The following is a 72,089-nucleotide window of genomic DNA, read 5'->3' as shown; positions in this document are numbered from 1 at the left end:
TAAAACGTGTGGAAATATCCGAAGGTACTTTGTAAAATATTTCTAACCATAACTGTGATAACAAACTGCATCATATCAGAAAACAATTGTATTTGACAGAGACAAGGCAACGTTTTAAGCATTTTAATTATTAAACGGATATGTCAATGACGATTGTTAGACCTAATTAGCTGTAGTTTCTTTAATCATGGGGCTAGAGACATTATTTTTTACCTGTATTCATGAAGTTACATTTTTAGTGTCATACTTACTATTCGGACATTGATTGACATTGATTGATGTAATGTTAGAAAATGGATTTTCTTTTTTTGCGACATTGTGCACAAGTTGTCATTGACTTCAAAGCCTACATTGCCTACTATGAAAGCCTACAGCACTGCAACATCTGTCGACCACAAACTTTTCTGTTGAGTGACATAGTCCTCGTAACACTCCTCCTCTTTGTCAACTAGTTCCTGTTTTCGTCTCTGTCGTAGTAGGTTAAACAGTAAGCTCCAGACAACGACACCTCAGTCTGGCAGTTACTGATCGGGTTTGACACACTTTGATCGGGTTTGGTGACGTGTGGGTTTGTGCTTGCGTGGAAGACTGCTACAACTATACATCTGCCTTCTGCTCTTTCGCCTTCTACCTTTGTCATTTTGCCTTCCAAAAGTTTGAAATTTAGGCAGTGAAAAGTTAAGAAAGTCATCTGCCAGGCTGGGAAGCTATATCTGTTACCTTGTGCTTCTTGCTTGCAGTTGGAATATTGATTTGGAGTTCGCCAGTGCTGTACTGGTACTCAGCTCAGGACTCAAAGAAGCTTGGTTTGTGGGTGCGTGACTGATTTCAAGATGGCCCCTCTAAGATGCACTCAAAAGTGCCTCTGGCTGGTGCCGGCTGTTCTTGTACTGTGCTGGTTTTGGATTCAGGACTGGAGAGTTGACTCGAGTAGGCTCAAGAGTGTTGTGCTCAAGAGTGAAACAGTTCAGCCGCAGTGGAGGAACGCCACAAACAGCGAGGCACTCAGGTAGGATCTAGTCAAGTGTGAACAAGATCATAGTGATGAAGATATGGAGGTGATTATGTAACCCTGCCCAATGCAAATGCAAAATGATGTCATACTGCTGACTTTAAGAAAGTAGATTTTTTAAGAATTACTCTCATTCTGTGGCTGCCAACCTCAGCTTGTTTGAACTTTTACCTCCACTATGTGTGTGTGTGTGTGTGACTCTGTGAGAAAGAGTGAGTGAGAGAGAGAGATTTTGCCAAAATAATACAAATATTCCAGAATTCAGGACTGCCGTAGACTGGCAGCAAGATATGTAGCAGCCAGTCTGTAGCAGTAGCATATGAACCCCCTGTCCCACATGGCTAATATTTAATGTTTACTAATTCATAATTCACTTGTTATATGTTTATATCCTATTATACTTCCCTACCTTCTATAGCCCCTCTTGTTTCGCAGGCCCTTTGTACTGTTACTGCTCATTGTTTGCTGTTATATTGTGGCTCATCAGTGTATATCACGTGTTTGTGTGTTTACTAATGTTTACTGTGCATGTCATTTTGTATATCACGTGTTTGTGTGTGTGTTTTGTCCCTGACAGGAGGAATTTGAAATGCAGCCTCTCTGAGTGGTGCGATGCAGAGACGCTATTTGCAGTGACACAGCACAATGCTCCTCTTGGCTCCGTGCTTCGGTTCGATTGGTACAGGTCCACCTCACACACTGTCAACGCACACAGCTATTCGCTTTTTGTGAAGGTAAACTTGCACGCACTCAACATTATTTCCCTCTTGAAGGATTAGCATCTTTTCAAAATTCCCAAGATTTTGAGGAGTAAGTATTTTTCATGAGTCATTCCACAATTACACTGTACAGATTGCATTCGATTAGATTACAATAACTGCCATTTCTTATGGTCGCTTGAGTTCATTATTACATCATCAAATATGACCAACATTCTAATCCCATATTTGTGATCGTATTCTACAAAGGGTTAAGTTTGAATCTTACTTGTGTTTTGTGAAAGAGTATGAAAGAATATTGTAACAAATCACGGAAACGTGGAATCTTTGTTATGGGAGTCACGTGAGACCGCGGAACGAGATGGACGTGTGAAAAAGCTGCTCTGCACAAACCCCCGAAATTAATCTGAATATATGCGTCAACTGACCCCATAATAGTGTTTAATAGTATTTAATAGATGCGGGAATACTACTACACGTGAATTAAACGTTTAGTAAAAGTTAAAACAAGATAACTATGAGTGTAACTTCGAAACTGAGGGCTGCTAAGCAAGGCGTGAGCCATGCTAACACAGGGAGTGGAGTCAAGGACTCAATTGGGGCTGAGACCGGGCCAAAGGAGTCGAAAACCGTTACTGCCATGACACCGCCTGGGTTTGCTGAATTACAGGCAGCACTTGAGAAAGCGATGGATGAGATGGCCCGGTTCAGTGGCACCTTAACAACCTTGCAAGCTGATGTTACAAATGTCAAGACTACTCAAGGTAAAATGAAAACGGATGTTGTATCTATTTTTCAACGACTGAATGAGGCTGAAGGTCGTGTTTCTGTATTGGAAGACGAAAATGAAGGTCTGAAGCAGCTAGCTCAAACAAGTGCTAAAGAGTGCTCAGAGCTCCGTGGGATGATAACCGACATGGCCAACAGAGAGAGGCGCCACAATGTACGAATCTTTGGACTGAAAGAAAATAAAGAAAGTCCGTCAAAACTTCGTGAGCGTGTGATGTCCTTTTTCTCTGAGGCCTTGGAAGTGGATTTAACAGACTCTGAGCTACAAATGGTACACCGAGCCTCATCCAAAATACCAACTGGAAATATGCCGCCTCGCCCAGTCATTATCCGCTTTCAGAATCTTTTGGAGAAGGAACGTGTTTGGGCAGCAGCGAAGGCAAAGGCTCGGGTAGGTGATGGAATTCATTGGAACGATTCTAACATCTCTGTATTTCCTGACATGACCAAGGAGGTCGCTGATAAAAGAAAGCAGTTTACCGAAGTCATGAAGAAATTGCACGAGCTGAATGTTCGTTTCACATTGGCATTCCCGGCCGTTCTTCGTTTTACGTGGAAGGGAGAAAGGGTGAGCTTTACGGAACCCAGCGGAGCTTTGGAGTTGCTTTGCTAAGCGGGACTGCAGTCAGGGAAGGACGGCTCCGATTAAACCTAAGATGGAGTTGCAGGAGTGAGCGCGTCACTTTTGAATATGTTTCTATGGAGTTGTATCTGCTATGGGATATTGAGCTGAAGACAAAGGACAGAACAGGGATTTATTTTACTTCTGGCATGGACTTGGGTCTTGGATTCTATTTTCTTTTTTGGTCTAAAGGCAGCGCATATGGTGTGCTCAACGGTAGCCTTGGCTACAAAGACCAATGTGAGTATTAGGCTCGGTACATATAGCCCAATTTTGTTTTCATTTAGCTTATTTTCATTTGTTTTTCTGCTCGTGTTCGTATGGTTATAGGCCTAACAGCAGCAGTTTGACATGAGAATGTGATGGCTTGCCAATGATAATGTCTGGGCAAAATTTGAGTTGTATTAAGAGTGGTAGTATTTTGCAAATGTTTACTGCAGGGGTGACATATCAAGATAGGGGGTTGGGCAGAGTCTGGAGGCATCTGGTTGTTGCGCCTTACGGACCATGTGTGGGTGGGGATATTTCTTTGCAAAAGGAAGTTTTGAGGGATTGGGGTGGAGGGTCTTGGGGGTTGTTTTAAGTGTTAAGTGTTTTAAGTTTTGTTTTAAGTGTAGGATTAGGTTTTATGTAGCATGCACAGCACAGAAAGCAGATGGGCATTCTCCTCTTGTATGGTTACACATGCATCTAAATGATGTTAGCATTACCTAATGGCTAAAGTTATAAAGATCATTACATGGAATATCAATGGTTCCCAGAATCCTGTAAAAAGAAAGAAGTGGTTAAGCTATCTGAAAACCCATCAAACAGATATTGCTTTAATTCAGGAGACTCATATGGAGGGTAAAGAAGCAGATAAACTCAAACGAGACTGGGTAGGGCAGGTATTTCATAACTCGTACAGTAGTAAGAAAAATGGAGTGGCAATACTGGTGCACAAGAGGTTAAACTTAGTGATGCTCAATCAGAAAAAAGATGATGAGGGCAGGATGATTTGTATTCACGCTGCCATTGATGGTGTAAAGATTAATATCTGTAATGTTTATGCCCCAAACAGGGATGATAGCAACTTTTTTCACATGGTTAATAAGACCTTGGGAGAACTTGATGATGCTCAGACAGTTATAGGAGGTGACTTTAATCAGGTACAAGATGCTCATCTAGATCGAACAACTTATCATAAAACAGTGCCAAAAGATAGATTGGCTATACAGCTGATTATGAAGGACCATGGTCTGGTAGACATATGGAGGTTGGTCAATCCCAGAGAAAAAGAATACACCTTCTTTTCACATGTGCATAAATCGCACTCAAGGATTGACTATTTTCTAGTTTCAAGAAAATCGACTGAGATGGTAGGTGATTGTAAGATTGGAGCTATAGCTCTGTCTGACCATGCTCCAGTAGAGTTGATTGTAAAGCTGAAGTCAAGTAGGTCTACTGGAAACAGATGGAGACTAAATGCCTCTCTTCTCCAGGACCCCACATTTAAGACGTCTTTGGACATCTACCTTAGGGACTTTTTTTATCTAAATGTGGGGTCAACAAAGAGGATTGCAAGTGTGTGGGAAGCCTCAAAGGCATATATCAGGGGATATCTCATCTCGCAGTCCAGTTATAGGAAGAAAATGGCCAATTTAAAGATTAAAGATCTAGAATCTCAGATTAAGAATAAGGAAACTGAATTGGCACAATGTTATAGTGAACATAGATTTAAAGAAGTCTGTAATTTGAAATATCAGCTTAATGAGATTTTTAATAAGAAAGCAGAGTATGCCCTTTTCAGGTTAAAGACCAACTTTTATGAAAGTGGAGAGAAAGCTGGCAAGCTGTTAGCCACACAATTGAAGCGAAAGGATGCTAGCCTCTTAATTCCAGCCATCAATAATGATAAAGGGGAGGTGTTAACGGACAATGTGGAAATTAATAGGATATTTAAGGATTTCTATGAGAACTTATACAGATCAGAAATGTCTGTAGATCAAGCTAAATATGCAGATTTCTTTTCTAAAATAGATATTCCCGAGGTGTCCCAAACACAAGTAAACATGTTAGATGCACCTGTAGATGAATCTGAGGTTAGAGCAGCTATCTTGACAATGAAATCTCTACTATACTATAAGGTCAACATTGACCTGCTGGCACCTATTCTAACGAAGGTTTACACAGAAGCACTGGAGGTGGGGCTACTGCCCCCTACTTTCAATGATGCAGTAATAACTATATTACTGAAAAAGGAAAAGGACCCATATGAACCAAGTAGCTACAGGCCAATTAGCTTAGAAAACGTGGACTGTAAGATATTGTCTAAGGTGTTAGCAATGAGACTTGAGAAAGTTTTGCCAAAAATCATCAATGAGGACCAGGTTGGTTTCATTAAAGGCAGATCATCTGCTGATAACCTTAGACGCCTATTACATCTTATGTGGATAAATCACAAAAAGGAGGCTCCTATTGCTGCTTTTTCCCTTGACGCCATGAAAGCATTTGATAGGGTAGAGTGGGGGTATTTGATATATACTTTACAGGCCTTTGGCTTTGGGGAAGGATTTATCAAATGGGTAAAGGTTCTGTATTCTGCACCACGGGCAGCTGTTCTCACTAATGGTACCACGTCACCCTTCTTTCATTTAGGACGGGGGACTAGGCAGGGTGACCCTTTATCTCCCCTACTGTTTACCTTGTTTGTAGAACCACTGGCAGTGGCTATAAGAGACGATTTAAATATTAAAGGTGTGATGGCGGGAGGTCAAATGCATAAGATGTTTCTGTATGCAGATGACATATTATTGATATTGTCAGATCCAGCTTCTTCTATTCCAGGTGTTATGGATATTATTGAGAGTTTCTCAAAAATGTCAGGTTACAAAATCAACTGGCAAAAATCAGAAGTAATGCCTGTCTCTGTTGGTTGTTCAATTGCAGATATTGGGGCATTTCCATTTACTTGGATACCATCAGGAATGAAATATCTGGGCATTAGATTAACCACAGACTTCCAGACGCTTGTACAAATTAACATGGATCCAGTCCTTCAAAATATCAAGACCAACTTTGCCAAGTGGAAAATGATAAATTTATCTCTATGGGGCAAAATAAATACAGTTAAAATGATGGTCTCTTCAAAGATTAACTATATATCTATGATGATTCCTTTGACTATTCCTGAATCGTTGATCAAACAATACAATGATATAGTTAGGGATTACCTATGGGATGGGAAGAAGCCCAGGATCAGTTTGAATAAGTTGTTTACTACAAGGGACAGAGGTGGACTGGCTTTGCCAAATATAGAGCTGTATAATATCTCCTTTGAACTGGTCAGATTGTGTGAACACTGGTCGGAGAGGGACTCGACATTGGGGTGGCTGGAAATTGAGAAGTCGCTGACCTTCCCATTTAGTTATATAGATGCTTTGTCTCAAAAACTAGCAAATGCCCACCTAGTTAATCCTATTCTTCAGCATTCAAGGGATGTCTGGAACAAAATCCACAAATTGCTTCGTATGTCTCAATACAAACAGAGTTATTCATCCATTTGGGAAAACCCTGCGGTTAAGATAGGGAAGAAGACAGTCTTCTGGAGAACATGGCATACTAAGGGAATTGCCACCATCAGAGATATATTTGAGGAGGGAATATTGTATTCATTTCAAGGGCTAAAAGAAAAATATAATCTAAATGATAAAGGGGACTTTTGGAAATATCTTCAGTTACGCAGTTGTGTATTATCTACAGGTTGTAATACAGCACAAGTTGAAAGTGTCCTGCAGAATTTCTTGAAGCTTCCCAAGATGGTGCAGTCATCTTCTGTTTTCTATAAAATGGCTGCTAATGCTCTGTATGGTGAAAGTGAAAATCTGAGGATTATATGGCAAAAGGATTTAGGCATTGAAATGGAACAAGAGGTTTGGGAGAATATTGTGCATAACATGGGTTGGCCAGTGAGAGATATAAAGACCAAATTTATACACTATAAAATAATTCATAAATATTACTGGACTCCAGTTAGACTTAAGAGGCTTGGTTTAATTCAAAGTAACGAGTGCTGGAAATGTAAGAGCTCCATGGGTACTTTTCTGCATCTCATGTGGGACTGTCCACTGGTCTCCCCTTTTTGGGCTCGAGTGATTGGGACTATGGAAGAGTGGCTGGAGCAGCCCTTGCCAAGTTCACCTCGTTTATTCCTACTTGGCGATAAAACGGTGCTAACAGCTGGACTTTCAAAGGCACAGTTGGGGCTAGCTCTCGCGGGCTCCCTTAACGCAGCCAAAGTTATTCTAAGGAAATGGAGGATTACAAGTGCGCCATGTTATAAGGACTGGATTGAGCTCATGACGAGTACAGCCTCTTATGAACTAATGCTGGCCAAGGTGGGAGACTCTGTGTCAAAGTTCTCTGCTATGTGGGATAGTTTCCTGACATATATTAAGGATGGGGGATAAGTAGGAATGATGTTAAGATAGACCTAATGTACTGTATATCATGGTATGTGTCATGGGAGGAGGAGGTATTGTGATCTGTATCGCTGTGCTGCTGTGTTGTGTTTGTGTGATTGTCTGTTTTAGTTTTTTTGTGTTTGTTTTTGTTTTGTGTTTGTGCTTTGTAACAATGTCCTTGTGTGATATGGTATTTGGAGAAAACATGGATACTTATGTCATTGTTATGTTGCATTGTGTGTCAAAATAAAATAAAAAAATGTGAATTATAAAAAGAATCTTTGTTATGGCTTATTTATTAAACACTAAACACAACACACTGACAAAATGGCACGGGCTTTATGCCCTGGTGCAAGTAACCACGATCAGACTGTGCTACAGTCACACACCTGCACAACCTCTGTCCCAACACATAACAACAACAGGTACTTAGAACCATAAGGACCATCGTTAGGGAACATGCGCTAGTGCATCACATAGGGTATAACACATACAGTACAACAGTGTGCGCCCGCCGCACGGCATTATGGGGCGACTATGTCGGCACGTTACACAGCCCCCACTAAGACTGGTTGGTGTCCTCATCAACCCAAGTCCTTACAACAAAGTCCTTCAAATGTGCCGGCAATCTGTGCTGTCGAGGTGTGCGCCCTGCGGGCGTGACAGTCGGCACAACAGCCAGCGCAGCCTCCGGAGCTGGCACCAGTGTTGGCGCGGGGCCCACTGTTTCACAGTCTATCTCAGCTCCAGCCGGTGCCAACGACCGGTACGGGGCCAGCCAATCGCGACGGAGGGTCACAACCTTCCGCCGCCCTAACACCCGCACCCGGTACACCACATCAGACAGTCTTTCCAGTACAGTACACGGTGCTACCCACTGATTAGAAAGTTTAGGTGAAATACCTTTTTTTCTTTCAGGGCAGAATACCCACACCTTGTCACCGGCGTGGAACTCTTGCCCACAGCAGCGTGTGTCGTAAGCCCGCTTCTGTCGAACTCCGGCAGCGCACATTGCCCGTCTGGCCATTTCATGCACTTCTCGCATCCTCTCACACAACCGCCTGTAGAATTCCATCCCAGATTTTCCATCAATCTCTGGCTCCGGGGGTGAGCCAAACACTAGGTAAATGGGTGTGCGCAGCTCTCGTCCAAACATTAGGGCTGCGGGGGTGCACTTAGTCGAGTCCTGCACTGCTGTCCGGTATGCCCAGAGGACCATGGGCAGGTGGCAGTCCCAGTCCTGCTGTCGACGACTGGTTAGAATGGCCAGCTGAACGGCGAGTGTCCGGTTGAACCGCTCCACCAGCCCATCACTTTGTGGGTGGAGCGGCGTCGTCCGGGTCTTCTTGATACCCAGCCGTTTGCAGACTTCACTGAATACCTCCGCTTCGAAGTTCCGCCCCTGGTCACTGTGGAGCTCTTCCGGTGCCCCGAAACGGCAGAACATCTCAGTCACTAATTTCCCTGCCGTTGTAGAGGCAGTCTGATCAGGTACCGCGTATGCCTCGGGCCACTTTGTGAAGTAATCCATGGCCACGATCACATAGCGGTTTCCGAGGTCGGTGAGAGGAAATGGACCGAGCACGTCCACTGCTACCCGCTCCATGGGTGCTCCCACTGCATACTGCTGTAGCGGGGCATGGGAACGTTGTGTCGGTCCTTTCTTGGCTGTGCAGGCGTCGCAGCAGTGAACAAAGAGCTGCACATCCCGTCGGCATCCAGGCCAGTAGAAACGGCCTCGTAAGCGGTGAAGTGTTTTTGATATGCCAAAGTGGGCAGCCCCCACTGCACCGTGCACAAGCTCCAACACGCGGGCTCGTAAGCAAACTGGGACCACCAGCTGGAGGACATCATGACGGCTGTCAGGAGCCCGCCAGCGTCGATGCAGCAGCCCGTTGTGTGAGGTAAAGCAAGGCCACTGCGAGTACAAAGCCTTGGTCTCAGGGTCAAGTGCAGAGACGTCAGTCCATGGTGGGCGTTGCCCCGCACTTACCCATGACAACACCCTGGCGAGGACCGGGTCTTTGGCTTGTGCTTCCTGCAGCTCCTCCGCTGCAAACGTGTCCCTCTGGCTGTCCCCCGGTGACGCAGCCTGCGCGGCTGAGCCTTTGGCCGTGACTCTGCAGACCTGCGTAGCGGCATCCACATCCCCTCCGTCGACCCGGCCGGGCTGGGGTGCGCTGATCTCTGCCGCCTCTCCGTCGACCGGGCTGGGCTGAGGTGCGCTGCTGGGCTGATGTGCGCTGCTGGGCTGATGTGTGCTGCTCTCTGCCGCCTCTCCGTCGACCGGGCCGGGCTGAGGTGCGCTGCTGGGCTGATGTGTGCTGCTGGGCTGAGGTGCGCTGCTGGGCTGATGTGTGCTGCTGGGCTGAGGTGTGCTGGTGTCTGCCGCCTCTCCGTCAACCGGGCCGGGCTGGCCCGCGCTGGGCTGGCCCACGCTGCTCGCTGTCGTGTTGCCGTCGGATGGACCAACTTGGAGCCGACAGACCATGTGAGGCTCTGGCATGGCGGCAGCTGGACTCTTTGCCTCGGTGCGCTGACAGTAGCAACACTGCTCCGCTACACAGGGGCGCCTGGACAAGGCGTCTGCGTTGCCAAGCAACTGGCCAGCTCGGTGGCGAATTTCAAAATCATAATCTTGAAGAGTCTCCATCCACCGAGCCAGCTGGCCCTCAGGCTCCTTGAAACTCAGCAGCCAGGTGAGTGAAGCGTGATCTGTTCTGAGTAGGAACCGCTTGCCGTACAGATAAGTACAGAAGTGGCGGATGCCCAGCACCACTGCTAACAGTTCACGTCGGGTGACACAGTAATTTCGCTCTGCCCGACTGAGTGAATGGCTGAAGTATGCTATTACCTGTTCCCCCTGTTCTCCATCCCGCGCCGATCCCAACGTCACTGGCATCCGTATCCAGAACGAACGGTAGCTGGGGGTTGGGAAACGCCAGGACTGGGGCCTCGGACAGTGCTTTCCGAAGTTGGTGGAACGCGTCATTGCAGCTCTGTGTCCACAGAAACGGCTGGCCCTTGTGTGTCAGCTGGTGCATTGGGCTGGCAACCGTAGCGAAATCCTGGATAAACCGTCGATAATAAGATGCCAGACCCAGAAAACTCCTGAGTTCTGCCACATCACGAGGAGCAGGCCAGCTTTTTACCGTGTCCACTTTAGCTGGGTCAGTGGCCACTCCCACTGCCCCCACAACATGGCCCTGAAACCCAGTCTGTCTCCTCAACAGGTTGCATTTCTTTGGGTGCAATTTTAATCCCGCCCCGCGGATAGCATTGAACACCTTCCCCAAACTCTCCACAGCCCCTGAAAAGCTGGTTGCATGACATAAAATGTCGTCCAGATACACTATGCAGCAACTGCGTGGCATGCCCGCCAGAACTCTTTCCATCAAGCGTTCAAAAGTTGCGGGTCCATTACACAGTCCAAATGGTAGCACTTTGAATTGCCACAACCCCTGCCCGATAGTAAATGCAGTCTTTGGTCGGGCTTCAGGGGCTAGTTCTATTTGCCAGTACCCGCTACGTAAATCCAGCGAACTAAACCAGCTGGAGCCAGAGATGCTATCAAGCGCATCATCAATACGGGGAAGGGGGTATGAGTCTTTTCTCGTTACCTGATTGAGGTGCCTGTAGTCCACGCAGAACCGCCATGAAGAGTCTTTTTTTGTGACGAGGACTGCTGGTGCTGCTCACGGGCTGTTGCTGGGTTCAATCACCCCCGCCTCTGCCATTTCCTTGACCTTCTGTTCTGCTACAGCTCTCTTGGCGAACGGCAGTCGGCGGGGACGCAGTCGAATTGGGCGGGCATCTCCGGTGTCGATTTCATGTTGCACCAAACTCGTGCGGGTACAATCTTCATCCCTAGCAGCGAAAATGTCGGCATACCTGTCGAGTAGGTCTCGTACCTGGCTGCACTGACGTTCATCCAGCCCTTCGCAGCTGCGCAAACACATCTCCTGTAGGGCTTGTTTCGTCTCGGCGGAGGGTGGTGTGCCTCGACTCGGTGACGGCTGGCTGTGATGTGGGCTCGAGGTCGGGGGCGCTGGGGGTGTGGTTTGAGTGTCCGGGAGAACACGCTGGACGTGAGGCGATGTTTGTTTCTGTCTTCGTCTTCGACGGCGCCTCCGTGCAGGAGTACTCGCTCTGTGCTCCTGAACTAGAGGCGCGGCTTGTGTTGGCGATGTCGCGAATCCTTGCCGAGTCTGACAAGCATTCCCCGTTGCCTGTAGAGACACAGTGTCCGCTCCCAGGTGAAGCTGTGTCTGGGAAACATCCACCATGGCTCCCCATTTCTCCAGCAAATCCAAACCCAGGATACACTCGTCCTGAATGTTCGCCAACCAGAACTGGTGGTGGGTTGTCACCTGGTTAATCCTCACACGCACCACTTTCCTTCCGTTCAGGTCAGCACGCTCGCCAGTAACGGTGGTGATGCGCAGTTTCGTCGCTTCCCAGCCTGGGGGTCTCGCTGTCAATTTGCCAGGGAGTATGCCAGGTCGCACTAGTGAAATGGTGGAGCCCGTATCGATAAGTGCGCGACACGGAGCTCCATCCAACACACAGTCCACATACAGTCCTCTGGTTTGACCCAGTCGCCCCAGTTGCAGGTGGTCATGAATCAAGGAGGTGGTCGATATTGAAGGTGACATCCCTCCCGCCGTGTCACCCTCCTCTAGTTTAAATGTGCACGGGGCGCCGGAGCCGGGCAGTTCCTGGATACATGTCCAGGTTCTCCACACCTGTAGCAGCCTTCGTTCCTTGTGGCCCTCTTCGGCCCTCGCCAGCTGCGTTGAGGGGGGTTAGCTGATGCTTGTCGTGTCAGCTCCAACTCTTCTTCATCCTCGCTCATCTCCACCTGGCGTATGCGGTGCCTGGTTTCCGTTGCACATAAGATGTGCTCAACCCGCTCTGCCTCATCCAGGGCCGACACCAGCGAACGAGGAGTGCTCAGGCGAATGTGCTCTCTCAATCGCTCCGGCTGGACACCTCGCACAAACGCCTGTAGCGCCAGCTCGTCTTGTTGGCTTTGGTTGAACGTTGGGTAACCTCGCCGTGCATACAGTCGGAGGTCTACCGCAAACGCTCCCAGGCTTTCCACGTCACCTCTGCGCCTGGAGGCGAGTTGATCTCGAGCGCCATCGGTGAACACTCTCCGTCCGTATCTGCGTTGTAGGGCGGCTTCGATGGCGGTCCAACTTGCATGTTCTTCGGGGGGCAGGTCGACCAGTACCTGTAGGGCCTTCCCCTCCAGTGCCAGCGCCACCTTTTCCTCCGCCGACCAGCCGTTCAAGTTTGCCGCCAGCCGCACTTGGACTAGGTATGTCTCTAGTGGGTTCTCGCCATTATAGCGGGGCAGCTTGGTGTTGGTCCGACGGGGTGCCTCTGCTATCGTGGGTCGCTGCTCTGGGTCGGTTGAGAGGGCGGGTCGTAGCGGATGCAGCGGCCAGCTGTACACTCCCGGTTCTCCAGATTGTGGCCCTTCTAGGGGCGGGGGGCGTGGTTCTTCGCCTAGAAAGCGCGGCATGCTTGCTCCGTCCGGTCTCCCAAGCGAGTGGTCCTGAGCGTTAGTTCTCTGGACCAAATCGCCGTTGAAGAGGCGTCTTGGGATGAAGGTCCTCTGAACTTCATCAGGGTGCTTTCCCGTGAATAAAGGGGTAGCCCTAATCCCACTTCTGACACCAATGTAACAAATCACGGAAACGTGGAATCTTTGTTATGGCTTATTTATTAAACACTAAACACAACACACTGACAAAATGGCACGGGCTTTATGCCCTGGTGCAAGTAACCACGATCAGACTGTGCTACAGTCACACACCTGCACAACCTCTGTCCCAACACATAACAACAACAGGTACTTAGAACCATAAGGACCATCGTTAGGGAACATGCGCTAGTGCATCACATAGGGTATAACACATACAGTACAACAGCGTGCGCCCGCCGCACGGCATTATGGGGCGACTATGCCGGCACGTTACAATATTCTTGTTTGCCAACGTCTTCTACAAGAATTGCTGCATATTTTCATGCCTTGAAAACTCGGCAGAGTTCATGCAGACCTTAACTGCTGAGAGGTGGGTAACCCCAAAACTACCGTAGGTAAATGATAGAGAGACTATCGTTTAGAACACTCTTTCTCTCCACGGTTACCACGGCAGTGTCATACCTCAACCGGCCAGGAGATGCCGCCACAACCCACAAGCCCCTGAGATTCGGCCCAGGAAACCCCGGCACATGTCCCAAGCCCTTGTCAAACGGACTGAGAAACCCCATGCCAGGTGATCAGAGGAATCACCTGTTCCTTGTTTCAGGTGGCTGTTTTAAGTCCCTTGTTTCTGAGCTTCGTTGCTCAGTCATGGAATTTCTACCTGAGGAAAGGACTACTCTTTGTGCAAACCAGCTTCTAGTGAGAACTCTCTCCTGTGTTATTCTTGATCCTTGTTCACCTCAGCTAACGGTCTGTTGGACTCTCCTTGTTTTCTGTGTTTTGGATGCTTTGTGGACTCTAAGTTATTTACTGGAAGGACTACTTCATGTTACTGTGTGCTTTTGGATCCTTTGTGTTTTGTGGAATAAAACCCCTCTGTTGAATCCTCCAACCTTGTCTCCTGCAATTGTGCTTATACACCAGCCTAACATGTAGTTGCTGAATGATGCTTCTGGAAAACAGTACAGATCGGCTTAAAAGATAACTGCGATATACCATTGAACTCAACAAAGAGGAAATACTGGTGGTCTGCAAGATGGAGGACTGCCAAAGGCTGCAGAATATGTAGACTGTGCAGAGCCTCCTCAATACAGACATTTCCCCTCATTCAAAGTCCGCCAGTAAAAGGCTCCTTCCGGCATCTGCGAGGAGATGCTCTTGTGAGAGGTTGCTCAGAGTGTTGCGCCATCTGCAGGCTGCAGGGCACAGATGGCTCAAACAATAGGCGCCAGAGTCTTACAAACAAGGAAACTTTCATGCCTCGACCAGCCAGGAGATGCCGCCAGAACCCTCAAGCCCCTGGGATTCGGCCAAGGCCTAGGCAAACCCGGTCAAGCAGGAAAAGGTCCCAAGCCCATGCCAAGCAGCCTGAGAAACCCCATGCCAGGTGATCAGGGGAATCACCTGTGGCCCATTTCGCTTAAGCCCCTTGTAGTAATGCTTCTGTGCTCAGTCATGATTCTACCAGATGGACTGTGACAACTCTGCATCTTTGTTGCCTTGGCTTTGTAAAAAATCATCAACACTTGAGCTGGATGGCAGGAGAACTGATTTGCCACTATCAAAAGGAAAAGGTGTTCTTTGCTTCTCCCTGAACTTGTTTGAAAGTGTACCACCCTTTCCAGATGTTTCTCTTAGTCAATTCTGCAGTCGATTGAAGGAAATGGTTTAAGCCAAAGACAGTAAAATGTAATTGTAGGAGCCATTTGGGGTTCATGTTTTAATCTTGTTGGGACACTAGATGGCGCTCCACCTTAATTCGGTTCACACAATATAGGTGGGAAAGGTCATGCAGGTGTCAGGTGTTGCTTGACAGAGGTAGAGCGCATATAGCTTTTTGACCGCTTCATTTGTACCACCAAAGGTCTGTTATATGTAAATGAGATGCAAGTTTGGATGTATGGACAACTTTATTGATTGGATCTTACTGTGGGAAATAAAATTTCATAACTAAGAACGCAAAGTTGGAACGTCATTTTACATCTAACAAGCGCGTCAATCAAGTGCTCAGTCAGCAATCCTTCTGGGCTTTAAGTGTAGACTTTGCCCATACACAAGTCAAAAAGCTTACTGCTCCAAGTTACCGACACAGTAGATTAGGCTACAGCCGTGTTCGAACCGAGCCAAGAACGTTGCATGCAATCGTAGATTGTATTGAGGAAGGAACATCACGTTTGTCCATCTAGCCAACAATAACACAGGCCGTGGACAGCGCGAGGACGGCGTTCGTATTGGAGTCAACGTTGCTTCCCGTCTCTGCGAATCTAAAGGCTATCATCTACCACCAGCACAGAAATCAACACTTCATTTCAAAGGCCAACTGGAAATTCATCAGACGCATGGCGCCCAACGCGAGGTATGTGTAGCGCTACTAAATGAATGGCCATTCAAGTGTCGTGTACACACTGTGGGGCTAAAAATCCAATGCATTGGTGATTCGTTGCGTTGGTGACAGTCGGGTTGGGGAGGATCACTAAACTGGACGTTACTGTGTTGTGAACTTGTTGCTAACATTCGAACTGAGATCTACGAACTCACGGACAAGCCCACTGGGCCACCAGCTGATTCGAACAATGTTGCAAATGGCGCTGATGCGCAAGGGGACAAAGAAAAACGTGTTGTAACATTAACTGCTAAAGCGTTTGCTGAAAAAGTTGAACGATTGCAAAAGGACAGGAGAGTTAAGCTAAACAAAGCGTGCAGCTTAAAAAGAAAGATGAAATACCTTATACTAAAGGGAAAGAAATCACAGGTCCAGTGTGCTTTTAATGAGCTGCTTAAAGTATGTGATGAAGCAAAGGGTGTTCAAGACTCTGTGATGGGTATGTTACCTGAGATTGAACAAGAGAAACATGATGTGTGGTTCAAAGCCCAAATGTTGAACATAACTGAATATATCACACAGGTGCAATTATGGTTATCAAGTGTTGAACAAAATGTATTTAATGATGATGATGATGGCATCAACCCTGATGACAGTATTTCAAATGTAGGCAGCCAACACTCAAGCAGGAAAAGTACGTGCAGTAGTGGATCAAGCACTACTTCCTCCGCAATAGTTATAATAGAAGCAGACAAGGCAGCACTGCTTGTCCGTATGGCGGCGTTAAAGGAAAAGCATGCTTTGGAGGAGCAAGAACAGCAAATAAGGAGGAAAAAGGAACAACAGGAACTGGAAACCATGCTTGCTGAGTCTGCAGCTAAACTTGCTGTGCTACAGGCCTCTGATAGTTGGTCAAAGGTATCCAATGCAATGAATTCTTACCTGGAAAGAGGAACTAGAAACATGGCACCTGTAAACAGATTAGACCCATTGGCAAAGGAATTCAATCTTATACCCCCAAGCAGACCCCAGCAGACCCAGCAGTTGACGCTGCCCACAGCCATCAACCCATTAACAGCCATAAGGCCGCCTCAGGGAGCAAGCCAACACCCTGCAACTCGACCAAAGGAGTGGACTAATTCTAACAGCCCTCATACACTGGAAAGGGAAACATTGACGTCGACTCTGGAACGTTCCCATCCCAACACTCAACCAACAGATCAAAGTCACTCTGGAGACCTTCTCATAGTAATGCAAAGGCAAAATGAAATAACATCAGCACTCGTCCAACAACAACGCCTATCATCATTGCCGGCAAGAGATATCCCCTTGTTCGATGGAGATCCTCTGCAGTATATTTCCTTCATTAGAGCATTTGAACAAGGAGTGGAGGAGAAGGCCAGCAAGGGTGACTGCCTCTACTACCTTGAACAGTTCACTAGGGGTCAGCCAAGGGAGCTGATCCGTAGCTGTCTTCACATGACACCTGAGTATGGCTATGCTAAAGCAAAGCAGCTGCTGTGTGAACATTTCGGCAGTAAGTACAAGATTGCTGTGGCATATATAGAAAGGGCTTTGTCCTGGCCCATAATAAAGACTGAAGATGTCAGCGCATTGCAGGGTTACTCTCTTTTTCTATGCAGCTGTTGTAACGTGATGGAGGAATTACAGTACATGCAAGAGTTGGATATGCCAATAAATATGAGGGCAATCATGTCTAAACTGCCATTCAAGCTCAGGGAGCGATGGAGAGCCATTGCATTTGACATACTGGAGAAAACCGAACACAGAGCCCTGTTCAAAGACCTGGTGAAATTCCTAGAAAGACATGTCAGAATAATATCAGACCCCCTGTATGGTGACATAAACGACTTAGCAACCTTTAATTAATTCATTCCAGAGGCTAATAGGCAGAAGTCCCATCAAGGGAGTAGGATCAACACAAACAGCTTTGCTACAAACATCGCATCCATGGAATCAATGGAGAACAATGGAGAATGGAGGAGTGCGTCACAAGGACATGACTCTGCAGTGGAGCTAGGTTGTGCGTGTTGCACTCAAGGCCAGTCATTGCAGCAATGCCAACAGTTCAAACAGATGAAGCACAGAGACAAGCTAAGCTTTCTTAAAGAGAAAGAACTCTGCTTTGGCTGCCTATGCGCAGGGCACTGGAGTCGGAACTGTGAGGGGCGGTTGACCTGTAGGACTTGTGGACAAAGGCATCCCACTGTACTTCACATCGACAGGAGAGAGACAGCCAGTGCACCTACAGAACCCGCCAAGGAGTCAGGGGCCCAAGTGATAACTACATCCCAGAAAACTTGTGATCATACAGGGGCCGGAAGGGATCGTTGCCTGCTTCCCATCCTGCCAGTCCAAGTCAAGTCCATTAAGGGGGACCAAGTAATTCAAACGTATGCCTTCCTAGATCCTGGAAGCTCCTCAACATTTTGCTCAGAGCAGCTCATGCGAAGGCTCAACCTTGCTGGAAGACAAACTCGTCTTCTCCTAGAAACCATGGGACTGGAAAGAGTGGTGCCAGCATACTCAGTCTCAGGCTTGGAGGTGTCTGGAATCAATGACAACCTTTTCTATAAACTCCCAGAAACCTTCACACAGAAGAAAATGCTGGTAAATTCAGATAACCTGTTGAAGGAAGGAGATTTGGCAAAATGGCCGTACCTAGCAAAGATTAAAATCCCCAGCATAATGGCTAATGTCGACTTGTTGATTGGAAGCAATGCACCGAAAATGTTGGAGCCCTGGGAGGTTGTCAACAGCAGAGGCGATGGCCCATATGCTATGAAAACAGCCCTAGGCTGGGTTATTAATGGTCCTTTGCATGGAAACAACAGCAGTTCCGGAACAGAGTGTACATCAGCCATGGTTAATAGGATATCCATGTGCAAGGCAGAGGCTATGTTAAAACGACCACCAGTTTGAGGATCCAAATGATTGCTGCTTGAGTCATTGTGTCATCATTTCACCATGCTAATGTTTCGAAGTTGTGGAGTATCTATAGGTGTGATTTCACTCTGCCCACTTTTCTTTATGGCTCCCATTGGTATGTATTTTAATTGTTATGTCTGTCGGCCATCACAATTAGGGCCCGGTGTGTAGGAGCCATTTGGGGTTCATGTTTTAATCTTGTTGGGACACTAGATGGCGCTCCACCTTAATTGGGTTCACACAATATAGGTGGGAAAGGTCATGTTGCTTGACAGAGGGAGAGCGCATATAGATTTTTGACCGCTTCATTTGTACCACCAAAGGTCTGTTATATGTAAATGAGATGCAAGTTTGGATGTATGGACAACTTTATTGATTGGATCTTACTGTGGGAAATAAAGTTTCATAACTAAGAACGCAAAGTTGGAACGTTATTTTACATCTAACAAGCGCGTCAATCAAGTGCTCAGTCAGCAATCCCTCTGGGCTTTAAGTGTAGACTTAGCCCAAACAGTAATGATGCCAGTGAACGTGCTTGTACACATGGCGGCCTCATCAGACACGTTACTGCCATGCATAATCAGTGGTGCTTTTGCCTTTCACTTCAGAAAAAAAGACAGGAACCATTGTTCCACTCATCAGCGTTCCTTTCTCATGTTCTGGCTCCACAATTAGTAATGTCCTCCATCTCAGCTGTCTCCTTGCCCTCTCTCCTCATAGTCTGGTTCACATTTAGAAAGTGTTGTTGTTGCTTCAACATCAAGAGTGTGAATAGATGAATGTCTCTGGAATCAAACAGTGATGATCTTGTTTACCTACAAATGCAACTTTAATTGATGTGTGTGTTGTCAGTTGGACGGAATGTGATTTTGTGTGTGTGTGTGTGTGTGTAGGAGCCTCCCCTGCCACCTCGTCTGAGCTCCTGTGCAGTGGTTGGGAATGGGGGCATCCTGAAGAACAGTGGCTGTGGCCAAGAGATCGATCGAGCCCAGCTTATCATCAGGTACTACAAGCCCACACACACACTCTCTCTCTCTCATGCACACACACACACGTCTTTGGAGGATAATTATCGTGCATCTGGCAACACTGAGAGGGCGGTCGACCAATGACAGTTCTCTCTACTGTCAGAGCTCACGCAAGTAGGTGGAACGTAAGGGAGATACTCTTTCCAAAACTTGTAAGGGCATAAAAACTAGTTTGTGAAGGACCCAGAGAAACACAAATATCCGAAGCGGCAAAATCCCGGACAATTTTGGAATCCCTGCCGGACACATTTTTTAGGTCTCGAAAAGAGGACATGTCCGGGTAAAAGAGGACGTCTGGTCACCCTATGATAGTCTGGACACCCTCTTTGCAACACGAATCGCTAGCCACTCTGATAGTCTGGACAATCTTTTTGCAACATGAATTGCCAGCCAGTCTGAATGCTAGCAACATAAGTACTGCTATAAGTAGGGATGGGTATCGTTTGGGTTTTTTCCGATACCGGTGCTAAACCGATACTTCTAAAACGATACCGGTGCCTAAACGGTGCCTGAACCGATACTTTAAAAAAAAATAGCACAAAACGACGATTGACGACATTAAAGAAAGGCTTTTTTATTGCCAAGGCAAAAAAAAATTCTTCAAATTGAACAATATATTAACTGTTTAAGGTATACTATAAATATAAATAAATACAAAACACTTGGCTTCAAACCTTTTAACTTCAAACTATGAACAATATATTAACTTATAACAACAGTTTACAATATACTTAAATAAATATAAATAAATACAAAACACACACACACACACTACAGCTTCAAACTTCAGTAATTATTTAGCAGAAATATGAGCATATTTGCCTTCGGAGTCAAAAAATATTATTAGTATTTTGTTTGCATTTATTTCATGAAATGTCACCATTTTCTGATTTATTTATACCTATCTTTTCTGTCTTGTTTATACTTAATCTTGTTATTTGAACCCACTGGGTATGTGAATTTGTACTGCCCCTTTAAGAGACTAGGTTTAGTTTTGCTGGCATCTCTGTTTAGTCTTCAGTCTGCGGTTGCTGATCTGCCTTTGACTCTTGCCTTCTCTCCCTCCTTTACACGCAATTGTTTTGTTGCATCTGTTGCACGTTGCGTTGTTTGAATCTTTCTGTGCGAAATACAGCCACACTTTTGACCGTTTACCTTTCTGCATTTTCTCTGTTAAATTGATGGCTAGCTCTGTTTGTGCTTGCTCTGTGAAATGCTGCCTGCTCTTCGCTGTCATAAGACTGTTGCTATGTAATCACCAATGAGCGTGAGCGACACAGGCCAAAGTTTACATTGGGAGATGGGACGGTTTTAAATGTGCCCCACGAAATCAGCCTAGCAACCAAAACAATTATTCATACAGATCGTACTCAGACAGATCTATGCCACTAACGTTACTGCTCGTTAGCTATCGCTAGTTTTTTACTGTTTTGGAACCAGCCTCTGTGTTTCATGTTGCAGCCTGAAATAATTCCTGTTTATAAGAAAACATTTTACGTAAGTTTTGTTCATTTAGCTGCATGATTTGTTGCTTTATTTTTTTATAATCGGCTCAGGCACCAAAAGGAAGCACCGAAATTTGCGTTGCATTTCGGTCCGGGTAGGTACTGATTGTATTGGAACCGGTGCCATATTGGAACTGGTTCTCGGTACCCAACCCTAGCTATAAGTAGTAATAGCAACACTAGCAAACATCGAAGAATTGAAGCCAGAGCAAGGAGAATGTGTACATTTATTCATCAAGGCCAAACACATTCTTTCCTTACTGCCAACGGGGTTTGGGAAAAGGCTTAAAAAAACTTGCACCGTTAGTGGCGAAGTAGGAAGTAAAGCAATCTCATAGTGGTCATTGCCGATTGGTGAAAGTCTGGTCCAATGGTTTCAAAATTAACCTGAATACGTCTATTAAGATGCAACAAATGGAGAAAAATCACCTATGGAGCGTGGCCAGACCCTATCAATCCCCTATGGAGCGTGGCCAGACCCTATCTATTCACAAAGACCAGGCTTGTGAGAAGGTGAAATTCCCTCCCCTTCTCACTGTGACTCATAAGGAGTTTGGCCCTGGTGTGGGGTGGACTCCCCCACCACAATGGTTCGGTCCGGGCTCCCCCACCTTAGTGGCTGGACCCGGGAGACCAAATGGGTTCAATTGAACCCAGCTGGCTACCCTATTTAACGGGCGCCTCATGTTCATGAGGAGAGACTTTCTTGAGATGGCCATGGGAGAACTTTAGAGGCAGGCATGAGAGGCTGTAAGAATCTGAAAACACTTACCTGCTGTGAGGCTAAGTGTAATGGTATCTAGCTGTGTGGATACTAACCTGTGCATTGTGAATATGTTCCTAGTGAACCTGTGTATTGAATATGTTCCTTGTGAACTAGATTAGTGAACTTGTGAACCTGTGCTCTGTGAATATGTTCCTTGTGAACTTGAGATTAGTGAACTTGTGAACCTGTGCTCTGTGAATATGTTCCTAGTGAACTTGTAATTAGTGAATCAGTGAAGAATGAATCTGTGCCTCAAGAATATGCCTAGTTCTCCCTAGTGTCTGTAGCACTTTGATTACGGCCGGTCTTTGTGTTTTTGATTATATGTTTGTTTATTGTGTATATACAAGTTTTCGGGGTGGATACAAAATAATCCCCCATGTAAGTAAATAAATAAGAATATATTTTTATATGAAAGCCACCATTTCCTGCAACCTTCTTCCCAACTACACATCCCAGTCCAGTCGCCACCTCCCAAAACAACGTGGGGTGACAGCCCGGCCCCTCACAAGGCTACACAACCCAATGCCTGTTCTTTCCCCCGTGTGTTTATGTGCGTGTGTGCATGTGTGTCTGTTTATGTGCATGTGTTTGTGGATAGGTGCAATCTTCCTCCCTTGACTACAGATTCTGGCAAAAGGACACACATTGTGACAGTGAACCCAAGCATCTTAGACAAAAGGTAGACCGACTTACACTCACTCACACACACACACACTCTCTCTCTTTATTGCACACTATAAACAAGAGTGCACTGGCACACTACATATTAATATGATTTTTTTTGTCAGTACTTAAATGTGAACTCCCTGGCCATTCGACACCTTCAAGCAGCACTCTGACATACATGTATATATACAAACACACATTATGCACACTAACTTCATCCGTGTGTGTTTGTTTGTTTGAGGTTTAAGGATCGGAAGGGTGCCAAGCTATTGGAGAGCTTGAGTGTGTATAACAGAAGCTTCATCTACATGCCGGCCTTCTCTTCAAGAACCGGTATGAAGCCATCCTTTTGGGCTGCTCAAACAGTTGCTGATGCTTCATCCAATCAGACAGTCCTGTTCGCCCACCCGGAGTTCCTGCGGCGTGTCAGTGCCTTCTGGGCGGCCCGGGGTGTCCGTGCTGGGCGTCTCTCCAGCGGCCTCTTCATGCTGACACTCGCCCTCTCCCTCTGCGACCAGGTGTACGTCTACGGCTTCTGGCCCTTTCCACGCGGACCAGACAACAAGACAGTCTCTCATCATTACTATGACAACATACTTCCCAACCGTATGCACGCGATGCCGCAGGAGTTTAAGCTGTTGACGCAGCTGCGCGACAGTGGAGTCATACGACTGCAGCTGGGAAACTGTGTAGGCGTTGAACATGAACCGGGGCATTGATTACTACTGCAACAGTCACAGTAATGATGCGATCGTCTCATTCTTAGTTCTTACACTTGCAGCAAAATTATGCAGGTTTTTACCGTTTCTTGTTTTAGTAGTAGCTTGTATACTGATGTCCTGATGGCACATGGTCATGTGAAAGAGAGATAAACCATTTAGTTGCATTTTGCGTCATGCTGAGCTTTGCATTTTCTTGCGGAAATGCACCTCTAGTTATCATTATCAATTGGTCATTAAGCTAGCTAACGTAAACCGTTCTTGACACCCGTTTGATCTTACGTGCAAAATCTAATCTGCCAGGCTATTCGCTAACTTACCATAATAATTTATAGGCTGGCTATCAACCTGGTAGCGACTTGTAATTTACCCAACTTGTAGCCTAGTAAGCTTACCATAATGTATGTAGGCTTTAACTTGTCTTGAAATTTATATCTATCAAAATAGCTGTAAGTTACTTGCTGCATGGTTGCTGACATACCACTGAGGGCAGTGTGGTGGAAAATATGTGAATGAACTCAATAATCTGTGTGTAGACTATTAACAATCAGTATAATAACCAAACCTTCCCTTCCTTGGAGGGCCCGCTTTCCTTCTCATGGTAACAAAGGAAAGGGCCCCACACTGGTATTGCTCAGACACCTGGGGTCAGGAAGCAAACTGAGGCCCCATGCACATGAAGTCTAGTTTGCCTGAACCTGGATTCATTTTTCACACATCCACTTTTCAAATCGCGTGCACATGAACCCAGCGAATCCGATTGAATCCGCTGTAGTACATCCCCCACGCCTGTTGGTGGCGCTTTAACGGTGCTACAGACAACTGAAGAAAACGGAGAAGAAGACAGGAGCATGCTAATAAAGTGACATATGACTAGTCGAGCTCCAACTAGCAACGTTTAGCCTAGACACATAGCCTACATTTAATCTGCACAGTAACACATTATGGTGGTTTATAAAATCAGTGGTCAGAGCAGATTGTAGGTTAAGCGAAAATAATTATATTTGTTATTGATAATAAAGAGTTTAGAACAGTGCAACAAAGCAATGTGCAACATGACATGTCTGAGTTGTTTAAATGCCTGTGCTTTATGGAGATGCTGAGCTTGAGCACGAGAGACCCCAATGCAAGTGGTGTAGATGTTCCCTGGTTTACTCTTTATTTGCTTCCAATGTCATGGTTTTATTACTAACAACAAATGTAGGCTATTGTTGAGGGCTTTGTCCTTCACATACTGTACCTCTGAAGTAATGTTAACGCTAGCTAGTAGCTATCGTTGTCTGACAGGACTAAAGCTAACATAACATTCATCTTTATTACAGACCGTTTTGAAACTTCCGTCTATAATACAAATCTTTTCACGTCAGATTTGCTCATATAGGCTATTGCTGACACTTTTAAAACTCGGTTTTGTAAAATTGTCTGATGCAAATAGATTAAACAGTGATGGCTTTAGATAGATAGATAGATAGATAGATAAACTTGTATTAATCCCGTCAGGGGAATTCACGTGTAATAGCAACAAGGTAATGGGAAGATTATTATTTATTTTTTTTAAGCTGCTACGACAGTCTGCCTCACTCGCTGCGCCATGGCAAACCATTCAGTTATTAAATAATGCCGGTGGTGTCCGTTGTTCTGGCTGGTCTCAAAATGTACGTCCAACTGGTTAAGTAAGACCACGAAAAACTATCCACATGTAGGTAGAGCAGCACACTATCCCAATACAAACAACTAAGCACAGTAGAAAAGTGTAAGTCACGAAAAGGAGCCACGTCATACATTTAGTCTATGGTGTTGCTGTTATGAAGTGAAGCAGTGGGGTTAATAAGGGTTCAGCCTGAGGTTGCATGCAATCACGTGATGCGATCACGTGGGGCAATCCGATTAGGTTTGCGGATGGCGTGCATACGAACACCAACCCGCGATCAGATTTCGAGTTTACTCACTTTGGACCCCCGTAGGCCTGAGTATGACTCACGTGCTTTGTTACTGCACTTTACCTGAATAAAGACAGATTGCTGCATCAACATCCTGACAAACATCCTTTTTCTTACAAAGATAATATTGTCACTGTGACGAGCATTGGGAGTGCCACCTAGTCTATCCCAGCCCCGGACACAGACGCCCTAAGATTCACTTAGACCGGGAGTACTCAATAGGTGGACTCCGGACCCAGACACAATCAAATTAGGACCGAAGCCAAAATCAACATTCTCATTTAATCATGATCCAAGCAAGTTTTTCATTGGTGCGTGATTTGGCTCAATATGTTTTTGTCCTACTCGATGTGGTTTCTATTTTCCGTGTCCAGTCCAAAGGTCCAATCAGGAGTAATAACAACATCACTATGACAACTCATTCACTCAATGTTGGCCGCGAGCTCTGTGGGTCACGCAGGTTGTGTGTGTCATTGGCAATAACGCGGGCAGATCGATTTGTGAATGGTATATGTTTCTCAGCAAACGGAAATCATGGCGTGCTCTAAACTTGACAAAAAGTGAAAAGTTGATTCTGAAAATCGCGAATTTAAGACAGAGAGGACTAACAAGTATGCATTTGTGCTGCCTGTGGGGAGCACAAAACCGATGTGTTTAATCTGCAGCGAGACGGTTGACCTTGTCAAAAGTAGTAAGGTGAAACGTCACTATGAAACAAAGCATGCACACTTCGAACAAAATTACCCCCAGAACTCTGAGGTAAGGGCCAGAAAAATCAGGAACACACCTGTTCCCAATCACCTGCTGCAGAGACAGAGATTGAGAAAAGCAGGGAGAGAGAACAGGCATGCCAATAGCACAGGGCGTGGCCTAGACCAGCCAGGGTTGTAGCATCCCCCCCCCCCCATAAGACAGAAGCACACCTAAGTGGGATTCTGTACCATCCAAACACATTTACCTGGACCGTCCCAACTAACAAGCAGTCCTACAGCCATACAACACTCATACTGGGGTCATAATGTAAAAATACCCCATCCTCTCCTCACGCTCACCAGTCACTAAACCTACTGCCCCCCAGCAATTCCGGGCCTTTGAAAAGTAATCTAAGAGGGACAGGGGAAGAGAGAGGAGAGAAATGAGTGAAGCCAGCAAGCAACAACCACCACACCTGGGGCGCGGGACAACGCAACGCATTAGTCCATGTAAAATGGACATTTCCCTTCAAGAAATTTGTGAGGGGTGAGACCACTGTTGAACAGTTTAGCCAGGCCGTTCTCAAGTAAATACTGGACATCGCCCTCCAGAATGTTCTGTTTTACCTCTGGTGCACGGTAGAACCGCTGCCTAATGGGAGCAGCCTCCCCGGCGTCTATTTCATGCTCAATCACGCTAGTGCATGTCGGTATAATGGAAAATAAAAACGAAGAAGACAAAATCAGTGATTTGAAATCACCTCCCTGTTCAGCAGGCATATAAACCCAACAGGCCATCAAGATTAAACATCTTGACATCTTTTTCTCGCCTGGCAACCCCCCCAACCCCTCATACTCTTTTTGGGCCTGAATGAAATCAAATGATGAAGGCAGGTTAGGTAGCTGTGGAATTTCACATTTAAGTAAGATATTTAGTTTGAACCAAAAACTGATTTTACGCGACTCTTTGCCTGAGTCACCGCACAAGCAGTGAAAACATCAGGGCCCTATTCGTAGTAGATCGTTAAGCGAGTTGCCGAGCTAATTTTCAGGCTAAGATAATAAACGCCCCTATTTTTGGTTCGTGGACGCAACTTTCGATAAATCACCATAGCAACATATCAATTAGCTTTAACCTTCTCCAGCGCAGGCTAATTTAAGTGAAGCTGGATAAGCTTGCCACACCCCCGGAAAAAAGAGAGATCCCATTGACCAAGGAGCGATATTAGATTGTTAGATTAGTGTAGGGAGATAGTTCTTTGCGATCGCCAAAATCCATTATTCCATCATGATGAGTTCTTGTATGAGCGTTATCGATTCAGCCGACAAGGAATAGTTAATTTACAAGACCTTCTCGAGTCATTCATTGCAAACACCACAGTCGAACATTGACTGTCTTGCGCTTTTTTGCAAGTGGTACATTTTTGTAGTGTCTGCGATGCGGAGAACAAAACACTCATAATTATATGACAGTGTTATTAGTACACCATAGCATATCATTATTGTAGAAGATGATTAAGGTGGACTCATAATAAGAATAGAGAGATACACACAATTTATTTTCACTGCTTCAATTTATTGCATTTGTTATTAAAACATTTACATTGTCATTTAACAGACGCTTTTATTCAAAGCGACTTACAAGGAAATGTAAAACTACACCGAGGTAGGAGGTGAGGCGAATCAAACTAGCAACCTTGCAGTTACTAACCGACAGCGCTACCCACTGTACCAGATCACACTTGCTGTCACTTTTTCATACATAGATATCACCGCATAGACAGCCTCATACACCGCTTCTTGTCTTGCTCTCACAGCGGTGGCGGTTTTGGATTTTACCATGATTATGGTCTCGTATTCTTCATAAGCGTCCATGATCATCTCCTGCTCGCCAGCGGAGAAAAAAAGAGGCACTTTCTTTGAGTTTAGAAGCCATTTTACCGTCAGATGATCATGGTTTATGTGATCTGCCTTTTGAAGTAGGACGTGCACGCGCAATTGCCTTGATAAGTTTAGCCTTGTTGAAATTAACCACATGATTTGGATGCGGACCAGCCTTTGACGAGCCGATATATCCTGTCCTCAATGAGCTCACTAATGTTAATGGGCTAATAGGACAATTGATTAACTTAGCTTCAGCCCTTACACCGAACGGGACCCAGGGCACTATGTGACACACTCATCTTGTTTATTAGCCTCCATTGGCTCAGTTGACACTACTGGTGGTGCTGCCCCGCCTGGCCTGGCCTGGGTCCCCAGCCAAAATGTTACCCAAAATCACGTGCATTCCTGGCACAGGCAACGGCGGGCGAACCCCGACAATCACCTCACCCTGCACAAGATGGTTCCATGGCAATGTTCCGAAAGCCCATTATTCCGACAGCCCGCTGTTCCGAAATTGTTAGCACAGCAACGTGAACCACTATAGCCCATATGCACATCCGAATTAATTAATCACACAATCATAAACATATAAATGCATTTATTTCACAAGCATGAAATTTAATTCAGAATATTATTATACACACATGGCATTTGCAACGCGATGATAAAAAAAAACTTTTATGATAGCCAACGCATGCATGCTTTGTCAGTGCTTGACAAGATCTGCGTAATGTCCTGCGACAATCTGCCGGTGATTTCCTTCGCACAAGTGGTACCCCATATTCAAAACCAGAGTAGGCTAAGTTAACCAATATTGCCTTGGAAAAGTTATATGCGTGATAGCCCGGTGAGCGTCTCTGCTCCGCTGCACAAACTAAATGCTATGTGTGTTTTGTGCCACTTAAATTATTTCTAAATGGCAGGGGGACTATTTTTCGGAATATTGACATTTCTGAATATCGGGCTTTCGGAACACTGGGCCGTCCCCCACAAGATCAGAACTCGCATTCCCCCATGCCCCGATTAAGAACACATTCTCCCATACTAGATTGAACAGAAAGCGGTAAAACGTATTCAGCTACAAACGTCTCTGTAGCACTGGTGTTGTGCAAAATTTAAACAGGCTTTTTATCAGCGCTACCCACACACGAAATAAAGCCATCAGTAATGAATGGGGGATATCCCTACCCGACATGCCCATCAGTGGACTAAGACCCCATTCACACGGTTGTGTCCGAATGCGTTGATCCGTTAAGGGCGACGTATTCCCCATTCACTTTGGATTTAGAGGATAGGAGCTTACAACTATTATAGAAATTTCTACTAATTTTGGTTTCACTCCATCCTTTAACCCCTGCTTTTTTTCAGATTTATTTATGGACTTTTTTAGCCTTTATTTGGATAGGACAGTGAAGTATATTGGACAGGAAATGAGGCGGAGTGAAGAGGTGGGGAGAGGATCGGGAAACGACAGCAGGCCGGAATCGAACCTGTGTCCCCGCGGGCATTGTAGCCCGTAAATGGTGGGCTTATTGGCTTGATCTTTGGGCAATGTTTCGTTAAAGTCGCAATGTTCAATACACGCAATTGATCTTTTGTTGACCCATCCAAATGAATCTCCGTTGGAGATGCGAACAATTCTGCCATCGACTCTATTGTATCAATTTTCCTGCCAAATAGACGCACTAATCAATCAGGCCCAACTTAGTTTTCCAAAATGCCTTAACAGCAATCGGACTTTACACAATGGCCAAGACGCGACAGTGCACAACCAGCAATCAAGCACAGGTGCAGAACCACCCAATCACAAAACACAAAGACTAGAGCTTCCCTGCAGCTATCTCAAAACAGATTCCTACCTATTTCCACTTCTAGTCTTCAGTGTGTCCTCATACAATTTGGTTGCTAAGCAACCCCAGCACGTCCGACACACCCAAGGAAAACAACAAACTAAAACAAGAAAGGCAAAAAAACAAACAGCGGTAAGCGCTCTTCACCTGCGCAGGGGTTCACGTTTTGCTCGGTAGGTACTAACCTACCATCCCCCACCCAGTTACCAACTGCACCTGTACCCAATCTTTCTCCAGTATGCACACAGCGCGTCTTTCCTCAAGCCAAAAGCTGCAGTCCCTCTCAAATGGCTCTCCTCCACGGCAAACCAACGAAGCAAACAAAATTTCCACCCAATGAACTCAATCGACTTCCCAACAAAAGGGCTACTCAAAGAAATCTTAATCAAACCAAATACCAATATTACTTTTCCAATTAAACAATTCCCCAATTTTCAATTACTTTTGCTGCACCGGCAGTTTACCCCCGTCAGCACCAAAGGCCAATATTACGATCAACCAAATTCAATAACAGCTTTACAACCACAATTCTTTACCAATGAGTGGTTCCGGAATTGAGTGAGTCCCCATATGTTACATGCACGGCTCAATGCATGAACATGAAGGGGAGGCCACGCAGATTTAATAATAATAAAAGTAGATTTATTAAATGATAAAGATTATTTTAAAGAATGCAAAAGTGTGGTGCAATTCAGTATTATGAAGAGTAACCAAAAATGTCATGCAAAGTCAGTGTAGGGGTATAACAAAACAAACGACAACGGAGATCCAAAATCCAAACGACAACGAAGAACCAAAATTCAAACGACAACAGAGAACCTAAAAGTAGTGATGGGTGTGTGTTTATACACACATGCACCCGTATACAAAGATTGTGATATTTTTTTTTTTTACAAATAAAGATTCATTATTTTTTGTATATTGTGTTATTAGGGAGAGAGTGCTTGGGGAAAGGATGTGCTTGTACTTGGGGATTCGGATGTGCTGGAAAAATATGGCACAAGTTGGGTGTGCTTGTGTAACCAGTTATGTTGGATAGGGAACAGTCAAAGATTTTGATTTAAAAACATAATTTTTTCTACACTTTTTGGACTGAGCCTGTTTCGTTTTTTGCTGACAACTTCTCCACATTTAGAAAACACTCGTTCGGAAGGAACTGATGAGGCCGGCGTACATACAAATTGTTGCGCCAGTATAAAAAGATGAGGGTACACATTTTTATGATTCCTCCAGTACACCAGTGGCTCCTCTGATCTTTCCAATGGTGGATCGTTCATGTACCGCTGAACCTCCACTGTAGCATCCACTGTGGCATTTCTGGCCATCCTTGCTTCAGAAGCATCTCTGTCGAGGGTTTCCCAAAGGTTAATATCTGAAAAACAAACATGACAGTAATCAGTACTAGAAGGTTTTATTTTCTGTATGCCTTTTTACTTTTCACAACATTACCTGTAGTTGATGGGATTTCAAAATTTGCTAGAGCTGGTTGAGATGATGAGGAGGTGGAGGGTTCTTCCTCATGATTGACAGGTGGTGTGATAAATAATTGTGAACACTGACAAGTGAGTCGTTTTATTGATGCTTGTGCATTTGACTGATTGCAAAAACCTATGGCTTTGAATCTCGGATCTAGCAGAGTGAGTGGAATGGGTCAGTGCGGTTTGATTCTTTTCTATGCTGTCAAATTTGTTTTGCATCATGATGATCATATTCTCCCCCAGTTGTTTGGCTATGGTGTGACCTGTTTTTCCCATGGAATCAAACAGGTAGAGCTTGAGCATTTTGATCATTGGGATGATCTTTGATCCCGAGACTCTTTTCTCCTCTGATAGTTCCACCGTTACCTGGTAGAAGGGAGCAAGCAATTTGAGGCATGCCGTGATGGTGTCATAATCCTCAGAAGACAGAGGTCTCACATCGGTTCTGAGGGTTGCAAGAGCTGCCCCCACTGCCAGTCTCTCTTCAAAAAGGCGCTGAAGCATATGGTATGTGCTGTTCCAGCGGGTGTCCACTTCCTGAATCAGCTTATGTACAGGACGCTGCATCTGCTCCTGCACTTCTCTTAGCTTCTCCTTAGCTGTGGTGCTGGTCTTAAAATATGTGACCACCTTCCTTGACCTGGATCTAATGTCTGCAAGGACAGGAGTTGCATCAAGGCTCCTTTTCACCACTAAGTTCAGAGCATCAGCAAAGCAGATGACATGGCGAAGATTTTAATTTCGCATAGAGGCCAACTCATTGGCTCCAGCATCTGTAACTATGGAAGTGACTTTGCCTTCTATTCCCCATTCCTCCATGAGCGACCTCTTCGTAGCTGAGATGTTATCTGCAGTATGAGACTTCGGGAAAGGCAGAACTCCCAAAAGAACTGTGGCCAGCTTTGCAGAGTCATCCACATAATGGCAGGTGACTGCGAGTAGATATGCTTCCATATTAATGGAGGTCCACATATCAGAGGTCAGGCTAACAGCTTCCACACGCGGCATGACAGAATGTCTTCTCCTCTTCATATTTTTGGACCAGCAAAGCCACAAAGTTCTTAAAGCAGCTGATGTCCACAATGGAAAAAGGCTTTCACCACCATATTTACAAAATAAAGATTTATGTACAATAGCTTAACAGGACACATGATATGTCCAATAACAAAGAAGGGGGCAACATATAAGTCAAAACCAACTATATTTATTGACTGATCTTGAAAGTAGTGGCTTACAAAAGTTAAATAATCATATCGAAAATAACTCAGTGCAAGAAGCGAACATTCACACTGTAAAACCTATGACAAGTGACAGTGGTATATAGGACTACAGACCGCGTTAGCCACTTCACAGCCTGCTAGCCACGATTTTCTTACGTTCCAATTCTTGGATGTAGGACCCCCCCCCCCCCTTGTAGAAACCTGTTGAATGGATACATTTGGTCTAGGAAGTCCTAAATGTTTTGTTGTCAATTTATCTTCATTAGTACGCCGACTTTCAAAGAAGGAATGGAGTTGTTGCACTGAATGTTAAAAATGGATTTAACAAGAGAGTCAATGAGAGAGATCTGGGGCGAGGCGGGGTCATTTCAAGCGCCACGTTTGCCTGACTGTTGCCTGAGTGACTGTTGGCTGATTCGACAATGACATGCAGAGGCAGATCAGACGGTCTAGTGGTAGAATCCGACAGAAAAAAAATACTCCTTTTCCCGTAGGCAGTGCGTCGCCCCAATCGCCCGTATGGACAAGCCGCCCACTATATTGTAGAAATGAACAGTACAGAACATATGATGGGGTGTAAACATCAGTGGTATCAGTAGTGTTGCATGCTGTGTGTGTGTGTGTGTGTGTGTGTGTGTGTAGGGGTGTCTGAGAGCGAGTGATGCAAGTGTTGAGTAGGCTAGAGTGATTGACATTTAAGAACACCTAAAACAAAGTTAGACTTACGGAAGACATTAGATGAGTAAAGAAGACACTTCAGAACATTTTCGAAAAATAAGCACCATAAGTGTGAATACAGATCGCAAGGAGTAGTATAAAACTCAGCCAGTGATAATTACAAGATATTGGAATTAGAGTCAATAATATGTGTTCTGTGTAGCATACAATGACGTAAGTGCCGGCGATGTCAAAGGGATGGGCCGTTAGGTGAGCGGAGTGGGCCGGTATTTTGGACCATCCCAACCCTGTCGGCCCACCGGGGATTCCCCCGGTATCATGTATATATGTCTATGTCCCCGATGGCCAGTCCGCCCCTGCCTGCAAATAATGTTTTTTTTTGTCTTCTGTTCTGTTAATGGCTGGCAAACAACAATCTTAGAAGACACCTATTATTCACTCATTTTAAGCCATCAATCTACCTCAGGGTGAACATAATTAGCCGAAACTGAATAAAACGGAATTCACCAAAATGTGAAACGGAAAATTATTTTTTTTGGAATCTAAATTATTCATGTTTCGACTGAATGGCAATAACAAGGAACGCCAACGTCACTGGCTAGCTAGCGTTAGCTAACTAGCAAGATTACATACAATCCATTCGCTAAAGTTGACAATACAACACCAGTACCAGTCACCAGTATTCCTCACTTGTTGACAAGTTGCCGTGTTTGTCTGCCTTAACCCTTGTATGGTATTCGGGTCTGTGGGACCCGTTTTCATTTTTTATCCTAACAAAAATATTATTTTTTCAAACTCAGACTCATTGGCTTTGGCTCATTTTCTGCGAAGAACATATATCAGACCAAATTTTCATTGACCGCACACCGTAACCCCCCCCCCCCCCCTACACATTTATATTACATACAGGGCCCGGGCAAATAAAAGTGTGGAAATTGTAGGTCCTGTGTACCTAAAGTCTGTTCTCCTCCAGTGTTAATTTTGGCAGCTATTTTAGATTTAGTCTTAGTCTTTAGACGAAAATGCATATTAGTTTTAGTCACTTTTAGTCATTTTTATCCTCCTTAGTTTTAGTCTAGTTTTCGTCGACGAAAACTCAGAACATTTTAGTCTAGTTTTAGTCGACGACGTCTCATTACATTTTAGTCTAGTTTTAGTCACATTTAAAAGTCCATCTTATAGCCACATTAAACTCCTTTACTTCCCTTCTCAGGCCCGGGGACCCCTTTGTGTTGTGTCTACAACTGCATAATAGTCAAGCTTGCAGTACTTAAACTGTGGATGCAATTAGTCTCTCAAATACAGATCTCCTAGTATATGCCTACAGCTGAATTCCAATGAATTCAACGTAAATAATAATTTTAAGGCAATACTTAATTAACAGTATTATCATTAAAATATAAGAGAATATCAAGTCTAGATTTTGAAGATTCAAATGATGTGATAACACAATACAACTACTATGCCTACCTGGCCTTAGTTAAATCAACCACATATCCTCCATATGAATTGCTGTGCAATCTGATAACCAACATATTTAGCTAGACAGATAGTTTGAGAGTTGAAAGTAATGCCAATGATCATAACAATTGCATAAATAGACAAGGATATGTAAACCAATCACGTATTCATTTATTTTTTATTGATTAATGTCATGCGTGGCCTGTCCTATAGTCCATTCTGCAATGCGTTTACTAGCTAGTTATCGATAGCTAGTTTAACTTAGCTAGCAATCGATAGCTAGTATAACTTAGCTATGCTACCTCATAGTTCGCTAACGTTAGCTAGCTAAACGTTTTGGAACTCATTTGCCAAGCCAAACGGGAGGTTTCAATCGAAAATGACTAGCTAGTTGTACAAGCTGACACAACATATACACTCGACTGCCCTTTTGAAGTTAACTTAACGTTGGCTAATATATTCTAATAACTAGTTAACATTAGCTAATTATCATTGACAGTTACTAGCTCATTTACCTTGGCATAAATGGCAGGGTTGTCTTGTGCGCTTTCAGGTGCCTCTTGTTGTGTTCTTCCCACCTATTTTGAAGCCACAAGGTTTCTCTCCGGTTATTGCGGTGCATTGTGTTTTATTTTCTGTCAAGTTATAATTAAAGACTGTCCTGATATCTATTCTTATTTTTCTTCCAGTACCGAGTGCCTGAACTTCAGCCATCATAACGTCTGTTATAGGGCGTCACTTGCATGTCGGGGCATCTCAGGGAGTGGAGGAGGGATAGATACAGGACCGGGCAACATTCAACCAATGATGTGCATACAAGTTTAGAAAAAAAAAAAATTGTGACTTAGTCAACCACCAACATTTTCGTCTCGTCAACGAAAGTTAAAATAGATTTAGTCATAGTTTTTATTTATAAAGATCCGTTTTCGTCACGTCTTAGTCTCGTCTTAGTCCCGGAAAAAGGTCGTTAACGAATATTTTTCGTCATCGAAATTAACACTGTTCTCCTCCTGTCTGGGTCTGCTGTAAGTGTGTGTGTGTGTGTTTGCGCGCACGTGTATGTGAGTGGGCCTGCTGTAAGTGTGTGTGTGTTTGTGTGTGTGCGCGCACGCTTATGTGTGTTTGTGTGTATGTGGGCCTTGTGTGTATGTAGGCTAAGTATGTGTGTGTGTTTGAGTGAGTGTGTGAGTAAGAGTTTTGTTTTTCTGCCCCTGCCGCTGATGCCATTTAGGGGCCGCTGCCCCTTTAGACATTATATACCATCTAAACTTGCAAAATATGGTATAAAGATCTGGGCTGCCTGTAATGCGACTTCCTCATATGCTTGGAACTTACAAGGCTACATAGGGTAACCTGATGAGGACGCCCTGAGAAAAATCAAGGGATGAGAGTTGTCCTGGACATGGCTCAGGGACTCAGTGGACACAACATCACATGCTACAATTTATTTTACATCGTACAGGCTGGGACAGGAGCTGACCATGGTGGGAAAGATAAGAAAAAACAGGTCTGAGCTCCCACCCCAACTGCTGCCTACAAAGAAAAGGCATGTCAACTCTTCCAAGTTTGTGTACACGGCTGACACGTCCCTGGTATTCTATGTGCCAAAGAAACGCAAGAATGTGATACTCATGAGTACACTGCACTGGGATAGGAGAATCTCTGGCCTGGAGCATCAAAAACCAGAGATCATCATGGATTATAATGCCACAAAAGGAGGGGTGGACAACATAGACAAGCTGGTGTCTGCCATCAGCTGTAAAAGGAGGACCCTACGCTGGCCACTGGCGATTTTATTTACCATATTGGACATCATGGCATACAACGCCTTTGTCACCTGGTTGGCACTGAACCCGGAGTGGAAGAGAGGGAAGCTCCAGAGCATAAGCCTTTTTCTCAAGGAACTGGGAAAGACACTGGTGAAACCTTAAATCCTGAGAAGACAACATGTTCCAAGAACCTCAGCCTCTGCAGCTACTATTAGGAGGATTCAGGAGGACAGTGCTGGTGCCCCATCCACCCATGTTGTGCTATGTAAACTGACCTGATTTCAAATGAAATTCACAAAAATCAAATAGTTATGGAAAACCTTGCTTCATTTGTAAATGTGTTGAATTTTTGTCCACTGATATCTTGATTATAATTGATTTTCTTGATTTTGTAAAAAAAAAAAAAAACACGGGTAGCACTTAAATTCTTAAATGTGATATAACAAAGTTAAAGGGCAAATATTAACCATATTTGCTGTTCATATTGCTTCTAATTAGAATGAAGTAAATATCTGTTGAGTATTTTACAATAAAATTGTTTGATTGTGTTGAATTAAACACCCACAAATCGAGCGGGTCCACCAGACCCACAACACCTTCTAAGTAACAAAAAAATGAATACCATACAAGGGTTAATATAGAGATATCACCGTTATTCATTCATAATTCTGTTAATGGCTAACATTAGCACCTGTAATCTGTTGTTGCTCTGATTCTTGATGTAACGAATATAATAGTAACTTGCTGTGTTTAGTATACCTTCTAAGTATTTTCTGTATTACAGTTTCACTCATAAATTTCACCTGACAATAAAGGAGCAAGGCGCTAGCTACCTGGCTTGTGTAATCGAGTTTGGCTGTCTGTTTACCTACGTTAACGCACTGGTGGTGCAAAACACGTAGCGGGAACAGTAAATAGGCTTTACTTATCCACAACAAAGTGCACCTGTTGGTATTACAAAAGGACCACCAGTAAAACTGAATAAAATGTTATGAATGTCTCAGCCTCCACATATAACGAGAGAAAAAAACAGCCTGTGTCACTGATCTGTCTCGTCGTCTGACGTCCTGCCTGCATTTCTGCCGTTCTCATTCTATGCTTATCAATCTGTTTAGCTATATTATGTTAATTTATTTTATCCGTATAGGTGTTCAATTTCATATATTAATTCTAAAGTCGTCCAATTTCAAGTTATCCATTCTTCAACACTAGCTGCTACCTTATCTTTAAACAGAAAGTAAATGGTAAATCTCCATGGCAACAGCCCTCAAGGGTTTGGGAAATAATCGGATTTATTGCTTCCTTCATTATTCATAGCAAAATATATAATTTTCATTACATTTTATAGATTTATTACCAGACTCGAATTATACAAATTGAAGCCAGGTCTATTTCTGAATTATCAGCGGACATGGGCTGCGTTCTGTTTCCACGTCTGGTGTAGCCATTCTCATTGTTTACAACGGATTAGAACTCTGCTAGTGTCTGCACCGTTTCCGCAGGGCATAATTTTCGCCCTTGGTGTAGCCACGGAAGGGAGGGAGTTGTGGGAGACGACGTTGATTTGTCAAATTTGTGGGAAAGTTGCGGTGATGTGTTAAAATTGCAACGTTGCGCTGAATTCGTGGGGAATCGTTGAATTTGCGTTTATAGTTGCGATCGCAACATCACGAAATCCTGGAGGGTCTGACTGTGACTGCACCCTCTAGTGGTCATGGTAACGCATAGTTTAGACACAGCTTGTGAATCTAATAAATCTGGCATAGAGAGCTTTCAGTGTTATGATGTAGGCCTATAGTAAAGAATCTCAATCCATGTAAGATGTAACTGAAACTGGGGGGGGCGAGTCATTCATGTAGAATGCTGATACTTTCCCAACTGCATTAGTAATTGAGCACAAATGCTGAAAGATTAGTGAGTTGTGAATCAGAATCATTATTTGCATGTATCTTATATCTGTATGTGTTTCATTATTAGAATTAGAGTCTAATTCTAATATGAATTAGTCTAGCGTATCCTCCAAGATGAATGCTCTCTCGTGTACACTATTTTAAGTAGTTGGGAGAAGGAATCCAACGCCATGATAGTCTGGCCATGTTTAAATATCAATACAGGTATTGGACAGGTATCCAATCTTTCTGCTACAGCGAGAGGGAGAATGACGTGTGATGTCTGCCAACCTTCACACCTCAGTTTGCTTCCTGTGCCCAGGTGTCTGAGCAATACCAGTGTGGGGTCCTTTACTTTGTTACCATGATAAGGAAAGCGGGCCCTCCAAGGAAGGGAAGGTTTTCGTAGCCTTCAGTCGGCATGCCTGTGGATAGTTATCTCGGTCACCCCTAAGGCTCCCCACACATAACTATGCCCAGACTTCATACATATTTAAATATAGAGTGCACATAATGTAATTCATATCAATAGTGTAAATCATTTTGTAGTAGTATATTAGTCTTAGTAGCTTGTTATCATGAATATTCTAGTGTTTATACTGATTGTTAATATTCTACTAATATTCTACCCACACTGGTTATTATACTAATTGTCTACAGACACAGATTATTGAGTTCATTCACATATTTTCCACCACACTGCCCTCAGTGGTGTGTCAGCAACCATGCAGCAAGTAACCTCTATTGTGATAGATATAAATTGCAAGACAAGTTATAGCCTACATCAGTGGTTCCCAAACTTTTTACAGTCCCGTACCCCTTCAGACATTCAATCTCCAGCTACGTACCCCCCCAGTTTTCCTTTTCACCTTTTAGGTGAATTCCGTTTTATTCCGTTTAGGCTCATTTTGTTCACCCTAAGGTAGATTGATTGCTTAAAATTAGTGAATAATATGTGCCACAAGTGACCCAAACCTTCTAAGGTTGTTGTTTGCCAGCCATCAACAGAACAGAAGACTTAAAAAACATTATTTGTAGGCGATTGGGAAGATGAGTGAATTCATTTTACAGGCTGTAGCGGAGGTGTGTGTGTCAACCGTTGAACAGGGGGGCGTGGCCGGAGCGGAGTTCAGCACAGACGTGACATTTTCTCAGTGGTTTTGTTTTTTAATGAATGCTTGTTCATCGTTGCGATCGTTTTTGTGTTTATTAGAAATAAATACAGCCTTGCAGGGCAAAATACATGGGAATTTGGGCGATTTTGATGCACAAAATGATGTTTCCGTCTGAAAGTTGCAATTCTGTTTCAAAGGGTACATTCCGCGAATTCTGTCCATTTTCCGTTATCGCGGAAATGCTCTCCCCGCGTACTCCCTCAACCACTTTGCGTACCCCAGGGCCTACATACATTATGGTAGGCTTACTAAGCCTAGTTGGGTAAATTATGGTCGCTACCAGGTGGATAGCCAGCCTATAAATTATTATGGTAAGATAGCTAATAGCCTGGCAGATTAGATAACCATTTTGCGCGTACTATCAAATGGGTGTCATGACCAAATGATAACTAGAGGAAAATGCAAAGTGTGATTGCTCAGTGTATGTGAAATTGGTACCAGCCTCACATGGGAGTACCAGACTATGTAGGTACCTTACCCTGTGAGCAGGCGCCGGGTGAATGTGGGTGCAATTGTGTGTAAATTGTAATCCTTGCAACAGCAACAATATGTTAATAGTCTCACCCGATTGGACCGGAATCAACCATTCAACACAAAGGCAGATTGTTCACAGAGTAGACGCAACGACGTGACTGACTTCAAACACACAGCAACAGCTGCGCTCACTCAATGAGATGTATTCATTAACACACCAATCACATTACAGGTACACACCCACATTAACAATCACAGGTGTCTGTATTCAATCAATAAACAAAACAAGACAGAAACATAATACAAGTTGAGAGCACACTTGTTAACACCCCCACTTGCTCTCACATTAATATATACAACATCATCTTCCAAAAAATAAATGCAGCAAACTTAATCAACTTATTCTTGGTTGCAGGCTTTGTCAATATATCTGCTACCATCTCATTAGTTGGACAATACTCTAACATAACTGTGCCATTATTTACAGTAGACCTAATAAAATGATACTTGATTTTTGCATCTTTGCCTGCTTACGGGATTTTTTGCTAAGGCTATTGTACCTTGGTTATCTTCATATACCCTAGGTGGTGAGTACTGACACTTATCAAGATTCTCCAACAGCTGTTTAAGATAGAGACACTCTTGTATGGTAGTGGCTAGGGCTATATACTCTGCCTCACAAGTAGACAGTGGGCTGTTTCTTGGTCTTCCATGAAATTAAAGCACCACATTTGGTTAGACTTACACAATAGCCTGTTGTACTACGTCTGTCATTACTAGCCGCCCAATCTGCATCACTGTATGCATTTATTCCCAGTGTCTCATTACATTTTCTGTAATACAGCTCTGTCAATTGTACCTCTAAGATACCTCAGTACATGTTTAACTGTAGCCCATTGCTCAACAGTTGGCTCTGTGAAATACTGTGCCAGTTTGCTTACCACAAAACTTATATCAGGCCTAGTACAGATGTTCAGATAGATGAGGCTTCCCACTGCCTCTCTATATTTTCTCACATCAGTCATCTTTTCGGCACCATCAGTATAGTCTAATTTTTGTTCACAGGGTGTCGATCTAGGTTTGCAATCCTGCATGTTAAACCTGTCCAAAATGTTTACCACATATTTTGTTTGTGACTCACACAGTGGTCACCCTGGTTAAAATCAATACCTAAGAAATGCCTTAGTTTGCCCAAGTCCTTCATTTTGAATCTGTCTGTATGTTTGACTCTGATGTGTCCTTCACATCTCTGAGAACATTTGAACATCACTTGCAGCAATCAACAAATCATCAACCCATATTACAATTATCACTTTTGCATTTTCTGTTTCCCATGTGTAAACACAGTTGTCTGCTTGATTCTGCTCAAAATGTTTTTTGGTTAGGTACTCATGTAGCACCTTGTTCCAGTTTCGGCCCGATTGTTTTAGCCCATACAATGATCTCTCCAATTTACAGACCAATTTTTCACTTGTGCCAGATTCCACCTCATAGCCCTCTGGCTGTTCCATGTAAATTTCATGATCTATTGGTGCGTTCAGGTAGGCAGTTTTAACATCCATTTGGTGCAGAATCAGGTTTTCTTGCGCTGCTTTTTGTATGACCACTCGGATACTCGTCAAGTTAGCTGTAGGGGAAAATGTCTCCTCATAATCTACACCTCTCATCTGACTGTATCCTTTTGCCACATAACGTGCTTTGCACTTTTCAGATCCATCCATGTTATTCTTGATTGCATAAACCCATCTACCCCCCACTGCTTTCTTACCCTCAGGCAAGCTACTTAGGGTAAATGTGTTATTTTCTCTAAGTGACTGCATCTCCTCATCCATTGCAGCAACCCATTCTTTTGATTTGTGTGAGGTTACAGCTCCTGTGAAAGTTACAGGTATGTTACATGTCACTCTATAACAGTAATCTATGTTCATCTGTGCCTGATCAGTTTCCTCATCAGATGCCTGTTGAGAAACATAGTCATGGAAATAGGCTGGCCTCCTCCTCACTCTAGAAGGGTACCTTGTAGGCTCAGGCATAGCTTCAACTGTTTGGGTCTGAGGACTGCTACTCAGTTCCTCCTCTTTGACTGGAACCTGGTCACTTACTGGACTTGCATTCCCATTCTGCCTAGTCCCATTGGCCCTCTGCTCCAGCTCATCATCATCATCGCCCACAATGCTGGTCTGAGTCTGTTGCTCAACACAGATCTTAGAAACAAACTTGACTAACCTGTGCTTTTGCACTTTCCTGCTCTCAGGGAAATAGATAATGTATGCTGGACTGCTTTTGTCATAACCAATAAAAACACCCTTTTCACATCTTGGATCCAGCTTTCTTTTATCTTGTCTATAAGCAAAACACTCTGAACCAAACTTTTGCATCCTGGATAGATTGGGCCGTCTCCCTGTTAACATCTGAACTGGTGTCTGTTTGGTGCGATTGTTAAAACACCTGTTCCTGGTTATGGCTGCTGTCTGCACTGCGTAAGGCCACAAACCTTTAGGTAACCCACTCTCTATCAGCATGCACCGTGCCATGTCAAAAAGTGTACGCCAATTTCGATCCGCTGTACCATTTTGATGGGGAGAATATGGTGCAGAAGTCTCGTGCCTAATACCATTTTTAACCAACAGAGTTTTGTAATGCTTTCCTGTAAACTCAGTGCCATTATCAGATCTAATACGTTGAATTTTACCATATGGGGCCGTATCTGCAAGAAACCTCTCTGTTGCTTGCAATGTGTCACTTTTACTCTTAAGGGCATATACAAACACTGCACTGGAAAAATCATCAGTAAATGACACAACATATTTGTACCCCTCTGGACTCTGTGTGAATTGGACCTACCAAATCTGTGTGCACTAGCTCTAGAGGTCTTTTAGCCCTTGCATCAGGCTTTCTGTTTCTGGTCTGCGTAAACTTGCCTTGGGTGCACACTTCACAAGATGGAGATTTGTTTCTTGGACCTTCAATTTTCATGCCATCAACAACACCTTCCAACCTCTGCACATCGTCAAAATTACAGTGACCCAGTATCTCATGCCATGTCTTTAAATCATAACATCCCTTAACTCGGTCATTACATCCATCAGGTATTGTATGCAAGTAATATAGTCTATCATGTACATGAATGGGAAATTGTGTACCGTCTTTGTGCACCAGAATGTCCTTGCCTCTTGAAAGTCACAGTCGCCCCGCTGTCAGCTGCTGCTTGCACCGAGAATATGTCCTGCGGGTAAGAGGGAATGTACAGCGCCTGTCTCAGCACTGTTTTGAGGTGGTGTCCTCGGCTGTCCATCAAGAAGACCTCTGCATCACCTCGGCGCTCTGCCACTCCCTTGCACCTTGTGCCGTCAGCCAGCTCTATGCAATGTGTCCCGGCCTGGAACTCGTCATCAAACCTCCTGAACTTAGCGATGTCTGTGACGATATGCGAGGTTGCCCCGCAGTCGACCATCAGGCCTCTCATGCAGACACCCTGGCTGCTTGGCTGGAATCCTGCCGCCCCATCGGTCACCAGGAATACGTACTCGTCTGTCACTTCCTCGGGGGCCCTCCATGTTGCGTCCTGGAGCCGTCTCCTTTTGCAGGTCATGTCTCAGTGCGTGTTGCTTTTGCAGTGGCTGCACCACAGTTTGCACTGGCAAGCGCGGGCAATGTGTCCCTTCAGGCCGCACCTATAGCACACCACGTCCGCTGCAGCCCGTTCAGCTGTCATCGTAACTTCTAAGCTTTGTTTTGAATTCGGCAAACCTCATTGTCTCATCCGATTGCGTTACATGGATGGAAAAAGGTTTAAAAGTCTCAGGAAGCCCCTTCAGAACCATAGCTACCAGCAGCCCGTCACTCAAAGTCTCTCCAGCATTTCGTAATGCCGTGATAGCGGTTTCCGCACGAATAACATATTCCGTCACACTCTCGCTGCTTGATTTTTGAAGCGAGGTCAGCTCAGTATACAGGCTTATTACTCGAGGCGTTCCTTTACCTGCATAATAGTCTCTCAAAATCTTTAGCTCTGCGCGCCCATCATCGGCTGCCTCTCGCATTACTAGCGATAAACTTTTGTCATCCAAGAATTTAATCAGTTCAGCATATGCCTCAGCATTTGAGGCCGCTTCCTCCTCTGTCTCCACACCCTCGGGCTCCGTAGTAATAATCCCTTTCAGCCGGAGGTGGCCCAAAAACGTAGTTTCCCAGAGTTCGAAATTCTTTTCATCCCCGTCAAACACAAGCCGCGACCAGCGACCGCTATATTCTCCTGGTCTTCTAGTGTTACTCATGGTGCTATACTTCAGCACGCTAACGCGGTGTATCTCGACTTACTCTGGGCCCATAACCTGTTCACAGAGTAGACGCAACGACGTGACTGACTTTAAACACACAGCAACAGCTGCGCTCACTCAATGAGATTTATTCATTAACACACCAACCACATTACAGGTACACACCCACATTAACAATCACAGGTGTCTGTATTCAATCAATAAACAAAACAGAAACATAATACAAGTTGAGAGCACACTTGTTAACACAGATCAATTAAGTTGAACACCTAGGGGGCGCCACACAAAGTGTAGTGTGACTCCACGGTGGTCAAAGTAAAGATAATCCACAAATCAGTCTCATTAAATATATTATACTATCAATTTGGAACTCTGATTAATAATTAAATGAATAACTACAACCAAAGTTACCCTATTAATAGTATGGTTGTAATCCACTTAAATGTAACTAGCTAATGAATTGAAGGAGTTTGGGGATGTGTAAGAGAGAGGGAGTGTGTGTGTGCGAGCTTGTGGGCTCGGGGTTGCGCTGTTAGGAGCGCGCCAGAAAGAATGTGTGTGTGTTCCTTTGTTTAAATCACCGCAGTTCCGCGTGCATGTGTGTGCACGTACGCGAACATACATGTGATGTGGGAAAAGGACGAGCCTATGTGCAGCGCGAAGTTAGAGTATTCTCTTTGCGTGTGTGGCTATGTGAAGGCCAGGGGCGGAGCAAGGGTTGTGTCTCAGGGGGGGGCGGAAACTGATTGGGGGCCCCCCTGTTATTAATATTTTGCAGTGCAATAAAATATAACAATAAAAAGTAACCAATGGCAACCTCTATTGTGAACAGCACATATTATATAATACATGTATTCAGTCATCATAGCCCCTAATGTGCGAACAAAATGTAGGCCTAGGCCAGTAGCCTCACATTCAGCATTCATTAGAATCTCTCACACACAGTAGGCCTACACAAATCCATGCATAAAATGGGTTTAATCAAAGAGGATTAAATGACTTGTCTCTTACAGTGACAACGTTTAATAAACAAACATAGCCCTATATAACTATTCTTTCAGCAACAATTTGGGCGAGCTACACGCGAACCAAGCCCCCCATGAAAAAAATAAAAAAAACGAGTGCGCAACACACACGCGTGACACGCACTGCAGTAGGCCACCTACAGGCATGCTACGATTGAACTAAAATTCCATTAGACTATAATAATTTTCTTTTCCGAACTGACAAGTATTGGGATATTCAAAACCAGCAAACTTATAGCCAACACACAGGTCAAAACACATACACATTATTAAACTTTAGTTTTTACAAAGGCATAATATATACAGACATGAAACATAGGGCACAACAAATGCCCTTGCCTATTTAAATCATCATCTGTCTGTTCTTATCTTTAGCAAATCTGGCGATTACTTTGTTAATGTCAATCTCGACGTCCCTCTGGATGCACAGCAGCGCTAAGTTGCACAGCCGCTCCTCTCCCATGCTTGATTGCAAGAAACTCTTTCAATTTCAGACGGCTGAAAGGCCTCTCTTCCTTAGCACTGCTTATCGGAATTGTCAAGTAAATGCGATAAAGAATGGCAAGGTTGGGGAAAGTACGGCCCATGTTGTTTTCAATGAGAAATGCTAGGATGCTGTGTTTAGTTCATGTTTTTCCATGCTCAGCTCACGGTACATAGTACGAAATGTAACAAATTCATCAACCACATCATCGGTCTTAGACAGATCCTCCGAATAGAACTCCGCAAGTGCTCTAACTTTCCGAGCTTCCTCCTCTGCTGCTCTTCTAACTTTTCTCTTCGTTTGCATGCACCAGATCCGCTTCATATTTAATATTATTGTCGTTTAACATGGGCTACGGGAGCGGCGCTAACCGTTACTGTAAATCACGTTAGTTTACTCAAAGTCTGTCTACTGTACGTCTACTGTATGCCTATGTCTACTACGTCTCTACGTCATGTAAACAAATTGAAAATGTATATATATTTAGTACAATTGTCTACCATAGATAAAGAGAAATTATGAAAAAAATAAAAAAAAGTCATAGATCGCGGGGCCCCCTCCGGGCCGGGGTTTTCGGCGCCCCCGCCCCCCCTCCGCTACTGGTGAAGGCCAATGTATATGTAATCGTGCGCGATTAAGATGCCATGTTAGAAGAGGGAAATGGTTAGTGATGCATGCAAGACCCGATGTGTCTGAGAAGCAATCCTAACGATAACCCTTATGGTGTGGCAAAGCCAACTACCAACTAACAATGAAAACATATAAACAGTTACGTTCAGTAAACAAAACAGGTGAAACACATGAACAATGGCATGTAAACAGTCTTATGCTTAGCCAGGTTGTGAATAGCTAGGATAGCTAAATGCCCAGTTAATGTCAGAGTTTACCAGTCCTTTGGGAAAAGGCGTGCGGATCCGACGTAGATGAGGCAAAGAGATGATGCTGTCGTAGATGGATGAAGAGGTCCGTAGATGAAGAAAGTTGTCCTTGCTGTGACGTCTTTGTTTCACTCCAGTTTAGGTCGGAGGATTTGATCACTCGGAATGTTGCAGTTTCGCGATTCTATTGCTGTTCCCTTTGCAATTTAGCTAGCAGGTCTAATGTTAGCTGCTTTCGCTAAACTTACTTCGTCTCACTTAGCAGTTCGTTGACAGAGATCTTAGGCGTGTGTCGGCCGTAAGAAGTGAGAGTGTTCTCTTTGTTGCGAGAGAACAAAGAGAGAAGGCCTTCACCGGTTGACGTGGTAGGAGAGGCGGTGTGCAGGCGATGCCTGAGGTGAGGAGAGGTCAAAAAGTTGCTCCTCGGTCGATGCCGGGAGGGAGAGAGAGAGATGTGAGGTGTATGCCAGGCGGATGCCGGCCGAGAGAGAGAGAACATTTGGGAAGACGTTCCTTTTGTTCAAGCTCCAGTGGGCGTGGTTAAAATTGCATCAGGTTTCACTTTTATGATAGGTAAAGTTTTACGTAGGTTCCGGGTGAAACCATACGCAAGTTATTGATTAAAGTCAAACACAATGGACGAATTCCAGGTGTACCTACATCAGCATGACGCTAAATGCAACGAAACGGTTTATCTCTCCTTCACATGACCATGTGCCATCAGGACAAGGGATGAGAATTGATAAGATTTTAACGATTCCGATTCCATTCCGATTCCTGCTTATCGATTAGATTCCTTATCGATACTTTTAGGGCAAGGAAAAAAACAAACGTTCAAATGGGTTTATTGACATTCATTTTCTTTTATATAATATTCTCTGAATAGATGATGCACAACATATACAGTACGTATGTATACATTTACATGTTTTAAATAACCAAAAACAAACCTAACCCATAGCCTAGGGATCCTTTTCCTTGATGGGGTGCCGCCAGGGGGTACCAACAAAGAAAACAATTATTTGTTTTGACCATAATTCCAACCATAAGTAACAGAATATATGACGGATTTGGTAATGGATTTCATACAATTTTTGTAATAAAACATCTGAACTCAAAAATCTAATCAGATGGGGGAGCCTGGAAAAGAATCTTATCAAATAGGGATCCCTCCCTGGTCTAATTTGTGGCAGTTTAGGGGTCCTTGATATACAAGAATTTGAGAACCGCTGTGCTAAATAATATTTGAACATGCCAATTACAGCGCTGTTTAAAAAAAAAAAAAAGCGTATTCACCTTGGACTAAAAATAAAACTGACATAATCAAATAATGAAAGCTGGTTTACACAATGAAACAAATGGCACTAACACAATAGTTTATCTTTGATATTAACAGATGAAGCGCTAACGTGAGCCGCGCTGCTGTTGCTTGGTTGAGATTCATTAACGTTATCGTCACTCTGTAGCTCTTAAAAACGCGGCATTCCTGCAAAGTTATTGCATGCTGTATGGAAAAATGTTTCTGCATAATAGTATTCCACCCCTTTGACAAAATAGGCGTTTTGAAAGCATTGCAAGTGGCCCTGTGGTCATCTTTTCGCGTGAAATATAACCACACGCCTCTGCCAAGACGCCATGTTGGCTGCAGTCTAAACAAAACAAAGCTGAATGCGCGTGAAGTCATCGTGCATGTGCAAACGGCTCTGACACCGATAGCGGAATCGTAAAGGACTAACGATGGCTAACGATTCAAAGGAATCAGTCCACTGGGAACCGGTTCTTGATTCCCTTCCCTAATCAGGACATCAGTATACAAGCTACTACTAAAACAAGAAACAGTAAAATCCTGCATTATTTTGCTGCAAGTGTACGAACTAAGAATGAGACGAACGCATCATTGCTGTGACTGCTGCAGTAGTAATCAATGCCTCGGTTCATGTTCAGCACCTACACAGTTTCCCAGCTGCAGTCGTATGACTCCACTGTCGCGCAGCTGCGTCAACAGCTTAAACTCCTGCGTCATCGTGTGGTAGCTGTTGGGAGGTACGTTGTCATAGTAATGCTGAGAGAGTGTCTTGTTGTCTGGTCCGTGTGGAAAGGGCCAGAAGCCGTAGACGTCCACCTGGTCGCAGAGGGAGAGGGCGAGTGTCAGCATGAAGAGGCCGCTGGAGAGACGCCCAACACGGACTCCCCGGGCCGCCCAGAAGGCACTGACACGCCGCAGGAACTCCGGGTGGGCGAACAGGACTGTCTGATTGGCTGAAGCATCAGCAACTGTTTGAGCAGCCCAAAAGGATGGCTTTATGCCGGTTCTTGAAGAGAAGGCCGGCATGTAGATGAAGCTTCTGTTATACACACTCAAGCTCTCCAATAGCTTGGCACCCTTCCGATCCTTAAACCTCAAACAAACAAACACACACGGATGAAGTTAGTGTGTGCATAATGTGTGTTTGTATATACAGAGTGTTGCTTAAAGGTGTTGAATGGGCAGGGAGCACGTTCACATTGAAGTACTGATGAAACAAATCATGTTAATATGTAGTGTGCCAGTGCACTCTTGTTTATGCTGTGCAATAGAGAGAAAGAGAGCGTGAGTGTGTGTGTGTGTGTGTGTGTGTGTGTGAGTGCAAGTCTGTCTACCTTTTTTCTATGATGCTTGGGTTCACTATCACAATGTGTGTCCTTTTGCCAGAATCTGTAGTCAAGGGAGGAAGATTGCACCTATCCACAAACACATAGACACACACACACATGCACATAAACACACAGGGGAAAGAACAGGCATTGGGTGTGTAGCCTGGTCTTTGTGAATAGATAGGGTCTGGCCACGCTCCATAGGGGATTGATAGGGTCTGGCCACGCTCCATAGGGGATTGATAGGGTCTGGCCACGCTCCATAGGGGATTGATAGGGTCTGGCCACGCACCATAGGGGATTGATAGGGTCTGGCCACGCTCCATAGGGGATTGATAGGGTCTGGCCACGCTCCATAGGGGATTGTCTCCATTTGTTGCATCTTAATAGACGTAGACTTCAGGTTAATTTTGAAACCATTGGACCAGACTTTCACCAATCGGCAATGACCACTATGAGATTACTATACTTCCTACTTCGCCTCTAACGGTGCAAGTTTTTTAAGCCTTTTCCCAAACCCTGTTGGCAGTAAGGAAAGAATGTGTTTGGCCTTGATGAATAAATGTACACATTCTCCTTGCTCTAGCTTCAATTAATCGATGTTTGCTAGTGTTGCAACTACTACTTATAGCAGTACTTATACTGCTAGCAGTCAGACTAGCTGGCAATTCATGTTGCAAAGAGGGTGTCCAGACTATCAGAGTGGTTAGCGATCCATGTTGCAAAGAGGGTGTCCAGACTATAATCTCAGCAAAAACTGAACTGAGAGCAATAGGCAGGCAGAGTCCTGCACTGGTCTCTAACCTGCACCCTCAGACACCGGAGATGGCAGTGCTAACAATTACACCTAATCCCCTTTGGTTTGTTATGTGTCGCTAGCAAGGTGTCGGGGAAGGTTCTCACTGCAGAGTTCTGTATCCGCTAGCCGCTAATTGACAGAGATACATCTCACTTGTTCTTAGCATGTTTTAACATTTTAGTCTAGCCCTACACAATCCCAGCAGCATTTGGAATTTGCATCTAATTCCATTTATGTCCCAAGCAGCACTTTTCAAACCAAACTGCTTGCCCATGATAGCAAGGCTCCCCTATATTTAGGCTATATATACTGTATATATACACACACACAATCTATCATGTTTGGTCATTCAGACCTCTCTGGTGGTGGAGTTGGTGTGTGTGTGTGTGTGTGCACGAGAGAGAGAGTGTGTGTGTGGGCTTGTAGTACCTGATGATGAGCTGGGCTTGGTCGATCTCTTGGCCACAGCCACTGTTCTTCAGGATGCCCCCATTCCCAACCACTGCACAGGAGCTCAGATGAGGTGGCACGGGAGGCTCCTACACACACACACACACACACACAAAATCACATTCCGTCCAACTGACAACACACACATCAATTAAAGTTGCATTTGTAGGTAAACAAGATCATAACTGTTTGATTCCAGAGACATTCATCTATTCACACTCTTGATGTTGAAGCAACAACAACACTTTCTAAATGTGAACCAGACTATGAAGAGAGGCAAGGAGACAGCTGAGATGGAGGACATTACTAATGGTGGAGCCAGAACATGAGAGAGGAACGCTGATGAGTGGAACAATGGTTCCTGTCTTTTTTCTGAAGTGAAAGGCAGAAGCACCACTGATTATGCAAGGCAGTAACGTGTCTGATGAGGCCGCCATGTGTACAAGCACGTTCACTGGCATCATTACATTTTACTGTCTTTGGCTTAAACCATTTCCTTCAAGCGACTGGAGAATTGACTAAGAGAAACATCTGGAAAGGGTGGTACACTGTTCAGGGAGAAGCAAAGAACACCTTTTCCTTTTGTTAGGGGCAAATCAGTTCTCCTGCCATCCAGCTCAAGTGTTGATAAAGTTTCAACAGAGGAATTTATTTTTACAAAACACAGGGACCCAGCGACACAGGGATCCAGCGGCACAAGGTAAACACAAAGCTTGTCTTCGGGTAAGTAACTCAGGACCGTATCTTCAGGTAAGTAACTCAAAAGTCCATAAACATCCAAAAAACACGAAACAAAGGAGAGACCATACAGACCATGTGCGACAGTAAATAAAGGTAGATTTCCACAGAAGCAAGTTCTCAACAAGAGCAGGGTGGCATAGAGGCAAGGCAACAAAGACGCAGAGTCACAGTCCATCGGGTAGAATAATGACTGAGCACAGAAGCATTGAAACAAGGGGCTTAAGATGGCCACACGAAATGGGCAACAGGTGATTCCCCTGATCACCTGGCATGGGGTTTCTTCAGTCTGCTTGGCATGGGCTTGGGACATGTGCCGTTTCCTGCTTTACTGGGTTTGCCAGGGCCGAATCCCAGGGGCTTGAGGGTTCTGGCGGCATCTCCTGGCTGGTTGAGGCATGACAGTTTCCTTGTTTGTAAGACTCTGTCGCCTCTTGTCTGAGCCATCTGTGCCCTGCAGCCTGCAGATGGCGCAATACTCTGAGCAACCTCTCACAAGAGCATCTCCTCGCAGATGCCAGAAGGAGCCTTTTACTGGCGGACTTTGAATGAGGGGAAATGTCTGTATTGAGGAGGCTCTGCACAGTATACATATTCTGCAGCCTTTGGCAGTCCTCTATCTTGCAGACCACCAGTATTTCCTCTTTGTTGAGTTCAATGGTATGTCGCAGTTATCTTTTAAGCAGATCTGTACTGTTTCCCAGAAGCATCATTCAGCAACTACCATGGTAACCGTGGAGAGAAAGAGTGTTCTAAGCGATAGTCTCTCTATCATTTACCTACGGTAGTTTCGGGGTAACACCCCTCGGCAGTTAAGCTCTGCATGAACTCTGCAGAGTTTTCAAGGCATGAAAATATGCAACAATTCTTGTAGAAGACGTTGACAAACAAGAATATTCTTTCATACCCTTTCCAAAACACAAGTAAGTTTCGAACTTAACCCTTTGTAGAATACAATCACAAATATGTGATTAGAATGTTGGTCATATTTGATGATGTAATAATGAACTCAAGAGACCAGAATAAATGGCAGTTATTGTAATCCAATCTAATGTAATCTGTACAGTGTAATTGTGGAACGACTCATGAAAAATACTCACTCCTCAAAATCTTGGGAATTTTGAAAAGATGCTAATCCTTCAAGAGGGAAATAATGGAGAGTGGGGGCAAGTTTACCTTCACAAACAGCGAAAAGCTGTGTGCGTCGACAGTGTGTGAGGTGGACCTGTCCAAATCGAACCGAAGCACGGAGCCAAGAGGAGCATTGTGCTGTGTCACTGCAAACAGCGTCTCTGCATCACACCACTCAGAGAGTCTGCATTTCAAATTCCTCCTGTCAGGGACAAAACACACACACAAACACGTGATATACAAAATGACATGCACAGTAAACATTAGTTAACACACTAACGTGATATACACTGATGAGCCACAATATAACAGCAAACAATGAGCAGTAACAGTACAAAGGGCCTGCGAAACAAGAGGGGCTATAGAAGGTAGGGAAGTATAATAGGATATAAACATATAACAAGTTATTTATTAATTAGTAAACATTAAATATTAGCCATGTGGGACAGGGGGTTCACAGAACTGTGGAGCTCATGGCAGGCTGCTACATATCTTGCTGCCAGTCTGCGGCAGTCCTCCCTCTCCCCTAGTAGAGCCGGGAGTCTCTTCAGATCACTTAGAGGAGTGAACTCTTGACTTATTTGTATTATTTTGGCAGAATATTTGTCTCTCTCTCTCTCACTCACTCTTTCTCACACACACACACAGTGCAGGTAGAAGTTCAACAAAGCTGAGGTTGGCAGCCACAGAATGAGCGGATTGTAATTCGTAAAAAATCTACTTTCTTAAAGTATGGCATAATTTTGCATTGGGCAGGGTTACATAATCACCTCCATATCTTCATCACTATGATCTTGTTCACACTGGTGACTAGATCCTACCTGAGTGCCTCGCTGTTCGTGGCGTTCCTCCACTGCGGCTGAACTGTTTCACTCTTGAGCCTACTCGAGTCAACTCTCCAGTCCTGAATCCAAAACCAGCACAGTACAAGAACAGCCGGCACCAGCCAGAGGCACTTTTGAGTGCATCTTAGAGGGGCCATCTTGAAATCAGTCACGCACCCACAAACCAAGCTTCTTTGAGTCCTGAGCTGGGTACCAGTACAGCACTGGCGAACTCCAAATCAATATTCCAACTGCAAGCAAAAAGCACAAGGTAACAGATATAGCTTCCAAGCATGGCAGATGACTTTCTATTCTTAACTTTTCACTGCCTAAATTTCAAACTTTTGGAACTCAAAATGACAAAGGTAGAAGGCAAAAGAGCAGAAGGCGGATGGATAGTTGTAGCAGACTTCCACGCAAGCACACACCCACACGTCACCAAAGCTGATCAAAGTGTGATTATCAGAGGTGTCGCTGTAACAGAGACGAAAACAGGAACTAGTTGTCAAAGGGGGACTGCCAATGGAAACTAGCCTTTTGGCTATAATTGGGTGCATTTACATTTTAATGTTCATGAATGTACACTGTCCCTCTTGATCAAATAAACAAATTGATTGATTGATTGAAAGAGGAGGAGTGTTACGAGGACTATGAATTGACCTATGAAAGTGTCACTCAACAGAAAAGTTTGTGGTTGACAGATGTTGCAGTAGGCTTTCATAGTAGCCATTGTAGGCTTTGAAGTCAATGACAACATGCATCACAATGTAGCAAAAAAAAAAATCTATTTTCTAACCTTACATCAATCTCGATGTCGATATAGTAAGTATGACACTAAAAATGTAACTTCATGAATACAGGCAAAAAGAGGACTAATGAATGAAAATAAATGATGTCTCTAGTCCCATGATTAAAGAAACTACAGCTAATTAGGTCTAACAATCGTCATTGACAGATCCGTTTGATAATGGATGAATGGGAACAGGTGCGACCCATTTTGGGTGCCAAAAATCCTCGTTTCTTAATATTTCCAACTGAAATATTTCAGAACATTATATTCTGCTTTTTCTGACTGACTTTCTCTTACTTAGACCCCGTTTACACGGTGGGAAAACGCATATATTTTAATGCAGTTTGGCCTTTCATTTACACGAAAACGGAGGTTTTATCACGGAAAACGATCATTTCTAAAAACTCCGGCCAAAGTGGAGATTTCTGAAAACTAAAATGCATCACGTCATGTGAGCGTCCTATGTGTACAGTTAGTTTGCTTACTGATCATGAATGCCGTTAAGGTAGTGCTCATGTACTGTATACGTTAATGCAAATGCGTTTGGCCTGTATGTATTGGTGGGAAAACTTCGAGAAAAAAAGTCGTCCTCCCGGAGGAATGGCATGAGAACTTCCGAATGTCGCGCTCATCACTACTGTCTTTTTCGGAATACTGCATCCCTCAATAGAAGGTCAGACTACTGTCATGCGGTCACTGGTCAGTGTAGTTAAAAAAGTTGCCCTCACCCTATACTATTTATCTGATGAGGGTAGACTATGTAAAACGGCAATTGCATTCGGTCTGCCTAGATCGGCCGTTTCAATAATAATCAGCTCTGGGCCGTATTTATGTGGGTTCATGTAAACAGAAACTTTTTTGAAAACGATCTTGTGTGTACGACGTTATTTTTTAAAACGGAGGGGCAGAAATAATCGTTTCTGTAAATACCCGGCTATGTGTAAATGTGGTCTTAATTAGAGAGTATATAAATCTGTAAAAAGATGTGAAATGCTACTCACTGATACTTTGACGTAGCGAGGACATGTATTAATCAGATACAATGTACGCTGGAAAAGCCTTGGTGTGATGTTCACCACACATGTTGTTAATGGTAAGCAGCTTCTAATAACTTTATTTAATGAAAAACACATTATTTTCTTCCTTATTGACCCATCTCATCTGTCTAAAACTAACGAGCTAACTAAGATAACGCATATTTCACCAACAAATTACTTCCGGGAAGCGGTTTGTAGATTCTTCCACCCATCGTTGACCGACAGAGAGCATTCACACGACGTCAACAAACAGGTTTTGACAGTTAGTAATCATGCTAGTAAGCTAGCTAGCCAGATTGGTAAACATAACGTTAGTTGCACAAAACTGAACTGAGAAGTATCGTCATAAAAACATCAACTTCGCTAAATGGTACGACCTAAATAAACAGTGAAGGGGCTTATGTAGCATGTACATCTTTCTTTACCTTTCACCACAAACGTTGCCATGTAAAGTGACATCAAACCTCTCAAAAATCATGAACGCACCATAAGTATTGATCAAATCTTGTTAGCGTGCGAAAACATGACAGCCAGAACCCCGCACCTTAAAACACTGCCTCGCCTCTGTCGAATACAATTGTTTACTGATATCTCATAGAGTTTGTTATCACAGTTATGGTTACAAATATTTTACAAAGTTTTTAGACTAATCACCCAGCTACCAATACAGCCCAACACATAGCTCCTCAAAAAGCATACAGTGAGAAAAATATGAACAATTACAGCAACACATGCTCCCAATCTGGCCGAAGTGAGTTCACCACTCAGACTCCTGTTAAGACAAGAAACAGAGTTCAAATGGGACACAGCACACGAGAGAGCATTTCAGCAGATGAAATAGGCTATCACAGCTGGATAGGCCAGTGCTAGCCTATCTCGATTCCTGAAAAGGAAGTGGCGCTCCAGGTTGACATGTCGAAAAAAGGCTTGGGCGCAACTATCATGCAAGAAGGCAGACCAGTTGCATACACATCCAAGCTGCTTAACAGCACGGAGCAGAACTACGCTAAAATAGAAAAGGAGCTATATGCAGTCCTATACGGGTGTAAGAGATTCGGGTGTATGTTAGTTTTAATTGATTATTCAAGTCATTTGTTTCTATAAATGTGTTCACATGGGTAAAAAATGCAAGGGGACATTGTTGTGCTCTCCACGCATGAACAAAAAAAAAACCTTCTAGCCCACACCGTGTTAAACTGTCACCACGACATAGTATTGTACGGTTATGTGCCTTTTTACATATATGTTGACATTTTTCGTTGAAGGGAGATGTAATGTTTAGCACTGCCATTAGCCAGGCAGCAGATTGTTCCATGCACGGCATGAGGAATAAAAAAAGCACTCAATAGAACTCCCAGACACTGCGTATACCAAGTGGTAATTTATAGACAAGAGCAAGTCAGAACATGATCTAAATATCACAATATGCTACCTCATATTCAAGAGTTTATGCCGTAAATAGAATATGGAAACGACATGAGTTGCTTCCTAACTACTTCATAAAAAATAGACCAATAATTCGGAAAAATCAAATCAAACAAATGTGGAAATGTTCTGAATATTGATGTATATATAAACGCGCTCAGTGTTCACCTATGCTTAATATTTAAATGTATAAATATATATATACTGTATATACTGGTGTAAATAAACTCAAACCTGAGTGTGGATTATCCTTTCCTGTGCGAGTCTTTCCGAGAACAGGGTGTTCCAAATTGTGAGATCTTATTTAATATAATGGCATGGCACACGAGGAGTTAGATTAATGATTAATGAATGAACAGTTTATTGATATGAAAATATCTTTACAGGGTCAACCTTTGCACTGTTGTTGTAGCGAAACAATCTCTTCTAAGCTTAGAGTTGATACTTCAATGAGAGTCAGACGACCGAATGCGATGAACTGAAGTTTATTCAATCGTACAGACTGTCATCCAATTGGAGTGGTGGTCCATGGAGCATCTCTGTCAAAAATCAGTGCACTAACTTCTTATACGACATTTTCCGTCACTATGCTTTTCCAATCAAAAACTAAAAACATATAAAAGTTGAGCCAATCAGAATATTCTGCTCAAACCTAAACATTTATCCAAGTTTAACCAATCAGAATGCTCTTCTCATTAATTGCCGAAGCACCTTTCAAAATAATGACGACTTATGATGAGCAGATGTGCCCTTATTGATGTTTTCAACACTCCCGGTTATGTGTCAAATCTCTTTTTACAATTTTTTTAGGAACTTCTGCCTGCCCTTGACTAATTCAGCATTCCCTATGCATAAACCCTCTAATTCATATTTGGCTATCCCTGAAAGCCTGAATCTGTGAAAACTGCACTGTCATTGTTTTAGAAAACAGGCATCTCTGTTTGACTTGACATTCATCTCTGCACGTAGGCCTCTCTGCCTGACCTTACATGACACTTGTTTTTGCAAAACTGCTCCATGTTCACCACACCACTGTATTACAACCATGGTATTTTTCTACACTGTATAGATACACCTGGAATTCGTCCATTGTGTTTGACTTTAATCAGTAACTCTCTGGTCATCACATTTTGTCTGTGAAACTGCAAAGTAATTTAATATACGTAAGTCATATGATGTTATCTGCAATAGTATAAGTACAAAACAAAATATATTGGTCAAAATAATTACTTTCTTATCTCAAAATCTCTCACTGTCACAGTGATACTGTATCTCTCTAAAAATCTGCATTAAATATACCTGCATTGTACTTTTTTAACTTGTGTTCGCATTTTTGCTCCCATGAAGATAGCCATCCGAATACATGCAGTGCATCGTGGCTGCACCATCTAGTGGTCAACCATGGTAACGCATAGTTTAGACAGCTTGTGAATCTAGTAAATCTGGCATGGAGAGCTTTCAGGGTTATGATGTAGGCCTATAGTAAAGAACCTCAATCCATGTAAGATGTAACTGAAATATTCTTTCCAAGAGTCTCAAAGGTTGTATGACTATTTACAGACAGAGTAAATACTAGAGTTTCAGGATGGGAAATTATTTCACAAATTACATCACCGAGAGATTGCCTCCGATGTTTCATGATGGTGAATCCACGTTCTCTTATTGATGGGCTTAACACATGTGCCAATCAAACGTATCGTGTATTTAATTTAGACACGACTGACCGACAGCTGCAGACCGACTGCTGCAGAAATGTCTAACGCTACACAACCTTCACACCCAGTGGCGTAACGTAGTAACGACGGGCCCAGGTGCAAGATATTATGACGGGTCAAAAGATTACCAGGACTACAAAAATGTAGCAAAATAGGCTTTACTTATCCACAACGAGGTGCACCACGGACGTGCGGTCAGGGGAGGCAGAGCCTCACCTGTCATCATGAAAAGTAAAAAAAAAGGAAAATAATACAAAAGAAAATAAATATTAATATTTCTCTACTGATCTGTGCTATAAATGTAATTTGTGCATGATTCCAATCATTTTGAGAATTTGTATAATCAAAATCATTGCATTTGCGCATGTCCTGGTCAAACAGACAGGAGACAGCGAGTAGTGATGTGTCGTTCGTGAACGATTCGTTCATTTTGAACGAATCCTTACAAGGACTCGAGAGTAACGAGTCCTCTCAAAAAAAGATTCGTTCATTTTCTCGTGGCCACGCATCGGGACTTGCATAGGCTCAGCCAAGGAAACAGAAATGATTCGTTGAATGCAGGTCACGTGGGAAATGATCCAAAGATCCGTATCCGAAGACCGAGTCGGAAAATGAACGAATCATTTCTGTTTCCTCTAGCTACCAGTACTGAGCCTATGCAGGTCACGTGAAAAATGATCCAAAGATCCGTATCCGGCAGATGAACGAAACATTGATCCGAAGACTCGGTTGGCAGAAGAACGAAACATTGACCCGAAGATCTGTATCCGGCAGATGAACGAACCGTTCACCTCCCGATCGTTCATTGACCCGAAGACACGGTCGGGAGGTGAACAACTCGTTCATCTGCCGGATCGTTCATTGACTCGAAGACACAGTCGGGAGGTGAACGACTCGTTCATCTGCCGGATACAGATCAGATCTCGTTCATCGTTCATTTTCCACGTGACCTGCATAGGTTCAGCACTGGTAGCTAGAGAAAACAGAAATTATTTGTTCATTTTGACTGGGTCTTAGGATAATTTTTCACGTGACCTGCATAGGCTCAGAAGAGGAAACAGAAAGGATTTGTTTACCTCGTTCACTTTCGCGTGGCTAGGTTTAGTAAGACGTGAATGATATCCCTTCACAAGTAATAATTACAGGTTTCGTTATTTTAACTTTTTTGTACTTTACTTAGGGTTCAGCGTAATAGTTTGCCGTGATAATTGAATGCTGGTGTGATAATAAATGACCACTTCAAATCATCCAGACTGTCATGATACAATATTTTAATGCAGGAATTTCTCTTACCACCCCCCACCCCCCCCCCGAAATGAACGAATGACTCGAAAAAAGATTCGTTCATTTTACTGAACGAGATTCAAAGAACCGAGTCGGTAAAATGATCCGAACTTCCCATCACTAACAGCGAGACGGTGAGGCAGCGACGAGCTGTGCCTCATCTCAGATTGCGCAGTCCCTACCCAAACTGGGTTGAGCGCATGCGTAGAACGTATTTAGTCTTGCTGATCTGACATAAAACCACAGTGAAAAAACACAGAGGGGAGGCAAACAGTACCTCTGCCTCAATGAAGCCCACCGGTCGGGTTTATGCTTGTTCTGCCTTTGCTCTTCTTCTACACTTTTATTTGACCTTGACCGCGAAAATGGAAGATTCTTTAGCTAAGCTAAAACATTTCTCAAAACTGGACTTTCAATCAAAACGTGAAGTGATCAATATTGGGAGACCAATACCAAGCCTTCACATATAACGGAAAAAAACTGTGATACGTCTCGTCGTCTGACTGCGTTTCTGCCGTTCTTATTCTATGCTTATCAATCTGTTTTGCTATCCTTGTTGATTTATTTTATCTGTATAGGTGTTTATGTTGTTCAATTTCATATATAAATTTAAAGTTGTCCAATTTCAAGTAATCCATTCTTTAACACTAGCTGCTACCTTATCTTCAAACAGAAAGTAACATTAAATTTCCATGGCAACAGCTCTCGAGGGTTTGGGAAATAATCGGATTTATTGCTTCCTTCATGATTCACAGCAAAACATATAATTTTTTTTATTACATTTCATAGATTTATTACCAGAGTATATGTAAAAAGGGCCACGCACACCTCACAGAAAATAATACAAATTTAAGCCAGATCTATTTCAGAAACATTCCGTTTCCACGTCTGGTGTAGCCATTCTCACTGTTTACAACGGATTAGAACTCTGCTAGTGTCTGCTAGCAGAATTTCCGCCCTTGGTGTAGCCGCGGAAGGGAGTTGTGGGAGACGACATTGACTTGTCAAATTTGCGGGAAAGTTGCAGTGATGTGGTAAAATTGCAAGGGAATGGTTGAATTTGCGTTAATAGTTGCTATCGCAACATTGCGAAATCCTGGAGTGTCTGGTTAGGCCTGCAACCAAGAATATGGATTTGTTTTACATTGGAATAAATGGGGAAACACTTTGCTACATTTTGTTCCCTTCCCGAAAGGGTTATCTAATGCTAGGAATAGCCTCCCTAGCACCCTGCCAGGCTATTTGCTAGATTAACATAATAATTTGCTATCCACCTAGTAACGACCACTATTTACCCAATTTGTAGTTTAGTAATCCTGCCCTACCATAATGTATGTAGGCTATAACTTGTCTTGAAATATATATCTATCACAATAGCCGTAGGTTACCTGTTGCATGGTTGATAAACACAAAAATACCAAAGGACAATAAGAACTTATTCATTTCATTGAATCGTTTTTTGATAGTTTCTATAGTGTTTGTAGGATAAGCATATGATTTTGTTATAAATTGCTACTATTTTCCCCCCAAAATAATAAAAACCATGACGGATATAAGTTTGCCTTTTCAAGAGGGTATATAGCATTAGACACTGCCAGCAGTGTAATAATAGCTCGTCTTTGAACCCAAGCATATCTGAGAGGCGAAAATTTTACACAGTACTGGGGGGGGCCCGTCGAGAGACGTATGTATATCTTTGGGCCCGGCTACGGGCCCTGACACCCCACGGGCCCAGGTGCTGCTGCACCTCCTATAGTTACGCCCCTGTTCACACCTCAGTTTGCTTCCTGAGCCCAGGTGTCTGAGCAATACCAGTGTGGGGTCCTTTCCTTTGTTACCATGATAAGGAAAGCAGGCCCTCCAAGGAAGGGAAGGTTTTCGCAGCCTTCAGTCGGCATGCCTGTGGATAGTTATCTCGGTCACCCCTGCCCACACATCACTATGCCCAGACTTGATACATATTTAAATATAGAGTGCACATAATGTAATTCATATCAATAGTGTAAATCATTTTGTAGTAGTATATTAGTCTTAGTAACTTGTTATCATGAATATTCTAGTGTTTATACTGATTGTTAATATTCTACTAATATTCTACCCACACTGGTTATTATACTGATTGTTAATAGTCTACAGACACAGATTGTTGAGTTCATTCACATATTTTCCACCACACTGCCCCTGTTTCCTTCTTTCATCCCTCTCACTGAGAGTGAGGTCTCCAAAATTCTAACAGGTAGCCATCCTACTACATGCCCGCTGGACCCCATCCCATCCAACATCCTTGAAGCCATATCGCCTGCCGTCTTACCGGCAATCCAGTGTTAATTTCGTTGACGAAAACTATGACGAAAAATATTCGTTAACGACCTTTTTTCCGTGACTAAGACGTGACGAAAACGGATCTTTATAAATAAAAACTATGACTAAATCTATTTTAACTTTCGTTGACGAGACGAGACGAAAATGTTGGTGGTGACTAAATCACAATTGTTTTTTTTGTCTAAACTTGTATGCGCATCATTGGTTGAATGTTGCCCGGTCCTGTATCTATCCCTCCTCCACTCCCTGAGATGGCCAGACATGCAAGTGACGCCCTATGGCTGAACGTTATGATGGCTGAAGTTCAAGCACTCGGTACTGGAAGACAAATAGGAATAGATATCTGGACAGTCTTTAATTATAACTTGACAGAAAATAAAACACAATGCACCGCAATAACCGGAGAGAAACCTTGTGGCTTCAAAATAGGTGGGAAGAACACAACAAGAGGCACCTGAAAGCGCACAAGACAACCCTGCCATTTATGCCAAGGTAAATTAGCTAGTAACTGTCAATGATAATTAGCTAATGTTAACTAGTTATTCGAATATATTAGCCAACGTTAAGTTAACTTCAAAGGGGCAGTCGAGTGTATAGGTTGTGTCAGCTTGGATAACTAGCTAGTCATTTTCGATTGAAACCTCCCGTTTGGCTTGGCAAATGAGTTCCAAAACTTTTAGCTAGCTAACGTTGGCTAACTATGAGGTAGCATAGCTAAGTTATACTAGCTATCGATAACTAGCTAGTAAACACATTGCAGAGTGGACTATAGGACAGGCCACGCATGACATTAATCAAGAAAAAATAAATGAATATGTGATTGGTTTACATATCCTTGTCTATTTATGCAATTGTTATTAGCACTACTTTCAACTCTCAAACTATCCGTCTAGCTAAATACTGTATGTTGGTTATCAGATTGCACAGCAATTCATATGGAGGATATGTGGTTGATTTAACTAAGGTCAGGTAGGCATAGTAGTTGTATTGTGTTATCAGATCATTTGAATCTTCAAAATCTAGACTTGATATTCTCTTATATTTTAATGATAATACTGTTAATTAAGTATTGCCTTAAAATTATTATTTACATTGAATTCATTGGAATTCAGCTGTAGGCATAGGAGATCTGTATCTTAGAGACTAATTGCATCCACAGTTTAAGTACTGCAAGCTTGACTATTATGCAGTTGTAGACACAACACAAGGGGTCCCCGGGCCTGAGAAGGGATGGAAAGGAGTTTAATGTGACTATAAGATGGACTTAATTTTTAGTTTAATGTGACTAAAACTAGACTAAAATGTAATGAGACTTCGTCGACTAAAACTAGACTAAAATGTTCTGAGTTCGACGAAAACTAGACTAAAACTAAGCAGGATAAAAATGACTAAAAGTGACTAAAACTAATATGCATTTTCGTCTAAAGACTAAGACTAAATCTAAAATAGCTGCCAAAATTAACACTGCGGCAATCACACAGGTGATTAATGCTTAATTTAATTCTGGAACATTTCCTTCTCTATTCAAAGTGGCTCAGGTAACACCGCTGCTCAAGAAGCCGTCTCTCGATCCCACTCAGGTGGAAAACTATCGGCCGGTCTCACTTCACGCTCCTATCGAAAACTATAGAGAGGGCAGCTTCCAAACAGGTCACAGAGTTCTTGATCCAAAACAGTCTGGATTCAAAAGCAGTCACTCCACCGAAACACCCGTGTCTGTGACAGAAGCCTTAAAAACAGCTAGAGCAGCAGCTCAATCCTCGGCTCTCGTCCTGCTTGACTTATCAGCTGCGTTTGATACAGTCAACCACCGCATCCTTCTGTCCATACTGTCAAGTATGGGCATTTCTGGCAAGGCACACTCCTGGTTTGAATCGTACCTCACTGTGTGCTCGTTCAACGTGTCATGGCAAGGTCAGCTGTCTGTACCTCACGGCCTCACCACAGGGGTGCCCCAAGGCTTGGTGATAGGACCACTTCTCTTTGCCATTAACACCACCTCGTTGGGCCCTATCATCCGCTCGCATGGTTTTTCCTATCACTGTTATGCCGATGATACTCAACTGTTTCTCTTTCCCCCCTGAGGACACCAATGTCTCGGCGCGGAAATCGGACTGTCCCGCTGATATATCCACATGGATGAAAAATCACCACCTTCAGCTGAACCTGGCCAAAACGGAACTGATGGTCTTTCCAGCCAAACAGGTCATCCACCACAACATCAATATCAATATTGACTCCTTATCGCTTGTTCCTTCCAAAACAGCAAGAAACCTCTGGGTCATTATTGATGACTTTCACTGACCACATCGCCTCTGTCTCCAGGTCGTGGCGCTTTGCGCTATTCAACATCCGTAAAATCAGGCCGTACCTAACCCATTGTGCCAACCAGCTGCTGGTGCAAACCTTGGTGAGTTGCCGCCTTGACTACTGCAACGCCCTCCGAACGGGCTTGCTGGCTTGCGTGGTGAAACCACTACAGATGATCCAGAACGCGGCAGCGCGTCTGGTGTTCAACCAACCAAAGAGGGCACACGTCACACCGCTACTCACTGAGCTCCACTGGCTGCCTGTAGCTGCTCGCATTAAGTTCAAGTCACTTATGCTTGCCTACAGAGTGATTGCTGGTTCTGCTCCCACCTACCTAAATGCTCTTGTAAGGGTAAATGTTACACCCAGGATGCTGCGCTCGTCTAGTGAGCGTTGTTTGGCACTGCCGTCTGTGCAAGTACGGCAATCCAGACTATTCTCATTTGCAGTTCCACGTTGATGGAACGAACTGCCTAGTACTACCAGAGCAGGGGCGTCCCTCTCTACCTTTAAGAAGCTTTTGAAGACCCAACTCTTCAGAGAGCACCTCCCTTCCTAACTGGCACTTCGACTAGTGCTTAACTTGCACTTACAGCAGTTACATTCCTGCACTTCTTTTTCTTTTCTATTTTGTTTTTCTATTTCTTATGTAAAGTAGTATTTATTGTTACACTAGGTCTCTATTGCGCGTAGATTGACTGTTCTCTCCCTTGTACGTCGCTTTGGACAAAAGCGTCTGCTAAATGTAATGTAAATGTAAATGTATTGTGATAGATGTAAATTTCAAGACAACTTATAGCCTGCATACAATTAGGGATGGGTATCGTTTGGGTTTTTTCCAATACCGGTGCTAAACCGATACTTTTAAAACGATACTTGTGCCTAAACGGTAGGGATGGGTATCGTTTGGTTTTTATCCGATACCGGTACATAACCGATACTTTTAAAACGATACCGGTGCCTAAACGGTGCCGGAACCGATACTTTTATAAAAAATTAAAATAAAAAAAATAAAAATGACGATTGACGACATTTAAGAAAGGCTTTTTTTATTGCCAAATATATGAACTGTTTAAAGTAGATTATATATATAAATTAGAGCTGTGAAAAATAACGCGTTAACGCGTTATGATTAAATTACAGGATTAATTAGTTAATTTTTTTAACGCATGCGCAAAATGAGCTTCCAATATACCCACAATTCCGCCCAATCTGCATTAGTCGCCGCTGTAATGGGAAGTTCGTGTTTAAAAAAAAACAAGGATGGAACATTCAATAAAACCAAAGTGATATACACACTCTGCGGGAAGACGTTATCGTTTCACCGTAGCAATACCAGCCTTAAGTACCACCTCAACGCGATGCATGCGTTGGTCGGCGAGGGGAGTTAAAGTGGAATGCGCTAAACCACCCTCACTGAACAACGTAGGCCCCTCATTAAGTGTGCCTGTGACAAGTTGACTAGCACAGTTGCCAAATGGATTGCTAAAAGCTGTAGACCGATTAATATTGTTGAGGACAAGGGGTTCACCGAAGTTGTGCGAGTGGCAACGAGGGATTCGAGTATCAAAGCACCGCAAAGTCGCACAATAATGACACAAATCCACGAGCTGTATGAAGCTGAAAAGAAAAAAAAGGAAAATGACTTGGCTGCTACGAAACATCAGGCGCTGACAGGGGATCACTGGACTTCTGTGAGTAATGATAACTACCTGGGTGTAACTGCACATCTAATCACCGACGAATGGAAGTTAAAGTCGTTTACACTAACGTGCATGAAAACAGAAGAGCTCCACTTTGCAGAGGCATGTGCACAACAGTTCCAAACTGTTGCAAGCAACTGGGCAATTGAAGACAAACCGACCACTATAAGGATAGACAGTGCACGTAATATGATAGCCGCGGCTAGACTACTGTAAAAGGGCATTTAGAGGCATTAGATTGTGTCATGGTGTGGTTAATGGTTGTGTGACAAAAAAGAGAAAAATGTTCAAACATCCTATAAAAACAATGGCTAAGAAGCCCAAATCATTTCTGTTTGATTTAAAAAGAAAAGAAAAATGTTTTATTCAACCATACAATGGCTAAGAAGCCCAAATTCTGTTTAGGATGAAGATATTAATGTTCCATATGGAATAGCAAAGATAACTGCTAAAGAACTGCTCAGTTGCAGCACCATTGTTTTTTTTTATGAATAAAAAAAGAAAACATGTTAAATGTATATATCTGTCTTTTGTCATAACTCTTTTTGTTCTCACAAAAATATACCGAGAAAATATGCACTGTAAACCTGAACAAGTTCAGAGTACTTAAAACTTTTGATGTAACCGATTACATAATAAAATTTGAGTACATATATTATTATTTTTAAGTAAACTTAACTTAAAAATGATACATCGGCTAAACTGATTTATTTTGTTATCGTTTTCATAATTTTTAAGTTCTCTGAACTTATATTCAAATACTTTTATACTTAAATGTTTTAATCTCTATGTACTAAATTATTTTCACTCAAAAACACAAAATAAAATTAAGTTTTAAGCCTTAAAAATCAAGTTCAGTGCACTTAATACTGGTGAAAGAGTTCAACTTAATTATTCTGAGTAAATAGTACTTAATAAGCTTACTTTTTTAAAGTTAACTCCGCTTGATTATTCTGAGTAGGTAATACTTAAATAGCTAACTTTTTTTAAGTGAGCACTACTCATTTTCAATTATTGACCACATATACTGATTTTCTGGTTCTGTTTACAAACTGACTTTAAACTGAAAGTTACTCTACAAGAAACATTCAAATCTATCTATTAAAAAGAGTGAGATGAGAAAAACTTAAGAGGTATCACATAATTTATATTTCTTGTAAAACTGACAAAATAAAAGATTACATCAAAGCTTTAAAGAACAGCGTTACAAAGTTAACAAGTCAACAACAAATCGTTTATTTCAACAAATAATTTTTTAAGGTGAGTAAGGACGGTTTCAGAGGTTTGTTGTCATCCAGACACATAAAAAGGTTTTGTATGAGAAGGTGTGCGTGAGTTTTTTCGGATATTCTAAATTGAAAGCATACGTCAGGCCAAACAACAACATAAATGCCTCAGAAATCTTCTGCACCCAATTCAAAGATGTTTTCGCAGCTGAAGGGGTCAGGACCCGATGTAAGGAGAGCAACAGGAGCATCATCAAAATCTGGCTCCTCTTCCTCCTGCAAAACACCATCAATACAATTACCAGGAGAGTTTCAATGGAAACACTTACAAAAAAACTGGCAAATAATAATACATAGTATCAACTAATATTAAAGTTTCAGTAACAAACAAAATGGGATCACTGTTGTGCAGTTAATCCTAGACATACCTGAAGGTCATAAGCCTCGAGGATCTCCCGTAGCACCTCTGCTGTCTTGCCAGTCCGTGATGCCTTCTGCCTGTACACAAAAATATCTCCTTTGGTTGACTCCTCTTCTTATATGTCTACATCAAATCGGTTTGTTGTTTATATGCAACACGAATGCTGTCAGGGCAAAAAGAATATTGTAGGTCTTAATTGAAGTTCTCGACCATTATTGTTAGCTTGCTGCTAACACTTTTATCCATCAGATCCATTAAAACACATAGAAGCTAGCTAGCTGCTAAAAGGTTACATATAACATTAGCATGCTGATATGAATAATATGGTGTTTCTGTAGAACATGAGTTGTTTTCAACATAAACAATTGATTGTTGTTTACTTTGCACATGAACATATTTGGGGGGAAATAACCAGTGATGGGCAAGCTACTTGATATGTGTAGTGAGCTAAGCTACAAGCTACTCTACAATAAATTCAGCTTCACTACACAGAAGCTACCACTCATAAAAATGTAGCAAGCTAAGTTACAAAAACCTGTCAAAAGTAGCTTGATACATTAGTAGCTACTTTCAGTTAAACAAACTGCATGCCAAGTCAATGCAATTTTAGTGATCAACACAACTGTCAGTCAGATAAAGGCTAAAATATGTTTAGATTTATGTATTGAACAATAGCCCAATACACAAAAAACAAATGCATGAGTTTACAAATTAACATCACATGAGTTTACAAATTAAACTTTGCCAAGAACTGTCTCCAACCTCTGTTTAGGAAAACAATCACATGACAGCACATGACATCTGCATGTGGAAGAGGTGTCAAAATTCCGTCGCGGGGGAGGGGGCGGGGTCATCTGTATGCTATAGACCAGGGGTGGGCAATTCATTTCCCCAAGGGGCCACATGAGATAGTGGGAGTGTTGTGGAGGGCCGGACCAATAGGCTGAACTCAATTCTGCTCAATATAAGTTGCATCTCTTTATAAAAAAAACATTAAATTGTATGGTTTTGATTAACTGCTACTGGTAAGAGTAGATGTTGCATTTAGGCTATCAAAAAAATGTGGTGCAGGCATAGTAAAAACGCCAACATTATTTAATCAACATGTAATCAACATTCACCAAAAACGATTTTGAAAATGAGCATGTTTTTGCAGTATTAAAGGTGTTCCCCAGACGACCAATACACATGGCACACACACACACGAGAGCAAGCTTGTAATGCAATAGTATAAGTATACAAATTAATAGTAATATCATTTTTTATCAGCGCAAATGGTCGCAGGCACGCCCACACGCACGAATGTAGGCCTACGGAAATAAAAAATATCCCGCAAACATACGGTTACTTGCCAAAACAATAGAAGACATTTCTCCAAAATACCTCTTTTTAATGATTTTGTTGCCGTTTAGTTCTTCACGCAAATGCGAAGCAACCCACCTTCTGACTTCAAGTTTCAATGACTTTCAGTTACGTTAAATGACCGGTCTACTTGCGTTGCGGAATGATATGAAAGATGTGAATTAGAACACACAAAACCCGTTGCCAATGACAGCAGTCATACATTTTTCGCAGCAGTGAATATAAAGAAACTGCAAACGTTGGGATGGCCCATTCAAATCAACGGAACTTTTTGGAACATTCTGAAGAGCCGTATAATAAATACAGGTATTTACGTTTGATTCCTAATTTACAATTGACCTCCGCGGGCCGCACAGGGACAGCCAACGGGCCGCAAATTGCCCTTGGGCCGCACTTTGCCCAGGTCTGCTATAGACCAATTTTCACCCTACGTCAGAACGACGTCACACAGGTTCAACTGCGCAAGTTGGTTGCAAAAGACAACCAGAAAAATGTCGTGTTGTGCTGTGGGATGCCAGAATCGGAAATCTGTAAACAAGGATCTTAAGTTTTACAGAATACCAGCAGCTAACAATTCTTTTAATGCCAACCGCAGACGTCGTTGGTTACAAGCCATCAGAAGATCCGATTAGAACGAAGACCATATTAAAAATGCCAGACTCTGCAGTTCACACTTCATATCAGGTAAGTTAACATTAAAGCTGCACTAAATCAGACACATCACTCGGTTTGGCTTACAACAACAAAATAACCCGGTAAAGTTGTACGCTTATCTAACAATAGAACACAGAATAATGTACAAGTTTAAGTCGTTCTAGCTAACTTACCTTAAATTGTGTTACGTTGTCTTGCTAGTAGTTAGCTTGACGACTAGCTAGTGTCGTAAGCTTGGCAAACTCAGGCTAAATGTACCTGTTACACTATCGTACTGTCAATAACTAGAATACTGTTTTTGGACAGGAGAGGTATCCATGGACTTCAATAGTCCCGACTTTGTACCTTCTGTCTTTTCCTTCTCAACCCAGTGTGAAATAGACAATGGCGATACAAAACTTGAGAGGTAAATATTGTCACTTTAGCCTTATTTAGTTGCTAACCGGAATCACATTGCATGCATCAAAATGCAGAGAATGTATGGCAAGTAATGTCACATCATTTTTAGATAATTTGTCAGACCAGATTTTTGTTATGTCTGCATTGTCTTGTGAAGCCCTGTTGAGGTATGCTATGTAATTTACACTTGACTTGGTTTTGGTACCTGATAACTTCCTATGATCTTACCAAGCAACTAAACTGTTTGGACTGGACTGTTTGCCTTCATCTCTGTGTATCAGATTTAAGAGGAAAAGAAAAAAGGGAAGAAACCACCCACAGACCACCAGATGATGTACATGCGGTCCCAAAGAAGCTAGTGATGAGGTTGCATCAGAATCTTCTGGAGCTTGCCTGTCCTCAGATGACAGCAGAATGGAGCCTGGTGCGGATCCATGCACTGGTAAGAACTTATAATACCTTAACTAATGTAGGGCAGTCATTATTAGGATGAATCAGGTCCTGTTGATATATTGTTCAATACAGCAGAACTGTGTTGTGAATGACGTTGAACATTATTCTGTTTAGCACATGCTGTTTGAAAACATCTATCAAATAATATTGAGAAAAGCTCAACTAAAACAAAGTGACAGTGCTTCTTTTATAAGTCTATTACTATCTAATATCTTTTTCAGAGCCACAGTCCCAAAGGTTCTCCATGATGATCTGGAAACACAAGTACGCACAACTTTCTGCAGAGTGTGTCAACCTGCGTTTGGAGATCGACAAACTGAAATCTGAGAATGAGGAACTAAAGGCAACCACTCACAAATACACAATTTTCCTTTAGCTCTATCAAGAGTAAAGCAGTGCAGTTCTGTTTTTACAGGTCTGACCATTGTCTTATTTGAGTGGTTGATTCACAAACTTAAAGACAGTGTAGAGGTTGTGCGTGACTCTATGAACCTGAAGGATCATCTATTAATCATCCTAATGAAACTAAGATTAGGGCTCTGCAACAAAGGATTTGCTTTCAGATTTAATGTCACAGAAAGTGACATCTCAAACATTTTGAGAAGTTGGCTCCCTGTTATGTCTGCAACTTTAAAGCCTCTCATAAAGTGGCCAAGCAAGCATGCAGTATTAAAGAATATGCCAAAATATTTTAAACCTAAATATAAACGTTGCAGGTGCATTATTGACTGTACAGAAATTTTTATCAACAGACCCACAAATTTAACCTCCAGAGCCCAGACGTACTCGACTTATAAAAGCCACAACACTGTTAAATATTTGGTTGGCATGTCACCTTCAGGAGCCATTTCTTTTCTGTCGGCAGGTTGGGGTGGGCGAGTTTCAGATAAACAAATTACAGCTGAGTCTGGATTTTATGACCTTCTAGAGCATAATGATAAGATACTAGCAGATCGTGGTTTTACCATCAGAGATGAGCTTGCCACACGTGGTGCCACCCTTAGGATCCCTCACTTTACCAAAGGTAAAAAGCAGCACTCTGCTCAAGAAGTGGACATATCAAGGCGTTTGTCTAATGTGAGAATACACATTGAAAGAATAATAGGTAGATGGAAAAATTTCAAAATTCTGACTACTGTTATTCCACTCACACAGGTTGACCTCTTGGACGATATTGTGATTGTGTGTGGAGCATTAACAAACCTTTGTAAATGTATAGTCCCAAGACATTAAGCTTAATTTAGATTAATTCTGTAAGTAACTGTTTATTGTCATAAACACAATTAATTGCACATTCAAGTGTTTAAATGTAAAATATTAGTACTGTATTAAATAATTTGCTCCGAAGTACATTTCATTCTGACTTGTTTTTTTTGCACTGTTTACAATACCAATCCACAACCTTTCTTCTTACTCTGGCACATGTGTAGTGGAAATGGTTCTTGCACTTTGCACAGTCAATCATCATTCCAAAGTCTGGCCTTTGACAGTGTGAGCAGACTGTAGGCGCTTGCATCAGTGGATCCATGCTGCGTGTTAACAGCTCAGGCAAAATACTCTGTTTGAAGAACACTTCAGCTTTAGGCAGGACTGCTTGCAGCATTTCTTCATCTCTGGGTATGCCGTTGATAGCAACAACTTGCTTTGTCCAAACCACAAAGTCGCAGTATTGGGCGTTGCATACAAACATGTGAAGCTGAACTTGATGGTAGTATTCATGATTCTTCTTTAATTGTATTGCTTTGTCTAAGCAGAACTGTGTGTCCTCGCTACTCCCCGTCAGACCATCACGGTATTTGTATGGACACTTAATCTCTACAGTTGCTTTCCCACAGCAGGTACAGTTTGCTAATCCATCCGGCGATGCCCCAAGATGTGGTTTGTCTGGCCGCACAACAAGACCGCAGAGCTTCACGTCAAAGTTGGGATGTTGTGCTTTCATTATTTCTGTGTATTGTCTTCTGGCTGTGTCCTCC

General features: G+C 43.1%; 2 protein-coding genes across 2 annotated transcripts; one reads left to right on the top strand and one right to left on the bottom strand.

Annotated features, from left to right (window-relative positions):
- The first annotated feature begins 18,140 nt into the window (after window positions 1-18,140).
- Window positions 18,141-23,431, top strand: LOC105892368 (alpha-N-acetylneuraminide alpha-2,8-sialyltransferase-like). Its single transcript, XM_031572899.2, has 4 exons — window positions 18,141-18,254; window positions 19,466-19,575; window positions 22,473-22,553; window positions 22,782-23,431. Exons 1-4 carry the CDS (start codon window positions 18,141-18,143, stop codon window positions 23,257-23,259), a joined length of 783 nt encoding a protein of 260 aa, XP_031428759.1. The 3' UTR covers window positions 23,260-23,431.
- Window positions 23,432-48,357: 24,926 nt separating this feature from the next.
- Window positions 48,358-56,684, bottom strand: LOC105909703 (alpha-N-acetylneuraminide alpha-2,8-sialyltransferase-like). Its single transcript, XM_031572897.2, has 6 exons — window positions 55,563-56,684; window positions 53,010-53,263; window positions 52,234-52,390; window positions 50,299-50,408; window positions 49,077-49,157; window positions 48,358-48,835 (listed from the first exon to the last, which is right to left on the bottom strand). The coding sequence occupies exons 2-6, from the start codon at window positions 53,168-53,170 to the stop codon at window positions 48,358-48,360; spliced, it is 987 nt and encodes a 328-aa protein (XP_031428757.1). The 5' UTR covers window positions 53,171-53,263; window positions 55,563-56,684.
- Between the last annotated feature and the right edge of the window lie 15,405 nt (window positions 56,685-72,089).

Source organism: Clupea harengus, chromosome 9 (assembly GCF_900700415.2).
Source record: "Clupea harengus chromosome 9, Ch_v2.0.2, whole genome shotgun sequence".
NCBI lineage: Eukaryota > Metazoa > Chordata > Actinopteri > Clupeiformes > Clupeidae > Clupea > Clupea harengus.
This window is presented reverse-complemented; position numbering and strand designations above follow the sequence as displayed.

Bases quoted from the DNA above. Each gene is read 5' to 3' on its own strand.
- LOC105909703 (XM_031572897.2), bottom strand. From the start codon at position 53,170: ATGGCCCCTCTAAGATGCACTCAAAAGTGCCTCTGGCTGGTGCCGGCT. The intron at 50,409-52,233 runs GTAAACTTGCCC...GTGTGTGTGTAG, and splicing joins GCTTTTCGCTGTTTGTGAAG to GAGCCTCCCGTGCCACCTCA. The intron at 48,836-49,076 runs GTAGACAGACTT...TGTTTGTTTGAG, and splicing joins CCAAGCATCATAGAAAAAAG to GTTTAAGGATCGGAAGGGTG.
- LOC105892368 (XM_031572899.2), top strand. From the start codon at position 18,141: ATGGGACTGGAAAGAGTGGTGCCAGCATACTCAGTCTCAGGCTTGGAG. The intron at 18,255-19,465 runs GTAAATTCAGAT...GTGTGTGTGTAG, and splicing joins TCACACAGAAGAAAATGCTG to GAGCCTCCCCTGCCACCTCG. The intron at 22,554-22,781 runs GTAGACCGACTT...TGTTTGTTTGAG, and splicing joins CCAAGCATCTTAGACAAAAG to GTTTAAGGATCGGAAGGGTG.